This window comes from Salmo trutta, unplaced genomic scaffold (genome assembly GCF_901001165.1).
Source record: "Salmo trutta unplaced genomic scaffold, fSalTru1.1, whole genome shotgun sequence".
In the NCBI taxonomy this organism is placed as follows: domain Eukaryota; kingdom Metazoa; phylum Chordata; class Actinopteri; order Salmoniformes; family Salmonidae; genus Salmo; species Salmo trutta.
In genome coordinates this window covers 559,919-630,805 of record NW_021822576.1, presented here as the reverse complement: position 1 = coordinate 630,805, position 70,887 = coordinate 559,919, and the positions used below count along the sequence as shown (strand labels likewise).

The 70,887-nt window shown below is 47.5% G+C and overlaps 3 protein-coding genes and 3 long non-coding RNA genes across 10 annotated transcripts in view; 2 read left to right on the top strand and 4 right to left on the bottom strand.

The window, feature by feature from the left end:
- LOC115182762 (uncharacterized) overlaps positions 1-1,193 on the bottom strand; it is a 1,381-nt gene extending 188 nt beyond the window's left edge. The window contains exon 1 of the long non-coding RNA XR_003873883.1: positions 989-1,193. This is a non-coding gene — a long non-coding RNA (uncharacterized LOC115182762). The remainder of the gene's footprint in view (positions 1-988) is intronic.
- Positions 1,194-1,445: 252 nt separating this feature from the next.
- LOC115182765 (uncharacterized) lies at positions 1,446-3,140 on the top strand. Of its 3 annotated transcripts, none has more exons than XR_003873885.1 (4): positions 1,446-1,827; positions 1,989-2,027; positions 2,329-2,367; positions 2,468-3,140. It is a non-coding gene; the product is annotated as an uncharacterized LOC115182765 (long non-coding RNA). The 3 variants fall into 3 exon arrangements; XR_003873886.1 differs by having other exon boundaries at positions 1,553-1,605; positions 1,767-1,827; positions 2,329-3,140; XR_003873884.1 differs by having other exon boundaries at positions 1,448-1,827; positions 2,329-3,140.
- Positions 3,141-3,274: 134 nt separating this feature from the next.
- LOC115182772 (H/ACA ribonucleoprotein complex non-core subunit NAF1) lies at positions 3,275-15,508 on the bottom strand. The gene is made up of 8 exons (XM_029744220.1): positions 15,409-15,508; positions 13,363-14,090; positions 12,702-12,795; positions 11,718-11,800; positions 11,331-11,491; positions 10,062-10,113; positions 7,565-7,676; positions 3,275-3,576 (listed from the first exon to the last, which is right to left on the bottom strand). The coding sequence occupies exons 2-8, from the start codon at positions 14,053-14,055 to the stop codon at positions 3,275-3,277; spliced, it is 1,497 nt and encodes a 498-aa protein (XP_029600080.1). The 5' UTR covers positions 14,056-14,090; positions 15,409-15,508.
- Positions 15,509-15,551: 43 nt separating this feature from the next.
- Positions 15,552-24,310, top strand: LOC115182760 (translation machinery-associated protein 16). 2 transcript variants are annotated; one of them, XM_029744206.1, is made up of 8 exons: positions 15,552-15,668; positions 16,905-17,014; positions 17,117-17,154; positions 19,763-19,847; positions 22,622-22,770; positions 22,869-22,911; positions 23,910-23,991; positions 24,043-24,310. In XM_029744206.1, exons 1-8 carry the CDS (start codon positions 15,666-15,668, stop codon positions 24,133-24,135), a joined length of 603 nt encoding a protein of 200 aa, XP_029600066.1. In that variant the 5' UTR covers positions 15,552-15,665; the 3' UTR covers positions 24,136-24,310. The 2 variants fall into 2 exon arrangements, with proteins under 2 accessions (XP_029600066.1, XP_029600065.1); XM_029744205.1 differs by having other exon boundaries at positions 23,910-24,310.
- Positions 24,311-32,669: 8,359 nt separating this feature from the next.
- LOC115182778 (E3 ubiquitin-protein ligase MARCH7) lies at positions 32,670-52,860 on the bottom strand. Of its 2 annotated transcripts, none has more exons than XM_029744226.1 (8): positions 52,294-52,860; positions 43,311-43,361; positions 43,104-43,177; positions 38,783-39,499; positions 37,978-38,158; positions 35,987-36,134; positions 34,704-34,769; positions 32,670-32,975 (listed from the first exon to the last, which is right to left on the bottom strand). In XM_029744226.1, exons 1-8 carry the CDS (start codon positions 52,378-52,380, stop codon positions 32,692-32,694), a joined length of 1,608 nt encoding a protein of 535 aa, XP_029600086.1. In that variant the 5' UTR covers positions 52,381-52,860; the 3' UTR covers positions 32,670-32,691. The 2 variants fall into 2 exon arrangements, with proteins under 2 accessions (XP_029600086.1, XP_029600088.1); XM_029744228.1 differs by having other exon boundaries at positions 34,725-34,769.
- On the bottom strand, positions 45,828-46,143 carry LOC115182791 (uncharacterized). The gene is made up of 2 exons (XR_003873890.1): positions 46,094-46,143; positions 45,828-45,915 (listed from the first exon to the last, which is right to left on the bottom strand). It is a non-coding gene; the product is annotated as an uncharacterized LOC115182791 (long non-coding RNA).
- Positions 52,861-70,887: the final 18,027 nt, after the last annotated feature.

Below are 70,887 nucleotides of genomic sequence, written 5' to 3'. Positions count from 1 at the left end.
GCCAGCACACATTAGTACACGCCAGGACACGCCGGTACACGCCGGTACACGCTAGTACACGCCAGTCCTGCCTCTACCACGGATACAGTAGATATCATTCTATCATAGCTAAACCATAGCACTCTCTCTACTCTACTGTCTGGAGTGTGAACTAACATAGCTAAACCATAGCACTCTCTCTCTCTCTACTCTACTGTCTGGAGGGTGAACTAACATAGCTAAACCATAGCACTCTCTCTCTCTGTCTGGAGTGTGAACTAACATAGCTAAACCATAGCACTCTCTCTCTCTGTCTGGAGTGTGAACTAACATAGCTAAACCATAGCACTCTCTCTCTCTGTCTGGAGTGTGAACTAACATAGCTAAACCATAGCACTCTCTCTACTCTACTGTCTGGAGTGTGAACTAACATAGCTAAACCATAGCACTCTCTCTCTCTCTACTCTACTGTCTGGAGGGTGAACTAACATAGCTAAACCATAGCACTCTCTCTCTCTGTCTGGAGTGTGAACTAACATAGCTAAACCATAGCACTCTCTCTCTCTGTCTGGAGTGTGAACTAACATAGCTAAACCATAGCACTCTCTCTCTCTGTCTGGAGTGTGAACTAACATAGCTAAACCATAGCACTCTCTCTACTCTACTGTCTGGAGTGTGAACTAACATAGCTAAACCATAGCACTCTCTCTCTCTCTACTCTACTGTCTGGAGGGTGAACTAACATAGCTAAACCATAGCACTCTCTCTCTCTGTCTGGAGTGTGAACTAACATAGCTAAACCATAGCACTCTCTCTCTCTGTCTGGAGTGTGAACTAACATAGCTAAACCATAGCACTCTCTCTCTCTGTCTGGAGTGTGAACTAACATAGCTAAACCATAGCACTCTCTCTACTCTACTGTCTGGAGTGTGAACTAACATAGCTAAACCATAGCACTCTCTCTCTCTACTGTCTGGAGGATCTACCGTTAGCAGTACCGTCTACCGACCTGTCGAGCGGCAGTCAGCGTCCCGTCCACGTCGAAGAGACACAGCGTCGTGGTGTCGACAGCTTCACCCATCTTTTGTTCGTAGTAAATGTGTTGGTAAAGGACGCCAGACGGTGTTGGAGGTTTAGTTATTCGCCGTGACGGGACACAGAGGACGGACCCAGCCGATGTGGAAGGCGGAAGAGAATAGTGGACGGACTGCAACGTCATCTGTGCTTTGTGTATACGGAAGTAAGTGCAGTCCCTTTGTCCAATCACAGCGCACTGTGGGCGTGGCTTTGTAACGTTCGGAACGTAACATTATATTATTATATTATATAATTATATATATTAAATATTAGAACACCCAATATTTGGTGGTCAGCCAGACCATTAAATACTGAATTATTAACCAGCAGAGAATGTAATAGTTTATTTGTCACCAGAGTCCAGCTGAATTGAGCTGTGTACCAGTTTCATAGGGTTTTGCACCACTTAGTATTTTATTTAACCAGGTACTAATGGGGATCCATAATACACACAAATACAGCCCTCAGAGAGGAGGGTACATGATGAAGTTATGGACCAGAACAGGGTCATATAGCCAACAGCTCTCAGAGAGGAGGGTACATGATGAGGTTATGGACCAGAACAGGGTCATATAGCCAACAGCTCTCAGAGAGGAGGGTACATGATGAGGATATGGACCAGAACAGGGTCATATAGCCAACAGCTCTCAGAGAGGAGGGTACATGATGAGGATATGGACCAGAACAGGGTCGGGAGGGTACATGATGAGGTTATGGACCAGAACAGGGTCATATAGCCAACAGCTCTCAGAGAGGAGGGTACATGATGAGGTTATGGACCAGAACAGGGTCATATAGCCAACAGCTCTCAGAGAGGAGGGTCCATGATGAGGTTATGGACCAGAACAGGGTCAGGAGGGTACATGATGAGGTTATGGACCAGAACAGGGTCATATAGCCAACAGCTCTCAGAGAGGAGGGTACATGATGAGGATATGGACCAGAACAGGGTCAGGAGGGTACATGATGAGGTTATGGACCAGAACAGGGTCATATAGCCAACAGAACTCTCAGAGAGGAGGGTACATGATGAGGTTATGGACCAGAACAGGGTCATATAGCCAAAATCAAATCAAATCAAATCAAATTTATTTATATAGCCCTTCGTACATCAGCTGAAATCTTAAAGTGCTGTACAGAAACCCAGCCTAAAACCCCAAACAGCAAGCAATGCATGTGAAAGAAGCACGGTGGCTGGGAAAAACTCCCTAGGAAAAACTCCTGAGAAAGGCCAAAAACCAACAGCCCTCAGAGAGGAGGGTACATGATGAGGTTATGGACCAGAACAGGGTCAGGAGGGTACATGATGAGGTTATGGACCAGAACAGGGTCGGGAGGGTACATGATGAGGATATGGACCAGAACAGGGTCATATAGCCAACAGCTCTCAGAGAGGAGGGTACATGATGAGGTTATGGACCAGAACAGGGTCATATAGCCAACAGCTCTCAGAGAGGAGGGTACATGATGAGGTTATGGACCAGAACAGGGTCATATAGCCAACAGCTCTCAGAGAGGAGGGTACATGATGAGGTTATGGACCAGAACAGGGTCATATAGCCAACAGAACTCTCAGAGAGGAGGGTCCATGATGAGGTTATGGACCAGAACAGGGTCAGGAGGGTACATGATGAGGTTATGGACCAGAACAGGGTCATATAGCCAACAGCTCTCAGAGAGGAGGGTACATGATGAGGATATGGACCAGAACAGGGTCAGGAGGGTACATGATGAGGTTATGGACCAGAACAGGGTCATATAGCCAACAGCTCTCAGAGAGGAGGGTACATGATGAGGATATGGACCAGAACAGGGTCAGGAGGGTACATGATGAGGATATGGACCAGAACAGGGTCAGGAGGGTACATGATAAGGATATGGACCAGAACAGGGTCAGGAGGGTACATGATGAGGATATGGACCAGAACAGGGTCAGGAGGGTACATGATGAGGTTATGGACCAGAACAGAGTCAGGAGGGTACATGATGAGGTGACTGTAGAGCTGTTATCATCATCACTATAACAGTTTCTACTACCGTGGAATTTAAGGACAGAAACTATTAAAACAGACTTGAAACGCAGACAGTAAAAATAGACTTTTAATGTGTTGATTTTGGTCAAACAACGTTGATGAGTGTGTAGGAGGAGAGGTGTACAGTCACTAGTAGTGTGTGTGTGTGTGTGTGTGTGTGTGTGTGTGTGTGTGTGTGTGTGTCCTCACTGAGGAGGATAAGGGCCAGTGGGTGGTGGGGGAGGAGGGGGGAGGTGAGAGAAGGGGAGGTTGTGGTAGGGGTGAGAGGGGGGAGGAGACCAGGGGAAGGACATGTGGGGGGGAGGAGGGGGAGGGTAGAGGGGGAAGGACTGGGGCTGGTAGGGGGGAGGGTAGGGGTAGTGGGGCTGGTGTGTGTAGAATGGAGCCCCTTCGTATCGGGGTGGGGGACCCCAGTTGTCACGGCGGGGTGGACGACTCTGTTGCAAAGGCCTCTGGGACATCTGCGGTCTGGTGACGGAATCTCTGCCTGGAAGAGAAAGAAAATGAGGGCACACACACACACACACACACACACACACACAGAGAGAGGGGTTAAAGCTCAAATGATATACAGCCAACAACCATCACAGTATTTAAAAAATGTAATAAAATGTATTCACTCTACTGTAAGTCGCTCTGGATAAGAGCGTCTGCTAAATGACTAAAATGTCATGTAAAATGTACTGATTCTTCATCACTGTGCTCTCTCCTCCTCATCTGACATTTGTACTCTGCTCTATTTTACATTCTTCAAAGTCCATGCTTGCTTTTCTCCTCGGATATTTGTTCAGAACATTAAAAAAATAAATGTATTTATTGCACAAAATGCTCACTTTAAATCCGTCTACGATAGGGTCTAATCCATCTACGATAGGGTCTAATCCGTCTACGATAGGGTCTAATCCAGGTATGATAGGGTCTAATCCGTCTACGATAGGGTCTAATCCATCTACGATAGGGTCTAATCCGTCTACGATAGGGTCTAATCCGTCTACGATAGGGTCTAATCCGTCTACGATAGGGTCTAATCCGTCTACGATAGGGTCTAATCCGTCTACGATAGGCTCTAATCCGTCTACGATAGGGTCTAATCCGTCTACGATAGGGTCTAATCCGTCTACGATAGGGTCTAATCCGTCTACGATAGGGTCTAATCCGTCTACGATAGGGTCTAATCCGTCTACGATAGGGTCTAAATTTTTTTTTTCCCCACCTAATCCGGCTACGATAGGGTCTAATCCATCTACGATAGGGTCTAATCCATCTACGATAGGGTCTAATCCGTCTACGATAGGGTCTAATCCGTCTACGATAGGGTCTAATCCGTCTACGATAGGGTCTAATCCAGCTACGATAGGGTCTAATCCAGCTACGATAGGGTCTAATCCATCTACGATTGGGTCTAATCCAGGTATGATAGGGTCTAATCCGTCGACGATAGGGTCTAATCCGTCTACGATAGGGTCTAATCCGTCTACGATAGGGTCTAATCCGTCTACGATAGGGTCTAATCCATCTACGATAGGGTCTAATCCATCTACGATAGGGTCTAATCCATCTACGGCTACGATAGGGTCTAATCCATCTACGATAGGGTCTAATCCGTCTACGATAGGGTCTAATCCGTCTACGATAGGGTCTAATCCGTCTACGATAGGGTCTAATCCATCTACGATAGGAACTAATCCATCTACGATAGGGTCTAATCCATCTACGATAGGGTCTAATCCATCTACGATAGGGTCTAATCCATCTACGATAGGGTCTAATCCAGGTATGATAGGGTCTAATCCATCTACGATAGGGTCTAATCCATCTACGATAGGGTCTAATCCGTCTACGATAGGGTCTAATCCGTCTACGATAAGGTCTAATCCGTCTACGATAGGGTCTAATCCGTCTACGATAGGGTCTAATCCGTCTACGATAGGGTCTAATCCAGCTACGATAGGGTCTAATCCAGCTACGATAGGGTCTAATCCATCTACGATTGGGTCTAATCCAGGTAAAATAGGGTCTAATCCGTCGACGATAGGGTCTAATCCGTCTACGATAGGGTCTAATCCGTCTACGATAGGGTCTAATCCATCTACGATAGGGTCTAATCCATCTACGATAGGGTCTAATCCATCTACGGCTACGATAGGGTCTAATCCATCTACGATAGGGTCTAATCCGTGTACGATAGGGTCTAATCCGTCGACGATAGGGTCTAATCCGTCTACGATAGGGTCTAATCCATCTACGATAGGGTCTAATCCATCTACGATAGGGTCTAATCCATCTACGATAGGGTCTAATCCGTCTACGATAAGGTCTAATCCGTCTACGATAAGGTCTAATCCGTCTACGATAGGGTCTAATCCGTCTACGATAGGGTCTAATCCGTCTACGATAGGGTCTAATCCGTCTACGATAGGGTCTAATCCAGCTACGATAGGGTCTAATCCAGCTACGATAGGGTCTAATCCATCTACGATTGGGTCTAATCCAGGTAAAATAGGGTCTAATCCGTCGACGATAGGGTCTAATCCGTCTACGATAGGGTCTAATCCGTCTACGATAGGGTCTAATCCATTTACGATAGGGTCTAATCCATCTACGATAGGGTCTAATCCATCTACGGCTACGATAGGGTCTAATCCATCTACGATAGGGTCTAATCCGTGTACGATAGGGTCTAATCCGTCTACGATAGGGTCTAATCCGTCTACGATAGGGTCTAATCCATCTACGATAGGGTCTAATCCATCTACGATAGGGTCTAATCCAGGTATGATAGGGTCTAATCCGTCTACGATAGGGTCTAATCCATCTACGATAGGGTCTAATCCGTCTACGATAGGGTCTAATCCAGGTATGATAGGGTCTAATCCGTCTACGATAGGGTCTAATCCATCTACGATAGGGTCTAATCCGTCTACGATAGGGTCTAATCCGTCTACGATAGGGTCTAATCCATCTACGATAGGGTCTAATCCATCTACGATAGGGTCTAATCCGTCTACGATAGGGTCTAATCCAGCTACGATAGGGTTTAATCCATCAACGATAGGGTCTAATCCGTCTACGATAGGGTCTAATCCGTCTACGATAGGGTCTAATCCGTCTACGATAGGGTCTAATCCGTCTACGATAGGGTCTAATCCGTCTACGATAGGGTCTAATCCATCTACGATAGGGTCTAATCCGTCTACGATAGGGTCTAATCCGTCTACGATAGGGTCTAATCCGTCTACGATAGGGTCTAATCCGTCTACGATAGGGTCTAATCCGTCTACGATAGGGTCTAATCCGTCTACGATAGGGTCTAATCCGTCTACGATAGGGTCTAATCCGTCTACGATAGGGTCTAATCCAGCTACGATAGGGTCTAATCCATCTACGATTGGGTCTAATCCAGGTATGATAGGGTCTAATCCGTCGACGATAGGGTCTAATCCGTCTACGATAGGGTCTAATCCGTCTACGATAGGGTCTAATCCATCTACGATAGGGTCTAATCCATCTACGATAGGGTCTAATCCATCTACGATAGGGTCTAATCCAGGTATGATAGGGTCTAATCCGTCTACGATAGGGTCTAATCCATCTACGATAGGGTCTAATCCGTCTACGATAGGGTCTAATCCAGGTATGATAGGGTCTAATCCGTCTACGATAGGGTCTAATCCATCTACGATAGGGTCTAATCCGTCTACGATAGGGTCTAAACCGTCTACGATAGGGTCTAATCCAGCTACGATAGGGTCTAATCTGTCTACGATAGGGTCTAATCCATCTACGATAGGGTCTAATCCATCTACGATAGGGTCTAATCCATCTACGATAGGGTCTAATCCAGCTATCTGTTGAGTGGACCAGAACCAGTGTGTGTTGAGTGGACCAGAACCAGTGTTGAGTGGACCAGAACCAGTATTGTGTTGAGTGGACCAGAACCAGTGTTGTGTTGAGTGGACCAGAACCAGTGTTGTGTTGAGTGGACCAGAACCAGTGTTGTGTTGAGTGGACCAGAACCAGTGTTGTGTTGAGTGGACCAGAACCAGTGTGTGTTGAGTGGACCAGAACCAGTGTGAGTTGAGTGGATCAGAACCAGTGTTGTGTTGAGTGGACCAGAACCAGTGTTGAGTGGACCAGAGTTTGTTGAGTGGACCAGAACCAGTGTGTGTTGAGTGGACCAGAACCAGTGTGTGTTGAGTGGACCAGAACCAGTGTGTGTTGAGTGGACCAGAACCAGTGTTGTGTTGAGTGGACCAGAACCAGTGTTGAGTGGACCAGAGTTTGTTGAGTGGACCAGAACCAGTGTGTGTTGAGTGGACCAGAACCAGTGTGTGTTGAGTGGACCAGAACCAGTGTGTGTTGAGTGGACCAGAACCAGTGTTGTGTTGAGTGGACCAGAACCAGTGTTGTGTTGAGTGGACCAGAACCAGTGTTGTGTTGAGTGGACCAGAACCAGTGTGAGTTGAGTGTCTGACCTGGTTGAGGATCAGCTCTCTGTCCTCTTTCTCTCTCACTCTTCTGGACATTCCCCTTCTTCTTCTTCCTTTTCATCTTCTGTTCTGCCTCATCATCACTGAAGTCCAACGCCTGGAGACAGGAGAGACGAGAGGACAGGACAGAGGAGAGGGGACAGGACAGAGGAGAGAGGAGAGGGGACAGGACAGAGAAGAGACGAGAGGGGACAGGACAGAGGAGAGACGAGAGGGGACAGGACAGAGGAGAGACGAGAGGGGACAGGACAGAGGAGAGACGAGAGGGGACAGGACAGAGGAGAGACGAGAGGGGACAGGACAGAGGAGAGACGAGAGAGGACAGGACAGAGGAGAGACGAGAGGGGACAGGACAGAGGAGAGACGAGAGGGGACAGGACAGAGGAGAGACGAGAGGGGACAGGACAGAGGAGAGACGAGAGGGGACAGGACAGAGGAGAGACGAGAGGGGACAGGACAGAGGAGAGACGAGAGGGGACAGGACAGAGGAGAGACGAGAGAGGACAGGACAGAGGAGAGACGAGAGAGGACAGGACAGAGGAGAGACGAGAGAGGACAGGACAGGGGAGAGACGAGAGGGGACAGGACAGAGGAGAGACGAGAGGGGACAGGACAGAGGAGAGACGAGAGGGGACAGGACAGAGGAGAGACGAGAGGGGACAGGACAGAGGAGAGACGAGAGAGGACAGGACAGAGGAGAGACGAGAGAGGACAGGACAGAGGAGACAGGACAGGACAGAGGAGAGACGAGAGAGGACAGGACAGAGGAGAGACGAGAGGGGACAGGACAGAGGAGACAGGACAGGACAGAGGAGAGACGAGAGGGGACAGGACAGAGGAGAGACGAGACGAGAGAGGACAGGACAGAGGAGAGACGAGAGAGGACAGGACAGAGGAGAGACGAGAGGGGACAGGACAGAGGAGAGACGAGAGGGGACAGGACAGAGGAGAGACGAGAGAGGACAGGACAGAGGAGAGACGAGAGAGGACAGGACAGAGGAGAGACGAGAGGGGACAGGACAGAGGAGAGACGAGAGGGGACAGGACAGAGAAGAGACGAGACAGGACAGGACAGAGGAGAGACGAGAGAGGACAGGACAGAGGAGAGACGAGACAGGACAGGACAGAGGAGAGACGAGAGAGGACAGGACAGAGGAGACAGGACAGAGGAGACAGGACAGAGGAGACAGGACAGAGGAGAGACGAGACAGGACAGGACAGAGGAGAGACGAGAGAGGACAGGACAGAGAAGACAGGACAGAGGAGAGGGGACAGGACAGAGGAGAGAGGAGAGGGGACAGGACAGAGGAGAGACGAGAGGGGACAGGACAGAGGAGAGACGAGAGGGGACAGGACAGAGGAGAGACGAGAGGGGACAGGACAGAGGAGAGACGAGAGGGGACAGGACAGAGGAGAGACGAGAGGGGACAGGACAGAGGAGAGATGAGAGGGGACAGGACAGAGGAGAGACGAGAGAGGACAGGACAGAGGAGAGACGAGAGGGGACAGGACAGAGGAGAGACGAGATCAGTGAATCCTACTAGATAAAGACCAGTCTCTTCCTCAATAGAGTTCAGTGAATTCTACTAGATAAAGACCAGTCTACTAGATGAAGTCCAAATGAAATCCTGACGTATAAAATTAGAAATGTCACTAACATTAATGTTCTATTTGCACATAGTCAAAATGTCTACTATTTAGAAGGCATTATGGGTAATCAGACAGGACCTGTGATCCTCCCCTCTGTACTATTTAGAAGGCATTATGGGTAATGAGACAGGACCTGTGATCCTTTGTCTACTATTTAGAAGGCATTATGGGTAATCAGACAGGACCTGTGATCCTCCCCTCTCTACTATTTAGAAGGCATTATGGGTAATCAGACAGGACCTGTGATCCTCTGTCTACTATTTAGAAGGCATTATGGGTAATCAGACAGGACCTGTGATCCTCCCCTCTCTACTATTTAGAAGGCATTATGGGTAATCAGACAGGACCTGTGATCCTCCCCTCTCTACTATTTAGAAGGCATTATGGGTAATCAGACAGGACCCGTGATCCTCCCCTCTGTACTATTTAGAAGGCATTATGGGTAATCAGACAGGACCTGTGATCCTCTGTCTACTATTTAGAAGGCATTATGGGTAATCAGACAGGACCTGTGATCCTCCCCTCTCTACTATTTAGAAGGCATTATGGGTAATCAGACAGGACCTGTGATCCTCCCCTCTCTACTATTTAGAAGGCATTATGGGTAATCAGACAGGACCCGTGATCCTCCCCTCTGTACTATTTAGAAGGCATTATGGGTAATCAGACAGGGCCTGTGATCCTCCCCTCTCTACTATTTAGAAGGCATTATGGGTAATCAGACAGGACCCGTGATCCTCCCCTCTGTACTATTTAGAAGGCATTATGGGTAATCAGACAGGGCCTGTGATCCTCCCCTCTCTACTATTTAGAAGGCATTATGGGTAATCACCTCTGGTGGAGGCTCCTGGTCATTCTTCCAGGATGCGTCGGAGCCTTTCAACCTAAACACACACACACACACACACACACCACAACACACACACACACACACACACACACACACACACACACACACACACACACACACACACACACAGAGCTTCAATTATACATGTCGTAGCTGCTCAGTGAGGATGTACAGGGTGTAGTCGGGGTGTAGTCAGTGAGGATGTAGAGGGTGTAGTCAGGGTGTAGTCAGTGAGGATGTAGAGGGTGTAGTCAGGGTGTAGTCAGTGAGGATGTAGAGGGTGTAGTCAGGGTGTAGTCAGTGAGGATGTACAGGGTGTAGTCAGTGAGGATGTAGAGGGTGTAGTCAGGGTGTAGTCAGTGAGGATGTAGAGGGTGTAGTCAGGGTGTAGTCAGTGAGGATGTAGAGGGTGTAGTCAGGGTGTAGTCAGTGAGGATGTACAGGGTGTAGTCAGTGAGGATGTAGAGGGTGTAGTCAGGGTGTAGTCAGTGAGGATGTACAGGGTGTAGTCAGTGTGGACTGACCGTCGTAGCTGCTCAGTGAGGATGTAGAGGGTGTAGTCAGGGTGTAGTCAGTGTGTAGTCAGGGAGTACTGACCGTCGTAGCTGCTCAGTGAGGATGTACAGGGTGTAGTCAGTGTGTAGTCAGGGTGTACTGACCGTCGTAGCTGCTCAGTGAGGATGTACAGGGTGTAGTCAGGGTGTAGTCAGTGAGTACTGACCGTCGTAGCTGCTCAGTGAGGATGTACAGGGTGTAGTCAGGGTGTAGTCAGTGTAGACTGACCGTCGTAGCTGCTCAGTGAGGATGTATAGGGTGTAGTCAGGGTGTAGTCAGTGAGTACTGACCGTCGTAGCTGCTCAGTGAGGATGTACAGGGTGTAGTCAGTGAGGATGTACAGGGTGTAGTCAGTGAGGATGTACAGGGTGTAGTCAGGATGTAGTCAGTGTGTACTGACCGCCGTAGCTGCTCAGTGAGGATGTACAGGGTGTAGTCAGGATGTAGTCAGTGTGTACTGACCGCCGTAGCTGCTCAGTGAGGATGTACAGGGTGTAGTCAGGGTGTAGTCAGTGTGGACTGACCGTCGTAGCTGCTCAGTGAGGATGTACAGGGTGTAGTCAGGGTGTAGTCAGTGTGGACTGACCGTCGTAGCTGCTCAGTGAGGATGTACAGGGTGTAGTCAGTGAGGATGTACAGGGTGTAGTCAGGGTGTAGTCAGTGAGGATGTACAGGGTGTAGTCAGTGTGGACTGACCGTCGTAGCTGCTCAGTGAGGATGTACAGGGTGTAGTCGGTGAGCGACGGGGCGTAGAACATGGAGTCCTTCAGCTTCACTCCTCTCTCTGTGATGTCGCTCTCTGAGTTAAACCTCAACACATAGAAGGGACTGGAGACCGGCCCAAACACCTCAAACACCTGGAGGAGGAGAGAGTTAAACCTCAACACATAGAAGGGACTGGAGACCGGCCCAAACACCTCAAATACCCGGAGGAGGAGAGAGTTAAACCTCAACACATAGAAGGGACTGGAGACCGGCCCAAACACCTCAAATACCCGGAGGAGGAGAGAGAATGATTAAAGAACCTCCAGTAAATCTCCAGTACTCTGAGGACTCCTCCCCCAGACTCTAAGCCCCTCCTACCTTGCCCACGGCCAGCCTATCAGAGTTGAAGATGACGCTGTCGTCCTTCAGAGGGGGCGTGTCCTTAAATGACTGTATGATCACTGTTGAGGAAACACAACAGACACCAAGAGGGGTCAGAGGGGGTCAGAGGGTAATGTGAAGGGCAGTGGTCAAGGGTCAATCCAGGGTCAAGTTCTCACCACAATATCTGGGGAACCCATTCCATCCTCAAATCCAAAAACACAACCTTAAAAAAAAACGGTCAATTTATATTTTTCCTACAACTTATAACCTTAAATTAAATACATTTTCATCTCTCTTATCAAAATCAAGAAAACCAACTCTTACATTTTTTCTTAGCCCCGACTAAAGCTCGTAATCCAGACTGTCAAAACCACTGGTGTAGTGTGGAGGGATTAACCCAGCTATTGGATGGTACTGGTCCTAGGGGGAGGGACTAACCCAGCTATTGGATGGTACTGGTCCTAGGGGGAGGGACTAACCCAGCTGTTGGATGGTACTGGTGACTGGTCCTAGGGGGAGGAACTAACCCAGCTGTTGGATGGTACTGGTCCTAGGGGGAGGGACTAACCCAGCTGTTGGATGGTACTGGTCCTAGGGGGAGGGACTAACCCAGCTGTTGGGTGGTACTGGTCCTAGGGGGAGGGACTAACCCAGCTATTGGATGATACTGGTCCTAGGGGGAGGGATTAACCCAGCTATTGGATGGTACTGGTCCTAAGGGGAGGGACTAACCCAGCTATTGGATGGTACTGGTCCTAGGGGGAGGGATTAACCCAGCTATTGGATGGTACTGGTCCTAGGGGGAGAGTTTAACCCAGCTGTTGGATGGTACTGGTCCTAGGGGGAGGGACTAACCCAGCTGTTGGATGGTACTGGTCCTAGGGGGAGGGACTAACCCAGCTGTTGGGTGGTACTGGTCCTAGGGGGAGGGACTAACCCAGCTATTGGATGGTACTGGTCCTAGGGGGAGGGACTAACCCAGCTGTTGGATGATGCTGGTGACTGATCCCAGGGGCAGTATCTCCGCCTCCTCTGGTAGAACAACCGTCAACTCCTCGACAGCAGGCAACTCCTACACACACACACACACACACACACACACACACACACACACAATTTTCATGTGAATACGACGCTAACTTTATTTTTACTCACATGAAGTTCTGAATTCCCAGAGGAGAGATACAAGAGAGGTGTCGGGGGTTAGAGAGAGGTCAGGGGGGTTAGAGAGAGGTCAGGGGGGTTAGAGAGAGGTCAGGGGTTAGAGAGAGGCCAGGGGTTAGAGAGAGGCCAGGGGTTAGAGAGAGGCCAGGGGTTAGAGAGAGATCAGGGGTTAGAGAGAGGTCAGGGGTTAGAGAGAGGTCAGGGTTAGAGAGAGGCCAGGGGTTAGAGAGAGGCGCCAGGGGTTAGAGAGAGGCCAGGGGTTAGAGAGAGTTCAGGGGTTAGAGAGAGGCGCCAGGGGTTAGAGAGAGGCGCCAGGGGTTAGAGAGAGGTCAGGGGTTAGAGAGGTCAGGGGTTAGAGAGAGGTCAGGGGTTAGAGAGAGGCTCCAGGGGTTAGAGAGGTCAGGGGTTAGAGAGAGGCGCCAGGGGTTAGAGAGGCCAGGGGTTAGAGAGGTCAGGGGTTAGAGGTCAGGGGTACCTCAGGCAGGATCTCGTCCAGGGTTTTGATGGAACAGGGTTTCTTTGTCCGACTGAAGCCTTCATCATCATCATCTTCGTCATCTGCCTGACCTAACACAACAGCCAGCGTCACACCGGAGGAAGAGGAGTCTGAATCACTGTCTGAGGAGGAGCTGCTGCCGTCCCGCTGGACCCGGACACACACACCGTCCCGCTGGTCCCGGACACACACACCGTCCCGCTGGTCCCGGACACACACACCGTCCTGTAACGTCAACAGTACCTGGGGGAGGTCCTGGGGTGGGTCGTGGGGGAGGTTCTGGGGGGGGTCCTGGGGGAGGTTCTGGGGGGGGTTCTGAGAGGGGTCCTGGGGTGGGTCCAGGGGGAGGTTCTGAGAGGGGTCCAGGGAGACGTCCAGGAAGACGTCCTTGGGGAGGTGTGTGTGTGTGGTTCCGTCTCCCAGCTCGGAGCTCGAGACAGAGTTGAGATTCTCCGTAACCTCCATCTCCTCTGCTCCTCCCGTTAACTCCGCAGGTAAACGGCTGTCTGAGGTCACGGAGGTCAGTCCCTGAGGTTCTGTCTCAGCTGTGCATCCTTCCTCCCGGTGCTCGGTGCTGGTACCGTTGTTAAGTTCCAGTTCCTCTCTGTGTGTCTCTGCTGAGCTCTGAAGAACCTCTGGTACCACGGCCGTCTCCTCTGGTTGGGCCTCCATCCTGTTACTGGGTAGAGACTATCACACCTGGGGACCTGGATATCACAACTACAATCAGCTGGGTAGAGACTATCACACCTGGATACCACAACTACAATCAGCTGGGTAGAGACTATCACACCTGGATACCACAACTACAATCAGCTGGGTAGAGACTATCACACCTGGGGACCTGGATACCACAACTACAATCAGCTGGGTAGAGACTATCACACCTGGGGACCTGGATACCACAACTACAATCAGCTGGGTAGAGACTATCACACCTGGATACCACAACTACAATCAGCTGGGTAATAGTCACTAGGAACCACACAGAACGGAAGCTAACAGACGCAAACGGGACAAACCCTCCCGCAGGGCTGTATAGCCCAGGTACAGTGAGGGAAAAAAGTATTTGATCCCCTGCTGATTTTGTACGTTTTCCCACTGACAAAGAAATGATCAGTCTATCATTTTAATGGTAGGTTTATTTGAACAGTGAGAGACAGAATAACAACAACAAAAAATCCAGCAAAATGTTATAAATTGATTTGCATTTTAATGAGGGAAATAAGTATTTGACCCCCTCTGAAAAACATGACTTAGTACTTGGTGGTACACATTTTTACCTTGGTCAACTACCCTGCCCCATTGGTTACTTTCAGGTATTAGCTAACTTTAGAACTAGCTGGATAGCTAGTCTGCCAGCCACATCTATGAAAAAATACGTTTTACAATCAGAGTTCATAACACTGGAGTTAAATTCGTAGCTAGCTAACGTTAGCTAGTCCACTAGTTAATAAAACAGTTATGTAGCTTGGTTGCTAACGTTAGCTAGTCCACTAGTTAATAAAACAGTTATGTAGGTTGGTTACTAACGTTAGCTAGTCCACTAGTTAATAAAACAGTTATGTAGCTTGGTTGCTAACGTTAGCTAGTCCACTAGTTAAACAAACAGTTATGTAGCTTGGTTGCTATCGTTAGCTAGTCCACTAGTTAATAAAACAGTTATGTAGCTTGGTTGCTAACGTTAGCTAGTCCACTAGTTAATAAAACAGTTATGTAGGTTGGTTACTAATCTTAGCTTGTCCACTAGTTAATAAAACAGTTATGTAGCTTGGTTGCTAACGTTAGCTAGTCCACTAGTTAATAAAACAGTTATGTAGCTTGGTTGCTAACGTTAGCTAGTCCACTGGTTAATACAACAGTTATGTAGCTTGGTTGCTAGGCATTCTCAGAACCAGACAACGTTACTGTTAGTCGGAGTTTTAAATTATCTTTAGTATTGTATCGCCAATTCTGTATTATACCGATGACATTATTACAATGTTGTGCATCATATTACAAACGTGTAGATGAAGATGGACTTACGTTAAGAGTAGTTAAGGCTGTAAATCTGTTCTCGGTCTGCTCTCTGCTACTCTCAGTAACGTTACTCTGCTGTTCGCAACACGTTTTGATTCGGAAACAACGTGGTCTTGTTGTCTTCCGGTTTGTGGAACCTTCTTTCCGCCGCCGGATGAAATGACGGACAGTGTTGTGCGACGGACCAGCAACATCCGCCGGAGTTGTCAATACAGAACACGTGTGTTCAACCGATGATCAGACTTCGCACATACAACTAAAACATGGTAAAATTACACTTATTTAACATCGTTAACATGTATCTATATATGTATAAATATATTTAGCTAAACCTTGATTTATATAACGTTATAGCGCTCTTAGAACCTAGTGGATGTATACTGCACGAAAATATAAACGCAACCATTTCAACGATTTATGAGTTAAAGTTAATATAAGGAAATCAGTCAATTGAAATAAATAAATTAGGTCCTAATCTATGGATTTCACGTGACTTTCACAAGCACCACGTCTAGGACTTGCCTAGTTAAATAAAAAAAATAGGTCCTAAGGCTTCTTAACAGCTTCTACCCCCAAGCCATAAGACTGCTGAACAGCTAATCAAATGGATACCTAGACTATTTGCATTAAATACTCATTTATTTACGCTGCTGCTCTCCGCTGTTCATTATCTATGCATAATCACTTTACCCCTACCTACATATTACCTCGACTAGCCTGTACCCCCGCCGATAGCCTCATTATTGTTATTGTTTTTTTTTTTACTTTAGTTTATTTATTAAATATTTTCTTAACTCTTATTTTACTTAAGCTTTTAAGTAAGTATTTCACATGACTGGGCAGGGACGCAGCGATGGGTGGGCCTGGGAGGGCTCCACCCACTGGGGAGCCAGGTCCAGCCAATCAGAATGAGTTTTTCCCCACAAAGGGCTTTATTACAGACAGAAATACTCCTCAGTTTCATCAGCTGTCTGGGTGGCTGGTCTCAAACGATCCCATCGGCGAAGAAGCCGGATGTGGAGGTCCTGGGCTGGTGTGGTCTGCGGTTATGAGGCCAGTTGGACGTACTGCCAAATTCTCTAAAATGACTTTGGAGGTGGCTTATAGTAGAGAAATGAACATTAAATTCTCAGGCAACAGCCCTGGAGAAAATTTCTGCAGTCAGCATGTCAATTGCACGCTCCCTCAAAACATCAGACATCTGTGGCATTGTGTTGTGTGACAAAACTTCACATTTTAGAGTGACCTTTTAATGTCCCCCAGCACAAGGTGCACCTGTGTAATGATCATGCCGTTTAAATCAGCTTCTTGATATGCCACAGCTATCAGCTGGATGGGAAATACGCTTTCTGTGCGTATGGACATTTCTAGGATATTCTATTTCAGTTATTGAAACATGGGACCCACACTTTACATGTTGGGTTTATATTTTAGTTCGGTGTAGAATAATGCAAGGAAGTGTTCTAACAGTCGTGTGTGTGTGTGTGTGTGTGTGTGTGTAGCCGAAGGCGGGGAAAGGTAAACCAACTCAGAAGGAGAAGGTGTGTCATCCCTATAGCAGGAAAGCTGCTTACCTGGCCAGCCAGGAGATACGTCTGGGAAAGAAGGAGAGGTAAGGAGGGAGGGAGATGGTTTGCGTTTGTGTTTTGAACAGAGAGAATCCTGTATATTCTTATATATTTATAAAGTTAAGTGTGTATCTCTGCCTCCACAGACAAAAGAGTGAGAAGGCCACTCGTCTCAACAGCATTGGTGAGTCTGACAGTCTGTTACTGTACTATTATTGTTACTGTACTACTGTTACTGAACATCTGCTGTCTCAGCCACTGCCTGTCACCAAGGGAGTACCCCAAGGCTCGATCCTAGGCCCCACACTCTTCTCAATTTACATCAACAACAACAGCTCAAGCAGTAGGAAGCTCTCTCATCCATTTATATGCATATTTTTTATATTTCACCTTTATTTAACTAGGCAAGTCAGTTAAGAACAAATTCTTATTTACAATGACGGCCTACCAAACGGACTCCTGCGGGGACGGGGGCTCTCCATGATTGAGTCTGAATGAAGAGATGGAGATAAAACTGTCCAGTTTGAGTGTTTGTTGCAGCTCGTTCCAGTCGCTAGCTGCAGCGAACTGAAAAGAGGAGCGACCCAGGGATGTGTGTGCTTTGGGGACCTTTAACACAATGTGACTGGCAAACGGGTGTTGTATGTGGAGGATGAGGGCTGCAGTAGATCTCTCAGATAGGGGGGAGTGAGGCCTAAGAGGGTTTTATAAATAAGCATCAACCAGTGGGTCTTGCGATGGTTATACAGAGATGACCAGTTTACAGAGGAGTATGGAGTGCAGTGATGTGTCCTATAAGGAGCGTTGGTGGCAAATCTGATGGCCGAATGGTAAAGAACATCTAGCCGCTCGAGAGCACCCTTACCTGTCGATCTATAAATTATGTCTCCGTAATCTAGCATGGGTAGGATGGTCATCTGAATCAGGGTTAGTTTGGCAGCTGGGGTGAAAGAGGAGCGATTACGATAGAGGAAACCAAGTCTAGATTTAACTTCAGCCTGCAGCTTTGATATGTGCTGAGAGAAGGACAGTGTACCATCTAGCCATACTCCCAAGTACTTGTATGAGGTGACTACCTCCAGCTGTAAACCCCCAGAGGTAGTAATCACACCTGTAGGGAGAGGGGCGTTCTTCTACCCAAACCACATCACCTTGTTCTGAACACCTCCAAAACAAAGGTCAAGGGCAGAGAAAGCTTGTTGGACACCAATAAAGCTTTGTTGTAGAGCGTTTAACACAAAATCTCTTCATTCAAAGACTCAAACATGGACACTCTTACTGACAGTTGTGGCTGCTGTGATGTATTGTTGTCTCTACCTTCTTCCCTTTGTGCTGTTGTCTGTGCCAAATAATGTTTGTACCATGTTTTGTGCTGCTACCATGTTTTGTTACTACCATGTTGTGTTTCTGCCATGTTGTTGTCATGTTGTTTCTACCTTGTTGTTGTCATGTTGTTTCTACCTTGTTGTTGACACGTTGTATCTACCATGTTGTTTCTACCATGTTGTCATGTTGTGTTTCTACCATGTTGTCATGTTGTGTTACTACCATGTTGTGTTCCTACCATGTTGTTGTCATGTTGTTTCTACCTTGTTGTTGACACGTTGTATCTACCATGTTGTTGTCATGTTGTTCCTACCATGTTGTCATGTTGTGTTTCTACCATGTTGTCATGTTGTGTTGCTACCATGTTGTTTCTACCATGTTGTTGTCATGTTTGGTCTACCTTGTTGTTGTCATGTTGTGTTTCTACCATGTTGTTGTCATGTTGTGTTGCTACCATGTTGTTGACACGTTGTGTTGCTACCATGTTGTTGACACAACATGACAACAACAAGGTAGTTTGTTTAGTAAATGTAGTGGTAGTAAGAAAAGACAGGTAGGGTGTACCCCCTCTTACCTTGTATTGTTTGTGTGTATTGGTTAGTACAGCGGTAGGGTGTACCCCCTCTTACCTTGTATTGTGTGTGTGTGTGTGTGTGTTGGTTAGTACAGCGGTAGGGTGTACCCCCTCTTACCTTGTATTGTTTGTGTGTATTGGTTAGTACAGCGGTAGGGTGTACCCCCTCTTACCTTGTATTGTGTGTGTGTGTTGGTTAGTACAGCGGTAGGGTGTACCCCCCCTTACCTTGTATTGTGTGTGTGTGTAGGTGAGTACAGCAGTAGGGTGTACCCCCTCTTACCTTGTATTGTGTGTGTTGGTTAGTACAGCGGTAGGGTGTACCCCCTCTTACCTTGTATTGTGTGTGTGTGTTGGTTAGTACAGCAGTAGGGTGTACCCCCTCTTACCTTGTATTGTGTGTGTGTGTTGGTTAGTACAGCAGTAGGGTGTACCCCCTCTTACCTTGTATTGTGTGTGTGTGTTGGTTAGTACAGCAGTAGGGTGTACCCCCTCTTACCTTGTATTGTGTGTGTGTGTGTGTGTTGGTTAGTACAGCAGTAGGGTGTACCCCCTCTTACCTTGTATTGTGTGTGTGTGTTGGTTAGTACAGCAGTAGGGTGTACCCCCTCTTACCTTGTATTGTGTGTGTAGGAGAGTACAGCAGTAGGGTGTACCCCCTCTTACCTTGTATTGTGTGTGTTGGTGAGTACAGCGGTAGGGTGTACCCCCTCTTACCTTGTATTGTGTGTGTTGGTGAGTACAGCAGTAGAGTGTACCCCCTCTTACCTTGTATTGTGTGTGTTGGTGAGTACAGCGGTAGGGTGTACCCCCTCTTACCTTGTATTGTGTGTGTTGGTGAGTACAGCGGTAGGGTGTACCCCCTCTTACCTTGTATTGTGTGTGTGTGTAGGTGATAAGCTGCAGTGGTTTCAGAGCCAGCTGGACTCTGAGAAGACAGAGTTCACCAAACAGGACGCCTGTCACATCATAGAGAGGTCAGGACCCGTGTCGATGTTCATGTGTAGTTTGCTCTTTCTCCTCCATTTCCACAAACTGTTGCTTTCTCACTGTCTTTACCAGGTCTAAACCCAACAATGTAGTAATCAATGTCTTTACCAGGTCTAAACCCCAACAATGTATTAATCAATGTCTTTACCAGGTCTAAACCCAACAATGTATTAATCAATGTCTTTACCAGGTCTAAACCCAACAATGTAGTAATCAATGTCTTTACCAGGTCTAAACCCAACAATGTAATCAATATCAATGTCTTACTATTAGTGGATTAGCTTTTCTAAATCATTTTTGGACAGAAAAATTCAGATTTTTGCGACGTTATGAATGTTGAAATATTCGTCAAAAGATCGACCAGGGTCCAGAGTAACACCGAGGTCCTTCACAGGGTCCAGAGTAACGCCCAGGTCCTTCACAGGGTCCAGAGTAACGCCCAGGTCCTTCACAGGGTCCAGAGTAACGCCCAGGTCCTTCACAGGGTCCAGAGTAACGCCCAGGTCCATCACAGGGTCCAGAGTAACGCCCAGGTCCTTCAGTTTCATTTGAGACGACTGTACAACCATCAAGATTAATTGTCAGATCCAACAGAAGATCTCTTTGTTTCTTGGGACCTAGAACAAGCATCTCTGTTTTGTCCGAGTTTCAAAGTAAAATATTTGCAGCCATCTACTTCCTTATGTCGTGTCTTTGGCTATGCCGGATTAAGTGATATGACATGCTAACCTATAAAATTATTTCTCTGTAATTAATATTACCTGATTAAGCTAATCATGTAAATGTAATTAACTACAAAGTCGGGGCACCACGGAAGAACGTTTATAGAGCTGTTATCTTCCGAATAAACTCTTAAAATACTTAGTAATATTTTACATCGATAGCAGTCAATATTAACCCTTATCTTATTTTCAGTCTCATAATGAAAGTTGTAAATTCTTGGCTATCTTCACGAACCCTGGCTAACAAGTTGAATCAGCAATACAAAATTGGGTTTAATTATTTATTTACTAAATACCTAAACTAATCACACAGAATTACAAATACACAGAATACAATGATGTCATACAGAACACGTCCTGGTGGACGGAACCTGTGTGAAAGCTGGTTACACAAAGGAAAAGGGGGTTGGGCTTGAATGAAAGAGCAGGAAGACTGAGGAACCACCAACAGCAGCTAGGCTATCGTAAATACATTATCTTATGCATTCTAAATTACCGCCCATTTGGAAAAGGAAAATGCAATAAATATTTACTCTGAGCTGCGCTTCGGTAGATTGGTCGTAGATGCTGGCCGGGTTGGCCAACAGATCTTCCTGTCCTCGGAAGAATGTCTCTGGTGGTAAATTGGATACGTGGTGGTATCTTCGTCTGTTTGTTAGACTGGATCTGTCGTCCATCCTTTCCTAGCCCACGTCTACAGTGGCCGCTGCTAACTCAACGGCTAGGAAGTATCACTTCTGTAGTGAATAAGCTCAAAGTTCATACCATTCGCCACCATAGCTCACGCCGAGGTTGGCTTAGTTCTGTACTTGACGTGTGTCCTTCTAACGTAGAGGCTGCAGACCTCACGTACTGGAACCACCTGGTTATCTTTTCGTCAAAGGCTTATATAGTGGAGAGGGGGAAGGATGTGTTTCATCGTTTATAACCCCTCCTCTTCACAGGGGTGGGCCACTGATCAAGCAGGGCACTTTCCTTATGAAAACCCAATTCTCTCATTTGGAAGCTAAAATTACATTTAATCTCCTAACAAACAATTTCAATATCAAACATTTCAATTGCATAACAATTCCATGTGACTCTGATAACTAGAGGGTGGATACTTTCCCAGGTACAGTTTATGTCGTCCTGTCATCAGTCATAATGTCTCAGATGACAACCGAACTGACATACATACTCATTACGTTCCCAAGCATATTTCCAACTGGTTTTATTACCAAAATATGGTTCCTTTTCCCCATTTGTTTGATGTTCCCAGACTCTCTATATTTAACACAGGCTATTCAAGTCCTTCAGTAGGGTCAGAGAGGGGAAGGGAGAAAGGTATTTATGGGGGGGGGGTCATAAACCTTACCATCAGGCCAACGTCATGACACTTATGTCTGAAACACAGGCTTCCAGAGAAGGCAATTTTGGTGCTTCACCATGTTTCATCGGGGCAAATATAATCTTTCATTACTCCGATTGGCCAAGGAGCCTTGTGACATGTTGGGGCGGCGTGGCATAGGCCTATTTTAGACTTTGGAAGGGCCTAAAGCCGTCGTGGGACTAAGGCAAAGCTGTTGGCTAGGTTACTGCTCTGTTTCAGCTGTCGTGGGACTGGGGCAAAGCAGTTGGCTAGGTTACTGCTCTGTTTCAGCTGTCGTGGGACTAGAGCAAAGCAGTTGGCTGGGTACTGCTCTGTTTCAGCTGTCGTGGGACTAGAGCAAAGCAGTTGGCTAGGTACTGCTCTGTTTCAGCTGTTGTGGGACTAGAGCAAAGCAGTTGGCTAGGTACTGCTCTGTTTCAGCTGTCGTGGGACTAGAGCAAAGCAGTTGGCTAGGTACTGCTCTGTTTCAGCTGTCGTGGGCAGCCTAGCTGCTTGGAGAAGGAGGTGCTTCCTGTTTCAGCTGTTGTGGGCAGCCTAGCTGCTTGGAGAAGGAGGTGCTTCCTGTACCCTTGAGGGACATGCAGACAGGAACCTTTGAAATGTTTGGATCTTTTTTTTGGTACATGTGATTGGTGGATTCAAATAAAGTATTTAAAATGTGTGTGTGTAGGTACCTGCAGAGGTTTGACGGGGAGTTGGACCAGATAGAGCTGGTGAACGGGATCAAAGGTCGTCAGGGTCGTCTCCATGGCAGCAGGGAGACTGTCATCAAACAGACTGTAGAGAGAGAGACCGCTCTGTACCATGGCAACGGCTTCGGTCAGTCTCACACACACACGGTGATACACACACACACACACACACACACACACACACACACAGTGAACCCTGACGTTGTGTTCTTCTTCTCTCCTCAGAGATTCCAGACATCATCAACTCTAAACATCTCAAGACCTTCAGGTGAGACGACCAATGACAACCCACCTCTGGCTAGAGCAGGAATCTGATTGGTCTGTGTCAGTAGAGCTGTGATCTGATTGGTTGTTGCCAGTAGAGTTGTGATGATTCATGAAAAACAGCTCTATTTGTTACATTTCTCTCTGAAACGTTCTCTCACCTGATTGGTTAATTCTGTGTGGTTCGTTCCTTGTTCCTTGTCAATCATTGGTGAAATTAGCATTCAGACAATATCTTTAATTAAATAATTCAAAAACCTTTATTAATGCAATTGCAGATAGAAGTAACATAGCAGGCATGTTTCCAGAGTAAGTTCTGCAAAATAGAAAAGGGTCCGAGTTGTTTTATTATGCCTACATCATTACCTTCTACTCATGAGACCAAGCCCATGCCTACAGTCATATATCTTAGTGACGTCACTGCCTACATCATTACCTTCTACCCATGAGACCAAGCCCATGCAGCCACACAGCTTATACAAACAAGAGTTTCAGTGTTATCTAAAGGCTCAGCAGTAAATGTCCCCAGGCTGATTTATAGAGGAATGTCTGACTAGTCTCTTATCTCTTACACTCCCCTGCAGAGTTCTGTCACACAATTACACATTTCTCAGACCGTTTTCTTTATAAGAGGCAGAGAGACTAGAAGAAAACTGTGGAACAATATTAAACCTTTATAATGACTATATATATATATATATATATATATTAGTTAATCTGTAGTCCAGGACCCTATATATGTAAGGAGGGAGGGGTCTTATAACCCTTCTATTAATACAACATAATCAATTATTCTAATACATCAACCATTTGGTACAGCCCCTATCATGACCCCAAGGTGAACCCGGCAATTCCATGTTTCTGATCTGTGATTGGATGATTCCATTGTTCTGAGCTGTGATTGGTTGGTTCCATTGTTCTGATCTGTGATTGGATGATTCTATTGTTTTGATCTGTGATTGGATGATTCCATGGTTCTGATCTGTGATTGGTTGGTTTCAGGGAGTGGAGCGGTGATCTAAAGAAGCTTCCCAACATCAAGATGAGGAAGTTCTCTTCCCGAGGGATGGACAGAACAGGAGGAGAGGAGGAGGGGACCGCCGGAGGAAAGGAGGAGGAGATCGCCGCAGGAGAGGAGGAGGAGGAGGAGGGGACTGCCGCAGGAGAGGAGGAGGAGGAGGCCTTGATGGAGGACTCAGATTCAGACACCCAGGAAGATGCCCCATAATGCTTTGCGTGTTAAAACTCTGGGGATGTCAGCCATCTTAACTGACTGGGGTTAAGCCAACCTGTTTTTGTGTGTGTGTGTGTGTGTGTGTGTGTGTGTGTGTGTGTGTGTGTGTGTGTGTGTGTGTGTGTGTGTCCCAATACAGACATCTAATAAACCTAAAGACAGAGAGCGATACTGTTGTTCTGTTTTATTTAAGAGGCGTCTCCCTCTTTAAACATAGAATTGGAGCGTGTGTGTTGCTGTGTTCAAAACAACTTGGAAACTCTTTATAGAAAGATGCGATCAGAGCTTCCCGGCAGGTAACAGAATCAACCAATAGGAAGTATCAGAATCAACCAATAGGAGGTATCAGAATCAAGAGTGAGTGTAAAGGTCGTATCCAGTCAGTCAGAGTGAGTGTAAAGGTCGTATCCAGTCAGTCAGAGTGAGTGTAAAGGTCGTATCCAGTCAGTCAGAGCGAGTGTAAAGGTCGTATCCAGTCAGAGTGAGTGAGTGTAAAGGTCGTATCCAGTCAGAGTGAGTGTAAAGGTCGTATCCAGTCAGTCAGAGTGAGTGTAAAGGTCGTATCCAGTCAGTCAGAGTGAGTGTAAAGGTCGTATCCAGTCAGTCAGAGTGAGTGTAAAGGTCGTATCCAGTCAGTCAGAGTGAGTGTAAAGGTCGTATCCAGTCAGTCAGAGTGAGTGTAAAGGTTGTATCCAGTTAGAGTGAGTGTAAAGGTTGTATCCAGTCAGTCAGAGTGAGTGTAAAGGTTGTATCCAGTCAGTCAGGGTGAGTGTAAAGGTCGTATCCAGTCAGTCAGAGTGAGTGTAAAGGTTGTATCCAGTCAGTCAGAGTGAGTGTAAAGGTCGTATCCAGTCAGAGTGAGTGTAAAGGTCGTATCCAGTCAGTCAGGGTGAGTGTAAAGGTCGTATCCAGTCAGTCAGAGTGAGTGTAAAGGTTGTATCCAGTCAGTCAGAGTGAGTGTAAAGGTTGTATCCAGTCAGTCAGAGTGAGTGTAAAGGTCGTATCCAGTCAGTCAGAGTGAGTGTAAAGGTCGTATCCAGTCAGTCAGAGTGAGTGTAAAGGTCGTATCCAGTCAGTCAGAGTGAGTGTAAAGGTCGTATCCAGTCAGAGTGAGTGTAAAGGTTGTATCCAGTCAGTCAGAGTGAGTGTAAAGGTCGTATCCAGTCAGTCAGAGTGAGTGAGTGTAAAGGTTGTATCCAGTCAGTCAGAGTGAGTGTAACGGTCGTATCCAGTCAGTCAGAGTGAGTGTAAAGGTTGTATCCAGTCAGTCAGAGTGAGTGAGTGTAAAGGTCGTATCCAGGTTGTATCCAGTCAGAGTGAGTGTAAAGGTTGTATCCAGTCAGAGTGAGTGTAAAGGTTGTATCCAGTCAGTCAGAGTGAGTGTAAAGGTCGTATCCAGTCAGTCAGAGTGAGTGTAAAGGTTGTATCCAGTCAGAGTGAGTGAGTGTAAAGGTTGTATCCAGTCAGTCAGAGTGAGTGAGTGTAAAGGTTGTATCCAGTCAGTCAGAGTGAGTGTAAAGGTTGTATCCAGTCAGAGTGAGTGAGTGTAAAGGTCGTATCCAGTCAGTCAGAGTGAGTGTAAAGGTCGTATCCAGTCAGTCAGAGTGAGTGTAAAGGTTGTATCCAGTTAGAGTGAGTGTAAAGGTTGTATCCAGTCAGTCAGAGTGAGTGAGTGTAAAGGTCGTATCCAGTCAGTCAGAGTGAGTGAGTGTAAAGGTTGTATCCAGTCAGTCAGAGTGAGTGTAAAGGTTGTATCCAGTCAGTCAGAGTGAGTGTAAAGGTTGTATCCAGTTAGAGTGAGTGTAAAGGTTGTATCCAGTCAGTCAGAGTGAGTGTAAAGGTTGTATCCAGTCAGTCAGGGTGAGTGTAAAGGTCGTATCCAGTCAGTCAGAGTGAGTGTAAAGGTTGTATCCAGTCAGTCAGAGTGAGTGTAAAGGTCGTATCCAGTCAGAGTGAGTGTAAAGGTCGTATCCAGTCAGTCAGGGTGAGTGTAAAGGTCGTATCCAGTCAGTCAGAGTGAGTGTAAAGGTTGTATCCAGTCAGTCAGAGTGAGTGTAAAGGTTGTATCCAGTCAGTCAGAGTGAGTGTAAAGGTCGTATCCAGTCAGAGTGAGTGTAAAGGTCGTATCCAGTCAGTCAGGGTGAGTGTAAAGGTCGTATCCAGTCAGTCAGAGTGAGTGTAAAGGTTGTATCCAGTCAGTCAGAGTGAGTGTAAAGGTTGTATCCAGTCAGTCAGAGTGAGTGTAAAGGTCGTATCCAGTCAGTCAGATTGAGTGTAAAGGTCGTATCCAGTCAGTCAGAGTGAGTGTAAAGGTCGTATCCAGTCAGTCAGAGCGAGTGTAAAGCTCGTATCCAGTCAGAGTGAGTGAGTGTAAAGGTCGTATCCAGTCAGTCAGAGTGAGTGTAAAGGTCGTATCCAGTCAGTCAGAGTGAGTGTAAAGGTTGAATCCAGTCAGTCAGAGTGAGTGTAAAGGTCGTATCCAGTCAGTCAGAGTGAGTGTAAAGGTCGTATCCAGTCAGTCAGAGTGAGTGTAAAGGTCGTATCCAGTCAGTCAGAGTGAGTGTAAAGGTCTATCCAGTCAGTCAGAGTGAGTGTAAAGGTTGTATCCAGTTAGAGTGAGTGTAAAGGTTGTATCCAGTCAGTCAGAGTGAGTGTAAAGGTCGTATCCAGTCAGTCAGAGTGAGTGTAAAGGTCGTATCCAGTCAGTCAGAGTGAGTGTAAAGGTCGTATCCAGTCAGTCAGAGTGAGTGTAAAGGTCGTATCCAGTCAGAGTGAGTGTAAAGGTTGTATCCAGTCAGTCAGAGTGAGTGTAAAGGTCGTATCCAGTCAGTCAGAGTGAGTGAGTGTAAAGGTTGTATCCAGTCAGTCAGAGTGAGTGTAACGGTCGTATCCAGTCAGTCAGAGTGAGTGTAAAGGTTGTATCCAGTCAGTCAGAGTGAGTGAGTGTAAAGGCCGTATCCAGGTTGTATCCAGTCAGAGTGAGTGTAAAGGTTGTATCCAGTCAGAGTGAGTGTAAAGGTTGTATCCAGTCAGTCAGAGTGAGTGTAAAGGTCGTATCCAGTCAGTCAGAGTGAGTGTAAAGGTTGTATCCAGTCAGAGTGAGTGAGTGTAAAGGTTGTATCCAGTCAGTCAGAGTGAGTGAGTGTAAAGGTTGTATCCAGTCAGTCAGAGTGAGTGTAAAGGTTGTATCCAGTCAGAGTGAGTGAGTGTAAAGGTCGTATCCAGTCAGTCAGAGTGAGTGTAAAGGTCGTATCCAGTCAGTCAGAGTGAGTGTAAAGGTTGTATCCAGTTAGAGTGAGTGTAAAGGTTGTATCCAGTCAGTCAGAGTGAGTGAGTGTAAAGGTCGTATCCAGTCAGAGTGAGTGAGTGTAAAGGTTGTATCCAGTCAGTCAGAGTGAGTGTAAAGGTTGTATCCAGTCAGTCAGAGTGAGTGTAAAGGTTGTATCCAGTTAGAGTGAGTGTAAAGGTTGTATCCAGTCAGTCAGAGTGAGTGTAAAGGTTGTATCCAGTCAGTCAGGGTGAGTGTAAAGGTCGTATCCAGTCAGTCAGAGTGAGTGTAAAGGTTGTATCCAGTCAGTCAGAGTGAGTGTAAAGGTCGTATCCAGTCAGAGTGAGTGTAAAGGTCGTATCCAGTCAGTCAGGGTGAGTGTAAAGGTCGTATCCAGTCAGTCAGAGTGAGTGTAAAGGTTGTATCCAGTCAGTCAGAGTGAGTGTAAAGGTTGTATCCAGTCAGTCAGAGTGAGTGTAAAGGTCGTATCCAGTCAGTCAGAGTGAGTGTAAAGGTTGTATCCAGTCAGTCAGAGTGAGTGTAAAGGTTGTATCCAGTCAGTCAGAGTGAGTGTAAAGGTTGTATCCAGTCAGTCAGAGTGAGTGTAAAGGTCGTATCCAGTCAGTCAGAGTGAGTGTAAAGGTTGTATCCAGTCAGTCAGAGTGAGTGTAAAGGTCGTATCCAGTCAGTCAGAGTGAGTGAGTGTAAAGGTCGTATCCAGTCAGTCAGAGTGAGTGTAAAGGTTGTATCCAGTCAGAGTGAGTGAGTGTAAAGGTCGTATCCAGTCAGTCAGAGTGAGTGTAAAGGTTGTATCCAGTCAGTCAGAGTGAGTGTAAAGGTTGTATCCAGTTAGAGTGAGTGTAAAGGTTGTATCCAGTCAGTCAGAGTGAGTGTAAAGGTTGTATCCAGTCAGTCAGGGTGAGTGTAAAGGTCGTATCCAGTCAGTCAGAGTGAGTGTAAAGGTTGTATCCAGTCAGTCAGAGTGAGTGTAAAGGTTGTATCCAGTCAGAGTGAGTGTAAAGGTCGTATCCAGTCAGTCAGGGTGAGTGTAAAGGTCGTATCCAGTCAGTCAGAGTGAGTGTAAAGGTTGTATCCAGTCAGTCAGAGTGAGTGTAAAGGTTGTATCCAGTCAGTCAGAGTGAGTGTAAAGGTCGTATCCAGTCAGTCAGAGTGAGTGTAAAGGTTGTATCCAGTCAGTCAGAGTGAGTGTAAAGGTCATATCCAGTCAGTCAGAGTGAGTGTAAAGGTCGTATCCGGTGCCTTCTGAAAGTATTCAGACCCCTTCTCTTTTTCCACATTTTGTTACGTTACAGCCTTGTTTAAAAATGTATTAAATAATCTACACTCAAAGCTGGCTGCCTGGCCAAACTGAGCAATCGAGGGAGAAGGGCCTTGGTCAGGGAGGTGACCAAGAACCAGATGGTCACTCTGACAGAGCTCCAGAGTTCCTCTGTAGAGATGGGAGAACCTTCCAGAAGGACAACCATCTCTGCATCACTCCACCAATCAGGCCTTTATGGTAGAGTGGCCAGACGGAAGCCACTCCTCAGTAAAAAGGCACATGACGGCCCGCTTGGAGTTTGCCAAAAGACACCTAAAGACTCTCAGACCATGAGAAACAAGATTCTCTGGTCTGATGAAACCAAGATTGAACTCTTTGACCTGAATGCCAAGTGTCACATTTGGAGGAAACCTGGCACCATCCCTACGGTGAAGCATGGTGGTGGCAGAATCATGCTGTGGGGATGTTTTTCAGCGGCAGGGACTGGAGACTAGTCAGGATCGAGGGAACGATGAACGAAGACAAGTATAGAGAGATCCTTGATGAAAACCTGCTCCAGAGCGCTCAGGACCTCAGACTGGGGTGAAGGTTCACCTTCCAACAGGACAACGACCCTAAGCACACAGCCAAGACAACACAGGAGTGGTTTCTCTGAATGTCCTTGAGTGGTCCAGCCAGAGCCCGGACTTGAACCCTATTGAATATCTCTGGAGAGACCTGAAAATAGCTGTGCAGCGACGCTCCCCATCCAACCTGACAGAGCTTGAGAGGATCTGCAGAGAAGAATGGGAGAAACTCCCCAAATACAGGTGTGCCAAGCTTGTAGCGTCGTACCCAAGAAGACTCAAGGCTGTAATCGCAGCCAAAGGTGTTTCAACAAAGTACATGGTCTGAATACTTATGGAAATTAAACCTGTTTTTGCTTTGTCATTATGGGGTATTGTGTGTAGATTGAGGTAAAAAACAACACAAAGTGGAAAAAGTTAAGTGGTCTGAATACTTTCCCAAATGCACTGTATGAACGCAACATATAAGGGAATCAGTCAATTGAAATAAATAAATTAGGCCCTAATCTATGGATTTCACATGACTGGGAATACAGAAATGCATCTGTTGGTCACCGATACTGTACCTTAAATAAAGGTAGAGGTGTGGATCAGAGAACCAGTCAGTATCTGGGACCATTTGCCTCATGCAGCGCTACACATCTCCTTCGCATAGAGTTGATCCGGCTGTTGATTGTCCTGTGAATTGTTGTACGAAGTTGCTGGATATCGGCGGGAACTGGAACACGCTGTCGTACACGTCGATCCAGAGCATCCCAAACATGCTCAGTGGGTGACATGTCTGGTGTGTATGCAGGTCATGGAAGAACTGGGACATTTTCAGCTTCCAGGAATTGTGTCCAGATCCTTGCGACATGGGGCCGTGTATTATCATGCTGAAACATGAGGTGATGAATGGCACGACAACGGGCCTCAGGATCTCATCACGGTATCTCTGTGCATTCAAATTGCCATCGATAAAATGCAATTGTGTTCGTTGTCCGTAGCTTATACCTGCCCCATACCATAACCCCACCACCACCATGGGGCCCATACCATAACCCCACCTCCACCATGGGGCCCGTACCATAACCCCACCACCACCATGGGCCCCATACTATAACCACCACCTCCACCATGGGGCCCATACCATAACCCCAACTCCACCATGGGGCCCATACCATAACCCCACCTCCACCATGGGGCCCATACCATAACCCCACCTCCACCATGGGGCCCTCTGTTCACAACGTTGACATCAGCAACACGCTCGTCCACATGACGCCATACACATAGTCTGAGGTTGTGAGGCCGGTTGGAAGTACTGCCAAATTCTCTAAAACAACGTTGGAGGTGGCTTATGGTAGAGAAATGAACATGCAATTATTTGGCAACAGCTCTGGTGGACATTTGTGACATTGTGTTGTGTGACAAAACTGCACATTTTAGAGTGGCCTTTTATTGTCCCCAGCACAAGGTGCACCTGTGTAAGGATCATGCTGTTTAATCAGCTTATTGATGTGCCACACCTGTCAGGTGGATGGATTATCTTGGCAAAGGAGAAATCCTCACTAACTGTTAACGGAATTTTATATCTTAATGATAATAATTAGCAATCAATAAGCCTTGACTAATCCCCAGGGTTTGTAAGACACTGGGTTTAAGAATAATTAGGCAAGGACTCAGCTTTCTGCAAAAGGTTAATTCGGCTTTATTCAGGAGAACGTTCTGAGGTCCAAATAACAAAGACATTTATTTTATAGTTCCCTCCCTGCTAACGCACATACAAACTTCACAAACACTAGATATATGAAACACTCCTCGGATTTCTCCCCCCCCCCCCCCCCCCGAGATTAGAGAAACCTTGGAGGTACCTCCCTGTTTTCTCCAAAGTCTCTCCAAGTTTCTAGGTCGGGTGAAACAGATTTCTACTGTTGTCTTAGGCCCACTAAAACACACACACACACCTTTTGTCCCGGGCCTCTACTAGACCTTATGGGACTAACCGTTCAGTACATTAATTATTCATTATCCATGCTACATAACTACTAATTAATAATGGATTATTGATTCATTTACCTTTATTAGATAATTCTCTTATCACTAACAGGGATGTAAACAAATGAGTGCACAACATTTGAGAGAAATCAGCTTTTTGTGCCTATAGAACATTTCTGGGATCTTTTATTTCAGTTCATGAAACATGGGACCAACACTATACATGTTGCGATTTCTATTTTAGTTCAGTGTAGAATAGGATATTTTTGGTTGTAATGGTGACTTCTAGAGACAGGCAGATAAACAGGCAGACAGACAGACAGGCAGGCAGACAGACAAACAGACAGGCAGCCAGAGACCTCTTCAGATAGACATCAGTGACAGACAGACAGGGACCTCTTCAGATAGACTTCTATACATCATAGTGACAGACAGACAGACAGACAGACAGACAGACAGACAGACAGACAGACAGACAGACAGACAGACAGACAGACAGACAGACAGACAGACAGACAGACAGACAGACAGGGACCTCTTCAGATAGACTTCTAGACATCATAGTGACAGACAGACAGGCAGACAGACAGACATGCAGGCAGGCAGACAGACATGCAGGGACCTCTTCAGATAGACTTCTAGACATCATAGTGACAGACAGACAGACAGACAGACAGACAGACAGACAGACAGACAGACAGACAGACAGACAGACAGACATACCACATTTCACCAGTATTTCTATTCAGAGTTCGATCCTGTCCAGCAGAGAGAGTAAATACTAACATAAACACATCTAGGACTCTAACCCTCCTCCTGGAGAGCTGCAAGCTGTGCAGGGTTTTGTTCCAGCCACTCCTCAGGCTGTTTATATTTAATACTGAGAGAGTATAACAGGAGCTCTGATTGGCTGATCTACAGCTGCTTCTATAACAGACGCTCTGATTGGCTAATCTACAGCTGCTTCTATAACAGACGCTCTGATTGGCTGATCTACAGCTGCTTCTATAACAGACGCTCTGATTGGCTGATCTACAGCTGCTTCTATAACAGACGCTCTGATAGGCTATAGGGAGGGTGCATTACCAAGAGCTGTGTGTGTGTGTGTGTGTGTGTGTGTGTGTGTGTGTGTGTGTGTGTGTGTGTGTGTGTGTGCGCGCATGTGTGTGTCTGTGTGTGTGTGTGTGTCTGTGTCTGTGTGTGTGTGCGCATGTGTGTATATGTCTGTCTGTGTCTGTGTCTGTGTGTGTGTGTGTGTGTGTGTGTGTGTGTGTGTATATGTCTGTGTGTGTGTGTGTGTGTGTGTGTGTGTGTGTGTGTGTGTGTGTGTGTGTGTGTGTGTGTGTGTGTGTCTGTGTGTGTGCGCGCATGTGTGTAGATGTCTGTCTGTGTCTGTGTGTGTGTGTGTATATGTCTGTGTGTGTGTGTGTGTGTATGTGTGTGTGTGTGTGTGTGTGTTAGACGGGGTTTTCCTCCGTGAGGTCGGAGTCCATCTGGATGACCTCGGGGGCGGGCCCTATCGGGACCTCCACGGCCTCAGGGTGATTCCCATTGGCCAGCGCGGCGTTGGTGGGCGGCGGCTTCTCGGGGCAGTTCTGCACAGTGATGATGCGATTGAAGGCTTTGAGTCGTCTCCATAGCAACCAGTAGACTTTACACTGGATGTACATGAACACCAGTCCGCCTGACATGCCGATCGCCACGATGACCAGCTTCATCCAGAACGGCCACTCCAACACACCTAGAGAGAGAGAGGTAGAGAGAGAGAGAGACAGAGAGAGGTGTAGAGGTAGAGAGAGAGAGAGAGACAGAGAGAGAGAGAGGTGTAGAGGTAGAGAGAGAGAGAGACAGAGAGAGGTAGAGAGAGAGAGGTAGAGAGAGAGAGGTAGAGAGAGAGGTAGAGAGAGAGGTAGAGAAGGAGAGAGACACACACATATACAGGTTAGTTATGTCTACCAAGTGAAAAAGAGGGATTGTGTCTGTGTTTGATACCAGACCCTCCTTACCCCCAGAGCCCTCCTTATCCCCCCAGAGCCCTCCTCCTTACCCCCCCAGAGCCCTCCTCCTTACCCCCCCAGAGCCCTCCTCCTTACCCCCCCGGAGCCCTCCTTACCCCCAGAGCCCTCCTCCTTACCCCCCAGAGCCCTCCTCCTTACCCCCCCAGAGCCCTCCTTACCCCCAGAGCCCTCCTCCTTACCCCCCCAGAGCCCTCCTTAGCCCCCCAGAGCCCTCCTCCTTACCCCCTCAGAGCCCTCCTTACCCCCCAGAGCCCTCCTCCTTACCCCCCAGAGCCCTCCTCCTTATCCCCCCAGAGCCCTCCTCCTTATCCCCCCAGAGCCCTCCTCCTTACCCCCCCAGAGCCCTCCTTATCCCCCCAGAGCCCTCCTCCTTATCCCCCCAGAGCCCTCCTTATCCACCCAGAGCACTCCTCCTTATCCCCCCAGAGCCCTCCTCCTTACCCCCCCAGAGCCCTCCTCCTCCTCCTCCTCACCCCCCCAGAGCCCTCCTCCTCACCCCCCCAGATCCCTCCTTATCCCCCCAGATCCCTCCTTATCCCCCAGAGCCCTCCTCCTTACCCCCCCAGAGCCCTCCTTACCCCCCCAGAGCCCTCCTCCTTACCCCCAGAGCCCTCATCCTTAACCCCCCAGAGCCCTCCTTATCCCCCCAGAACCCTCCTTACCCCCCCAGATCCCTCCTTATCCCCCAGAGCCCTCCTCCTTATCCCCCCAGAGCCCTCCTCCTTACCCCCCCCAAGAGCCCTCCTCCTTACCCCCCCCAAGAGCCCTCCTCCTTACCCCCAGAGCCCTCCTTACCCCCCCAGAGCCCTCCTTACCCCCCAGAGCCCTCCTCCTTACCCCCCAGAGCCCTCCTCCTTACCCCCCCAGAGCCGCCCTCCTTACCCCCCCAGAGCCCTCCTTACCCCCAGAGCCCTCCTTACCCCCAGAGCCCTCCTCCTTACCCCCCCAGAGCCCTCCTCCTTACCCCCCCAGAGCCCTCCTTACCCCCCAGAGCCCTCCTCCTTACCCCCCAGAGCCCTCCTCCTTACCCCCCCAAGAGCCCTCCTCCTTACCCCCAGAGCCCTCCTTACCCCCCCAGAGCCCTCCTTACCCCCCCAGAGCCCTCCTTACCCCCCCAGAGCCCTCCTCCTTACCCCCCAGAGCCCTCCTCCTTACCCCCCCAGAGCCGCCCTCCTTACCCCCCCAGAGCCGCCCTCCTTACCCCCCCAGAGCCCTCCTTACCCCCAGAGCCCTCCTCCTTACCCCCCCAGAGCCCTCCTTCTTACCCCCAGAGCCCTCCTCCTTACCCCCCCAGAGCCCTCCTTACCCCCCCAGAGCCCTCCTTACCCCCCCAGAGCCCTCCTTACCCCCCCAGAACCCTCCTCCTTACCCCCCCAGAACCCTCCTCCTTACCCCCCCAGATCCCTCCTTATCCCCCCAGATCCCTCCTTTTCCCCCCAGACCCTCCTTACCCCCAGAGCCCTCCTCCTTACCCTCAGCAGTGTAGTACTTCATCACTGATATTCTCCACATGTCATCTGAAAACACAGTAAAGTTACTATATTCTCCTCATCTGAGTTGTACAGAGGTTAGGTTAGGGTTGTATAGAGGTTAGGTTAGGGTTGTATAGAGGTTAGGTTAGGGTTGTATAGAGGTTAGGTTAGGGTTGTACAGAGGTTAGGTTAGGGTTGTATAGAGGTTAGGTTAGGGTTGTACAGAGGTTAGGTTAGGGTTGTACAGAGGTTAGGGTTGTATAGAGGTTAGGTTAGGGTTGTACAGAGGTTAGGGTTGTATAGAGGTTAGGTTAGGGTTGTATAGAGGTTAGGGTTGTATAGAGGTTAGGGTTGTATAGAGGTTAGGTTAGGGTTGTATAGAGGTTAGGGTTGTATAGAGGTTAGGTTAGGGTTGTACAGAGGTTAGGGTTGTATAGAGGTTAGGGTTGTATAGAGGTTAGGTTAGGGTTGTATAGAGGTTAGGTTAGGCTTGTATAGAGGTTGGGTTGTGGTTGTATAGAGGTTAGGTTAGGGTTGTATAGAGGTTAGATTAGGGTTGTTCAGAGATTAGGGTTGTATAGAGGTTAGGTTAGGGTTGTATAGAGGTTAGGTTAGGGTTGTATAGAGGTTAGGTTAGGGTTGTATAGAGGTTAGGTTAGGGTTGTATAGAGGTTAGGGTTGTATAGAGGTTGGGTTGTGGTTGTATAGAGGTTAGGTTAGGGTTGTATAGAGGTTAGGGTTGTATAGAGGTTAGGGTTGTATAGAGGTTAGGGTTGTATAGAGGTTAGGTTAGGGTTGTATAGAGGTTAGGTTAGGGTTGTATAGAGGTTAGGTTAGGGTTGTATAGAGGTTGGGTTAGGGTTGTATAGAGGTTAGGTTAGGGTTGTATAGAGGTTAGGTTAGGGTTGTATAGAGGTTAGGTTAGGGTTGTATAGAGGTTGGGTTAGGGTTGTATAGAGGTTGGGTTAGGGTTGTATAGAGGTTAGGTTAGGGTTGTATAGAGGTTAGGTTAGGGTTGTATAGAGGTTAGGGTTGTATAGAGGTTAGGGTTGTATAGAGGTTAGGTTAGGGTTGTATAGAGGTTAGGGTTGTATAGAGGTTAGGGTTGTATAGAGGTTAGGTTAGGGTTGTACAGAGGTTAGGCTAGGGTTGTATAGAGGTTAGGGTTGTATAGAGGTTAGGTTAGGGTTGTATAGAGGTTAGGGTTGTATAGAGGTTAGGTTAGGGTTGTATAGAGGTTAGATCAGGGTGTAGTTACTGACCGGTATTGCGTCCCAGGTTGATCTCGTGGAGGGTTCTGTTGACGAGGACGAACACGGACCAGACAACACAACCAACGGCCACCAGGTGGAACATCACAGAGCACAAGATCTTCCTCCTCTCACTGGTCGACATCTGGAGCTTCTCCCACTGAGGGAGAGACGAGGGGTTAGGGTGAGTCATAGACACTGAGGGAGAGACGAGGGGTTAGGGTGAGTCACAGACACTGAGGGAGAGACGAGGGGTTAGGGTGAGTCATAGACACTGAGGGAGAGACGAGGGGTTAGGGTGAGTCACAGACACTGAGGGAGAGACGAGGGGTTAGGGTGAGTCATAGACACTGAGGGAGAGACGAGGGGTTAGGGTGAGTCACAGACACTGAGGGAGAGACGAGGGGTTAGGGTGAGTCATAGACACTGAGGGAGAGACGAGGGGTTAGGGTGAGTCACAGACACTGAGGGAGAGACGAGGGGTTAGGGTGAGTCATAGACACTGAGGGAGAGACGAGGGGTTAGGGTGAGTCATAGACACTGAGGGAGAGACGAGGGGTTAGGGTGAGTCATAGACACTTATCTATGTATCTGAACCCTCATGGTGTCTGTGACAGCATGGGCCCATTATGGTGTCTGTGACAGCATGGACAGCTCCACTGTCCCATTATGGTGTCTGTGACAGCATGGGCCCATTATGGTGTCTGTGGCAGCATGGACAGCTCCACTGTCCCGTTATGGTGTCTGTGACAGCATGGACAGCTCCACTGTCCCATTATGGTGTCTGTGACAGCATGGACAGCTCCACTGTCCCATTATGGTGTCTGTGACAGCATGGAAAGCTCCACTGTCCCATTATGGTGTCTGTGACAGCATGGACAGCTCCACTGTCCCATTATGGTGTCTGTGACAGCATGGACAGCTCCACTGTCCCATTATGGTGTCTGTGACAGCATGGGCCCATTATGGTGTCTGTGACAGCATGGACAGCTCCACTGTCCCATTATGGTGTCTGTGACAGCATGGACAGCTCCACTGTCCCATTATGGTGTCTGTGACAGCATGGACAGCACCACTGTCCCATTATGGTGTCTGTGACAGTATGGACAGCTCCACTGTCCCATTATGGTGTCTGTGACAGCATGGGCCTATTATGGTGTCTGTGACAGCATGGACAGCTCCACTGTCCCATTATGGTGTCTGTGACAGCATGGACAGCTCCACTGTCCCATTATGGTGTCTGTGACAGCATGGACAGCACCACTGGCCCATTATGGTGTCTTTGACAGCATGGACAGCACCACTGTCCCATTATGGTGTCTGTGACAGCATGGACAGCACCACTGTCCCATTATGGTGTCTGTGACAGTATGGACAGCCCCACTGTCCCATTATGGTGTCTGTGACAGCATGGACAGCATCACTGTCCCATTATGGTGTCTGTGACAGCATGGACAGCACCACTGTCCCATTATGGTGTCTGTGACAGCATGGACAGCTCCACTGTCCCATTATGGTGTCTGTGACAGCATGGACAGCACCACTGTCCCATTATGGTGTCTGTGACAGCATGGACAGCACCACTGTCCCATTATGGTGTCTGTGACAGCATGGACAGCACCACTGTCCCATTATGGTGTCTGTGACAGCATGGACAGCACCACTGTCCCATTATGGTGTCTGTGACAGCATGGACAGCACCACTGAGTCCCATTATGGTGTCTGTGACAGCATGGGCAGCACCACTGAGTCCCATTATGGTGTCTGTGACAGCATGGGCAGCACCACTGTCCCATTATGGTGTCTGTGTAGAGGTGTGTGTAGTTGAGGTTCGATGTGTTGAGGTCAGATGTGTTGAGGTGTGTTGAGGTGTGTGTTGAGGTGTGTGTTGAGGTGTGTGTTGAGGTATGTGTTGAGGTTAGATGTGTTGAGGTGTGTTGAGGTGTGTGTTGAGGTGTGTGTTGAGGTTAGATGTGTTGAGGTGTGTGTTGAGGTGTGTGTACCTTACGTAGAGGTTTCAGGTGAGCCTCCATAATGAAGTGGTATTGGCAGAGCTCACAGCAGTGTGTGTCTGATGATTTGATCCACTGGTTCAGACAGTCCTGGTGAACAGACCTCATGCTGCCTGTACAGCGGCATGGGGTGATCAGAGCACAGTCCTCATCTCCTTCACAGTGGCAGATCCTACACACACACACAGAGAGAGAGAGATGAACACACACACACACATACACACACGCACATATACACACACACACAGAGAGATGAACACACACACACGCACGCACGCACGTGCACACACACGCACACACACACACACACACACACACACACACACACACACACACACACACACACACACACACACACACACACACACACACACACAGAGAGAGAGAGATGAACACACACACACACGTGCACACACACACGCACACACACACACGCACACACGCGCACACGCACACACGCACACACACACACACACACACACAGAGAGATGAACACACACACACACATATACACACACACACGCATGCACGCGCACACACACACACACACACACACACGCACGCACGCACGCACGCACACGCACACACACACACAGAGAAACACAGAGATGAACACACACACACACACAGAGATGAACACACACACACACACACAGAGATGAACACACACACACACACAGAGATGAACACACACACACACACAGATGAACACACACACACACACACACACACACACACACAGAAACACACACAGAGATGAACACACACACACACAGAGATGAACAAAACTACCTACCTGCAGACTTCTGGCTCGTCATCGGAGCAGTCTTCGGGGGCGTTGCAGCCCCCATGTCTCCGTGGCGACAGAGCGGACATGTCTCCACCCACTGACCCGGTCTCCTGGTAATTCTTAGTGATCTGTCCCTCCCCCTCTCCATCCTCAGCCAATGATGGGCTACGGAACGTAGACCCCGCCCCCTCCCTGCGCTGGGAGCTCCGCCTCCTCTCCTCCCCTCCTCCTCCTCCGGAACCGTTCTCCAGAGGAACCTCTTTCTCTCGGTTCTCCTTCCCCTCGTCGGACCCTACAGACTGCAGCCCCATCCCCTCTCCCCTCTCCCTGCTACTCCCACTGCGGCGTCGCCCCCTCTTGGCTTTCTCCCTGCTCCAGCTTCTGGCCTCCCGCCCCGCCTCCCCGTCCGACGACGAATCAGATTCAGGAGGGGCGGCGCTACGGTGGCGGGGGTGTTCCCCTCTCCTCTCCCTCCTCCTCTCCCCTCTCCTCTCCCCTCTCCTCTCGCCGCGGTCGTCACTGTGTTGGACCGGGTCATCTTGTGCGGGCGCTGGGGCGTCGGGGGCGGAGCAAGAGTCTCTCTTCCTGTTTGGTTTCTTCTTCTTCCTGGTTTGGCCCTGCTGGGAGGAGCCTAACGCGGTCTGGGAGGAGCCTAATGCCGCACTGCTCAGCTTCATCACTGCTGTGTAACAACCTTCCTCTACACGACCCAGCGGCACCGGCCTACACACACACACACACACACACACACACACACGGAGGGGGAGGGATGGAGAGATGGAGAGATGAAAAGACAGTATGAGGGAAATTGTATCCCTGGGTAACAGTATCCCTGGGTAACAGAATCCCTGGGTAATACTATCCCTGGGTAACAGAATCCCTGGGTAACTGAATCCCTGGGTAACAGTATCCCTGGGTAACAGTATCCCTGGGTAACAGTATCCCTGGGTAACAGTATCCCTGGGTAACAGTATCCCTGGGTAACAGTATCCCTGGGTAACAGAATCCCTGGGTAACAGAATCCCTGGGTAACGGTACCCCTGGGTAACAGTATCCCTGGGTAACAGAATCCCTGGGTAACAGAATCCCTGGGTAACAGTATCCCTGGGTAACAGTATCCCTGGGTAACAGTATCCCTGGGTAACAGTAGGAATGGACATCAAAATTGTTACAAGGTTTTAGCATTCTAATAAATGGATCATTTTTAGAATCCATCAGATACTGACTGAATTATAGCACATAAAAACATTTTACTGGCACAGAGTTCAGGGACGAGTTCAGGGACGTGTTCAGGGACTGGTTCAGGGACTGGTTCAGGGACGTGTTCAGGGACTGGTTCAGGGACGAGTTCAGGGACGTGTTCAGGGACTGGTTCAGGGACTGGTTCAGGGACGAGTTCAGGGACGTGTTCAGGGACGTGTTCAGGGACTGGTTCAGGGACGAGTTCAGGGACGAGTTCAGGGACGAGTTCAGGGACGGGTTCAGGGACGAGTTCAGGGACGGGTTCAGGGACGGGTTCAGGGACGGGTTCAGGGACGGGTTCAGGGACGGGTTCAGGGACGGGTTCAGGGACTGGTTCAGGGACTGGTTCAGGGACGTGTTCAGGGACGTGTTCAGGGACGTGTTCAGGGACTGGTTCAGGGACTGGTTCAGGGAAGGGTTCAGGGACTGGTTCAGGGAAGGGTTCAGGGACGAGTTCAGGGACGTGTTCAGGGACTGGTTCAGGGACTGGTTCAGGGACGAGTTCAGGGACGTGTTCAGGGACTGGTTCAGGGACTGGTTCAGGGAAGGGTTCAGGGACTGGTTCAGGGAAGGGTTCAGGGACGTGTTCAGGGACTGGTTCAGGGACTGGTTCAGGGACTGGTTCAGGGACTGGTTCAGGGACGGGTTCAGGGACGAGTTCAGGGACGAGTTCAGGGACGGGTTCAGGGACGGGTTCAGGGACGGGTTCAGGGACGGGTTCAGGGACGAGTTCAGGGACTGGTTCAGGGATGAGTTCAGGGACTGGTTCAGGGACGAGTTCAGGGACTGGTTCAGGGACGAGTTCAGGGATGAGTTCAGGGACTGGTTCAGGGATGAGTTCAGGGACTGGTTCAGGGACTGGTTCAGGGACTGGTTCAGGGACGAGGTCAGGGACGAGGTCAGGGACTGGTTCAGGGACTGGTTCAGGGATGGGCCAGCTAGAGCAATCAACCAGACCAGGCTGTTAGCTACCTGATGGGCCAGCTAGAGGAATCAACCAGACCAGGCTGTTAGCTCCCTGAAGGGCCAGCTAGAGGAATCAACCAGACCAGGCTGTTAGCTACCTGAAGGGCCAGCTGGAGGAATTGCAAAAGAAGGGAGACTTGTTGTAAAACTTTTCGCATCATAATAATAATTGAATTTTGGGGGTCGTAATAAATTTAGAAAGGGGGCAAGATGCTGAGGGAGATCTTGGAACTCGATACTGCTACACCTTTGGTCGTAGAGTGGGCCCACAGAACCGCACCTGCAGCCCAGAGAAGGCCCAGAGCGAAGGACACACAGAGGCCCACAGAACCGCACCTGCAGCCCAGAGAAGGCCCGGGGCGAAGGACACACAGATGCCCACAGAACCGCACCTGCAGACCGGAGCGAAGGACACACAGAGACCCAGCGCTATCATCGCGCGCCTTCTCAACTTCTCAACGAAACAGGATATAATGCAGCTGTCGAGAACCAAGGGAGAACTATTCTACAAAAGACAAAACGCGTATCTATCTTCAATGACTATTCTGCAGAGCTATTAGCGGAAGAGGAAAGATTACAACGGGATCGAGAGAGAACTGGCAGCCCAAAACATGACATACTCTCTGATGTTCCCTGCTAAGCTGAGCGTCACCCATGAGAGTAAGACCCACATCTTGGATTCTGTACCTGATGCCGAGTCCTTCCTGCTCTCCATTGGGGTTACACCACCTTCCAAAACCGAGGACAAGGGTCCGTAAAAATATGCAGACTATGTGGCAAAATGTTGAGCCCAGAAGGAGTGAGAGACAGGACCCAAGGCCTGAGAAGTAGTTTAAATCTACCAGTCCACATTGACTACTGAAGCGACCCCTTCTTCTTAAGGACTGGAAACTGCCTGGATTTATACTCATAATTGGGATCTTATTGCTGGACTAATTCATCAAATCTTTGACCTACAGTTTTGTTGGGATGATAAAGGTGTAGATATCAGAGGAGAGCTGGGGAAACATATGGAAAACACTATATAAAGCCACTACATGGAAACCAAACAAGGGAGTTTCAATCCAAAGTACTACATCCTTTTTTTAATGAGCCCTGATAAACTGAAATGTTTAACAAAATGCTGGAAAAATGAACATGCACCTTCAAAAAGACATGTGGTCAGGTCTATGTGGGGGACTGACTTGGAGAGAATTACATCAATCTTGCAACATAGATATGAAGGTGTCTGATCAGAGTTCCTGGTATATCGTCCTATACTATAATTTATGGGCTTTTTGTTTGTTTCTGTTGTTTTTTTGTGTGGCTTTATAATTTAAAATGTATACTTATTCAGACTCTTGAAATACACTGCTCAAAAAAAATAAAGGGAACACTTAAACAACACAATGTAACTCCAAGTCAATCACACTTCTGTGAAATCAAACTGTCCACTTAGGAAGCAACACTGATTGACAATACATTTCACATGCTGTTGCACCACAGACTGTCCAGGAGTTGGCGGATGCTTTAGTCCAGGTCTGGGAGGAGATCCCTCAGGAGACCATCCGCCACCTCATCAGGAGCATGCCCAGACGTTGTAGGGAGGTCATACAGGCACGTGGAGGCCACACACACTACTGAGCCTCATTTTGACTTGTTTTAAGGACATTACATCAAAGTTGGATCAGCCTGTAGTGTGGTTTTCCACTTTCATTTTGAGTGTGACTCCAAATCCAGACCTCCATGGGTTGATAAATTGGATTTCCATTGATTATTTTTGTGATTTTGTTGTCAGCACATTCAACTATGTAAAGATAAAAGTATTTAATGAGATTATTTCATTCATTCAGATCTAGGATGTGTTATTTTAGTGTTCCCTTTATTTTTTTGAGCAGTATATTTGCTCCATACAGCCAAAAATGTACCCTTAACATGTGAATGTAGCTACGCTCCTTAGTAAAGACAGAGAAGATAAGTTGGGTATGTATGGTACATGTTCTTTATGTGCTCTTTAATAAAAAATGTATGTTTAAAAAATAAATAAACGTTTTGGGGAAACGTGTCGTTCAGTACAAACCGTTCCGCAACTTAGTAAACGTTCAAGCCAACTGAAGGCACCGCTGGGTAACAGTCTCACCTGCAGATGTCCTGAGAGGAGGGAGTTGTCCTGGAAACACTGCCAGGAGCCAATCCCGTCGTAGAACTGCTGGCCTGTAACAACCAATCACAGGACACTCCTTCACTTCAACAACCAATCACAGCACACGTCTTTCACCTCTAACCAATCAGCAGTGACTGCTGTCGACCAATCAAACAATCAACCAAACAATCAACCAATCAATACCTTCAAGATGTTGCTGGATCGACTACCTGACCGACCTGGACCTTTAGTACTCTGGAGGGAGAGAGAGGAGAGAGAGAAGAGAGAGCGAGAGAAGAGGTACAGAGGGAAGAGAGAGAGAGATAGAGAGAAGAGGTAGAGAGGGAAGAGAGAGAGGGAAGAGAGAGAGAGGGAGAGAGGGAAGAGAGAGAGAGAGAGAAGAGAGAGAGAGAGAGAGGGAGAGAGAGAGAGAGAGAGAGAGGGAGAGAGAGAGAGAGAGAGAGAGAGGGAGAGGGAGAGGGAGAGAGAGAGAGAGAGAGAGGGAGAGAGAGAGAGAAGAGGTAGAGAGGGAAGAGAGAGAGAGAAGAGAGAGAGAGGGAAGAGAGAGGGAGAGAGAGAGAGAAGAGGTAGAGAGGGAAGAGAGAGAGAGGAGAGAAGAGAGAGAGAGAAGAGAGAGAAGAGAGAGAGAGAGAGGAGAGAGAGAAGAGAGAGAAGAGAGAGAGAGAGAGAGAGAGAGAGAGAGAGAGAGAGAGAGAGAGAGAGAGAGAGAGAGGAGAGAGAGACAGGAGAGAGGAGAGAGGAGAGAGAAGAGAGAGAAGAGAGAAGAGAGAAGAGAGAGAGAGAGAGAGAGAGAGAGAGAGAGAGAGAGAGAGAGAGAGGAGAGGTAGAGAGAGAAGAGAGAGAAGAGAGAGGAGAGAAGAGAGAGAAGAGAGAGGAGAGAAGAGAGAGAAGAGAGAGAAGAGAGAGAAGAGAGAGAAGAGAGAGAAGAGAGAGAGAGAGATGTGGAATTTAGAAACAGTTCAGTGTTAGTTTAAAGGTTTTACATAAACTACTAAATCACCACCCGATGTCACAGGACAACAACCACCCGAGCCACTTCCTGTTCACCCCGCTACCACATAGAAGGAGAGGTCACTACAGGTGCATCATCACTACCCGAGCCACTTCCTGTTCACCTGCTACCATCCAGAAGGAGAGGTCACTACAGGTGCATCATCACTACCCGAGCCACTTCCTGTTCACCTGCTACCATCCAGAAGGAGAGGTCAGTACAGGTGCATCAAAGCTGGGACCGAGAGACTGAAAAACAGCTTCTATCTCCAGACCATCAGACTGATAAACAGCTTCTATCTCCAGGCCATCAGACTGATAAACAGCTTCTATCTCCAGACCATCAGACTGGTAAACAGCTTCTATCTCCAGACCATCAGACTGATAAACAGCTTCTATCTCCAGACCATCAGACTGATAAACAGCTTCTATCTCCAGACCATCAGACTGATAAACAGCTTCTATCTCCAGACCATCAGACTGATAAACAGCTTCTATCTCCAGACCATCAGACTGATAAACAGCCGTCACTAACATAGAGAGGCTGCTGCCAAACATACAGACTCAAATCTCTGGCCACTTTAATAAATTTAATAAATGGATTTAATAAATGCATCACTAGTCACTTTAAATAACACCACTTTAATAATGTCTACATATCCTACATTACTCATCTCATATGTACAGTATATACTGTATTTTATACCATCTACTGCATCTTGCCTCTGCCGCTCGGCCATCACTCATCCATGTACAGTATATACTGTATTTTATACCATCTACTGCGTCTTGCCTCTGCCCGCTCGGCCATCACTCATCCATGTACATCCAAGATGGCGGTAGCAGTCAGTCGTCTTTGTCCTTCGTCTTGTCGTGTCCCGTGTATATATATTTTTATTCATATATTTTTTATATATTTATTTTTCTAAACCTCAACTTCTAAATCCTCTCCTGCAACCCGCCTCATCTGGAGCTGTTTTTATCATAAAGTACTTTTATTTACCTCGGAACCAGAATCCCCCAACAGAAGCTAGCCAGCTCACTAGCTAGTAGTCAGCTAGCCACCGCTAGCGGTCATCAGCTAACCTTTACCTCGGAACCAGAATCCCCCAACAGAAGTTAGCCAGCTCACTAGCTAGTAGTCAGCTAGCCACCGCTAGCGGTCATCAGCTAACCTTTACCTCGGAACCGGAATCCCCCAACAGAAGCTAGCCAGCTCACTAGCTAGTAGTCAGCTAGCCACCGCTAGCGGTCATCAGCTAACCTTTACCTCGGAACCGGAATCCCCCAACAGAAGTTAGCCAGCTCACTAGCTAGTAGTCAGCTAGCCACCGCTAGCGGTCATCAGCTAACCTTTACCTCGGAACCAGAATCCCCCAACAGAAGCTAGCCAGCTCACTAGCTAGTAGTCAGCTAGCCACCGCTAGCGGTCATCAGCTAACCTTTAGCTCGGAACCAGAATCCCCCAACAGAAGCTAGCCAGCTCACTAGCTAGTAGTCAGCTAGCCACCGCTAGCGGTCATCAGCTAACCTTTACCTCGGAACCGGAATCCCCCAACAGAAGCTAGCCAGCTCACTAGCTAGTAGTCAGCTAGCCACCGCTAGCGGTCATCAGCTAACCTTTACCTCGGAACCGGAATCCCCCAACAGAAGCTAGCCAGCTCACTAGCTAGTAGTCAGCTAGCCACCGCTAGCGGTCATCAGCTAACCTTTACCTCGGAACCAGAATCCCCCAACAGAAGTTAGCCAGCTCACTAGCTAGTAGTCAGCTAGCCACCGCTAGCGGTCATCAGCTAACCTTTAGCTCGGAACCAGAATCCCCCAACAGAAGTTAGCCAGCTCACTAGCTAGTAGTCAGCTAGCCACCGCTAGCGGTCATCAGCTAACCTTTACCTCGGAACCAGAATCCCCCAACAGAAGTTAGCCAGCTCACTAGCTAGTAGTCAGCTAGCCACCGCTAGCGGTCATCAGCTAACCTTTAGCTCGGAAAGCTCTTGCCAGTTTGTACAACGCGACTCAAACCAGACCTATTTTCCTTCCATATCCCTGGATTCCTACCGCCAGCTCTGGACCTTTTCACCTGGATCATCGCAGCTAGCTAGCTGCTATCCGAGTGACTACTCCTGGCTAACGTCGGTCCCGAAGCAAGCACCAATTAGCATGGAGCTAGCCCATGCTAGGCCCATTCTCCCGGCTAGCTGAAGAGGCCCATCAGCCAGTCCTGGGTTACAATACCCAGACCCCTTCTACTGCTGGTACGGGGCTCGGAACCCCGCCGATCCTTCACGACTGGGCTACGACGTAATCTACTCGAGGGGGTACTAAACTGGCCCCTACATCGCAACGTCCGCAGAATGCCCTTCTGCTAGCCGCGGCCCGCTAGCTGCAAGCCATGGCTCGCTAGCTGTCTAGAGCATATTGGACTGTTAGCTGTATAGATCCATCGGCCAATTTCTTGGGCCACTATATTGGACCCCTCTGCTACTCGGAACCCTACTAATCCATCACGACTGGTCTATCGACGTCACCGCACGCGGAGGCCAAAACAGACTTTCCTCCGTCGAGACGTCCCTCTAAGGCCCTTCTGCTAGCTTGCTAGCCCCGGCCTGCTAGCTGTCTGAATCAGCCAGCCCAACCACTCACTGGACCCATATGATCACTTGGCTACGCATGCCTCTCTCTAATATCAATATGCCTTGTCCATTACTGTCCTGGTTAGTGATTACTGTCTTATTTCACTGTAGAGCCTCTAGCCCTGCTCAATATGCCTTAACCAACCATGTTGTTCCACCTCCTAGATATGCGATGACATCACCTGGTTTAAATGTCTCTAGAGACTATATCTCTCTCATCATTGCTCAATGCCTAGGTTTACCTCCAATGTACTCACATCCTACCTTACCTTTGTCTGTACATTATGCCTTGAATCTATGCTATCGCGCCCAGAAACCTGCTCCTTTTACTCTCTGTTCCAAACGTACTAGACGACCAGTTCTTATAGCCTTCAGCCGTACCCTTATCCTACTCCTCCTCTGGTGATGTAGAGGTTAACCCAGGCCCTGCAGCCCCCAGCACCACTCCCATTCCCCAGGTTCTTATAGCCTTTAACCGTACCCTTATCCTACTCCTCCTCTGGTCCTCTGGTGATGTAGAGGTTAATCCAGGCCCTGTAGCCCCCAGCTCCACTCCCACTCCCCAGGCGCTCTCATTTGTTGACTTCTGTAACCGTAAAAGCCTTGGTTTCATGCATATTAACATTAGAAGCCTGCTCCCTAAGTTTGTTTTATTCACTGCTTTAGGACACTCTGCCAACCCGGATGTCCTAGCCGTGTCTGAATCCTGGCTTAGGAAGGCCACCAAAAACCCTGAAATTTCCATCCCTAACTATAACATTTTCCGACAAGATAGAACTGCCAAAGGGGGCGGTGTTGCAATCTACTGCAGAGATAGCCTGCAGAGTTCTATCTTACTATCCAGGTCTGTACCCAAACAATTCGAGCTTCTACTATTAAAAATCCACCTTTCCAGAAGTCTCTCACTGTTGCCGCCTGCTATAGACCTCCCTCAGCCCCCAGCTGTGCCCTGGACACCATATGTGAATTTATTGCCCCCATCTATCTTCAGAGCTTGTGATGCTAGGTGACCTAAACTGGGACATGCTTAACACCTTGGCCATCCTACAATCTAAGCTTGATGCCCTCAATCTCACACAAATTATCAATGAACCCACCATGTACAACCCCAAATCCGTAAACAAGGGCACCCTCATAGATATCATCCTAACCAACGTGCCCTCTAAATACACCTCTGCTGTTTTCAACCAAGATCTCAGCGATCACTGCCTCATTGCCTGCAACCGTAATGGTTCAGAGGTCAAACGACCTCCACTCATCACTGTCAAACGCTCCCTAAAACACTTCAGCGAGCAGGCCTTTCTAATCGACCTGGCCCGGGTAACCTGGAATGATATTGACCTCATCCTGTCAGTAGAGGATGCCTGGTTATTCTTTAAAAGTGCCTTCCTCACCATCTTAAATAAGCATGCCCCATTCAAAAAATGTTGAACCAGGAACAGATACAGCCCTTGGTTCACTCCAGACCTGACTGCCCTTGACCAGCACAAAAACATCCTGTGGCGTTCTGCATTAGCATCGAACAGCCCCCGCGATATGCAACTTTTCAGGGAAGTTAGGAACCAATATACAGGCAATTAGGAAAGCCAAGGCTAGCTTTTTCAAGCAGAAATTTACATCCTGTAGCACAAACTCTAAAACGTTCTGGGACACTGTAAAGTCCATGGAGAATAATAGCACCTCCTCCCAGCTGCCCACTGCACTGAGGCTAGGAAACATTGTCACCACCGATAAATCCACTATAATTGAGATTTTCAACAAGCATTTTTCTACGGCTGGCCATGCTTCCCACCTGGCTACCCCTACCCCGATCAACAGCCCTCCACCCCCCACAGAAACTCACCCAAGCCTCCCCCATTTCTCCTTCACCCAAATCCAAATAGCTGATGTTCTGAAAGAGCTGCAAAATCTGGACCCCTACAAATCAGCTGGGCTAGACAATCTGGACCCTTACTTTCTAAAATTATCTGCCGAAATTGTTGCATCCCCTATTACTAGCCTGTTCAACCTCTCTTTCGTATAGTCTGAGATTCCCAAAGATTGGAAAGCTGCCACGGTCATCCCCCTCTTCAAAGGGGGAGACACTCTAGACCCAAACTGTTATACCTATATCCATCCTACAACGCCTTTCTAAGGTCTTCGAAAGCCAAGTCAACAAACAGATTACCGACCATTTCGAATCCCACCGCACCTTCTCCGCTATGCAATCTGGTTTCAGAGCTGGTCATGGGTGCACCTCAGCCACGTTCAAGGTCCTAAACGATATCATAACCGTCATTGATAAAAGACAGTACTGTGCAGCCATCTTCATCGACCTGGCCAAGGCTTTCGACTCTGTCAATCACCACATTCTTATCGGCAGACCCAACAGCCTTGGTTTCTCAAATGACTGCCTCGCCTGGTTCACCAACTACTTCTCGGATAGAGTTCAGTGTGTCAAATCGGAGGGCCTGTTGTCCGGATCAGCTGTCAGATCATTGCACCTGTACATAGCCCATCTGTAAATAGCCCATCCAACTACCTCATCCCCATATTTTTGTATTTTTTTCTCCTTTGCACCCCAGTATTTCTACTTGCACATTCATCTTCTGCACATCTATCATTCCAGTGTTAATTTGCTAAATTGTAATTGCTTCGCCACTAAGGCCTATTTATTGCCTTACCTCCCTAATCTTACCTCATTTACACACACTGTATATAGATTTTTTTCTATTGTGCTATTGACTGTATGTTTGTTTATTCCATGTGTAACTCTGTGTTGTTGTTTGTGTCCCACTGCTTTGCTTTATCTTGGCCAGGTCGCAGTTGTAAATGAGAACTTGTTCTCAACTGGCCTACCTGGTTAAATAAAGGTGAAATAACAAATAAACAAGTGTTCTCTGTCTGGATCACAGTATGTGATGTCATAAACATGTGTTCTCTGTCAGGATCACAGTATGTGATGTCATAAACACGTGTTCTCTGTCAGGATCACAGTATGTGATGTCATAAACACGTGTTCTCTGTCAGGATCACAGTATGTGATGTCATAAACACGTGTTCTCTGTCAGGATCAAAAACAAAGTTCTGCTGGACATGAAGAAGATAGAGACAAGGGTTAATGGGTTAATATCATACTGTATGTCCAGTATGTTCTGTACAGTAGTATGTATAGATTGGAGATAGACACCACAGGGTTAATGGGTTAATATCATACTGTATGTCCAGTATGTTCTGTACAGTAGTATGTATAGATTGGAGATAGACACCACAGGGTTAATATCATACTGTATATCCAGTATGTTCTGTACAGCAGTATGTATAGATTGGAGATAGACACCACAGGTTAATGGGTTAATATCATACTGTATGTCCAGTATGTTCTGTACAGCAGTATGTATAGATTGGAGATAGACACCACAGGGTTAATATCATACTGTATGTCCAGTATGTTCTGTACAGCAGTATGTATAGATTGGAGATAGACACCACAGGTTAATGGGTTAATATCATACTGTATGTCCAGTATGTTCTGTACAGCAGTATGTATAGATTGGAGATAGACACCACAGGGTTAATATCATACTGTATGTCCAGTATGTTCTCTACAGTAGTATGTATAGATTGGAGATAGACACCACAGGTTAATGGGTTAATATCATACTGTATGTACAGCAGTATGTATAGATTGGAGATAGACACCACAGGTTAATGGGTTAATATCATACTGTATATCCAGTATGTTCTGTACAGCAGTATGTATAGATTGGAGATAGACACCACAGGGTTAATATCATACTGTATATCCAGTATGTTATGTACAGCAGTATGTATAGATTGGAGATAGACACCACAGGTTAATGGGTTAATATCATACTGTATATCCAGTATGTTCTCTACAGTAGTATGTATAGATTGGAGATATCTGTTCATCTCTCTACAACTCCTAAATACATGCATAAAGGTTCCACTTTCAGAGGTACATCTTTTACAGTCAGGAGAAATGTCTGTATTCATTCTCACTGGGGTGTAATAACGTGTGTACAAACATGTGTGATTTAGATTCTTTCATTTTTACATTAGTATACTGTCACGACTCCCACGGAAGGTGGCGCCCCCTCCTGCTCGGAGGTCGTCGTCACCGGCCTACTAGCTGCCACTGATTCCTTATTGTTTTCCCCCTTTCTGTTATTGTTTGCACCTGTCCTTAGTTGGGTTGATTAGCGGGGCTATATGAGCTAGCTGGCCCGCCTGCTCTTTGTGCGGGATTGTTTCTCTGTTGGTTGCTTTGTTACGCGCTGTGTTGTATTTAGCGCTAGTGCGTGGGTTGTCGCTCACTGTGTTTTGTCCCCTGTGTTTGGGGCACTTTGATTTTTGTGTGCGCTGAGATCGCTATTTGGGATGGCAGGTGTTTTTGCTCTGTCGCTCATTAAAAGCCATCACCCGCATCGCTGCTTCCTGTGTCTGATTCCTCCTCCACTACGCCTAAGCATTAGTATACCCTGTCGCAAACAGTTTCACCTTTTTCAAAAGAAACTATGAAATAGTTTGACAACCCTGTTTGTAAGCTTTTAAGTTATTTAAAAATAGTAAAGCATTGATTTTTGGACGTGTCATGATATGGTGGGGTTTGCAAAACGGTTCAACTTTCAGCACCTCTATGTCCGAAATGTATGGAAGGTTTTGTTGAAAATCGAAAGGAATGCTGTCAAAAAGGGATTGAATTAAAATGGATTAACCCTCGGGACAGAGAGCTAGCTCACACTACTGGGTACAGATAGGAAGTTATGGATTAACCCTCAGGACAGAGACACACTACTGGGTACAGATAGGAAGTTATGGATTAACCCTCAGGACAGAGACACACTACTGGGTACAGATAGGAAGTTATGGATTAACCCTCAGGACAGAGACACACTACTGGGTACAGACAGGAAGTTATGGATTAACCCTGCCCTTCTCCTTCCCTTCCCTCTCCTTACCTCCCTCCCACCTCTTCTCCTCACCTCCCTCCATCTCCTCACCTCCCTTACCTCCCTCCCTCCTCCTCCTCCTCCTCCTCCTCTCCTTCCCTCTTCTCACCTCCCTCCCTCTTCTCCTTCCCTCTCCTCACCTCCCTTACCTCCCTCTCTCCTCTTCTCCTCTCCTCACCTCCCTCCATCTCCTCACCTCCCTCTCTCCTCTTCTCTCTCCTCTTCTCCTCCATCTCACCTCCCTCTCTCCTCTTCTCCTTCCCTCTCCTCTCCTCACCTCCTTCCCTTCCCTTCCTCCACCTCTTCTCCTTCCCTCTCCTCACCTCCCTCTCTCCTCTCCTCCCCCTCCGCCTCTCCTCCACCAAATGCTCCTCCTCCCCCTCCCCTCCCTCCTCCTCCTCTCTTTATCTTTCCCTCTCTCCTCTCCTCCCCCTCTCCTCACCCAGATCAACCTGCTGTTTAACCCCCCTCCCCACTCACATCAGAAAGGACCCCCAGTTCATTCAGAGAGCTCCACAGGGTCTGTGTTCAGGTTAAGGTCAGGGCTAGGGGTCAGAGGTTAAGGTCAGGGCTAGGGGGTCAGGGGCTTACCTCGGTCTTGTCTTTGGAGCGAGGGGCGCTCCGGCCGTTATTGGCCATCTCCCGAGCGGGGACCACGGAGATCTGCTGCACCGGCATCCTCACTGCTTTCCCAGAACTCCCCTCTCTCTGAACACACTCCGTCTGCGGTACAACGGTAATCCAGTCGGTGTTCCAGTCGGTGTTCCACCGGTCCGGAACTTGGAGAACAGAATAGCAGGAATGGGGATCAGGTCACCGTGGAAACGGACAGAAGGCTCTGGACGGCAGGGAGTCGGATCGTCATGCCAACTCAGAACTCAACAACACCCCTCCCCACTCAGAGAGCGAGAGAGGGAGGGAGAGAGAGATAATAGATTAATCTGAAACAGATCAGCTGTGATGGTAACTGGGGAGGAACAGGTGAGTGTCTGGCTGAGGGGGAGGAGACTCAGGGTTCTGGGTCAATCAGCATATGGCCCATCAGGCTTAACGCTCAAATTAGCCTGGCTACTGATAATCAGCTTGCACAAACTGGTTACCTAGCCCTTAAAACAACCCCAGTCCTTCCAGTTTGATGCTCAGTCTAGTCCAAAACCATCTCACCCAAACCAGCAGCGTAGCCAGACATTTGTTGGCGGGTGGGCCCTAACCCTAACCCCCAAAAAATTACTTCCTGCAATTCTACACATTCTAGAATCTAGAATGACAATCAGATGATCTAGAATGACATTCCGATGATCTAGAACAAATCTAGAATGACATTCCGATGATCTAGAACGAATCTAGAATGACAATCCGATGATCTAGAATGACAATCCGATGATTCAAGCGTGTTTCTTTATTTTTACTATTTTCTACATTGTAGAATAATAGTGAAGACTTCAAAACGTAAAAAAAAACACATATGGAAACATGCAGTAACCAAAAAAAGTGTAAAACAAATTAAAATATTTTATATGTGAGATTCTTCAAAGTAGCCACCCTTTGCCTTGATGACTTATGAAGCTGGTTGAGAGAATGCCAAGAGTGTGCAGAGCTGTCATCAAGGCAAAGGCTGGCTACTTTTAAGATGATTTGTTTAACACTTTTTTTGGTTGCTACATGATTCCATATGTGTTATTTAATAGTGTTGATGTCTTCACTATTATAATACAATGTAGAAAATAAAGAATAAAAGTAAAACCCTGGAATGAGTTTTTTCGCTACACCTGCAATAACATCTGCTAACCACGAGACCAATAACATCTGCTAACCACGAGACCAATAACATCTGCTAACCACGGACCAATAACATCTGCTAACCACGGACCAATAACATCTGCTAACCACGGACCAATAACATCTGCTAACCACGAGACCAATAACATCTGCTAACCACGAGACCAATAACATCTGCTAACCACGAGACCAATAACATCTGCTAACCACGAGACCAATAACATCTGCTAACCACGAGACCAATAACATCTGCTAACCACGAGACCAATAACATCTGCTAACCACGAGACCAATAACATCTGCTAACCACGAGACCAATAACATCTGCTAACCACGAGACCAATAACATCTGCTAACCACGAGACCAATAACATCTGCTAACCACAAGACCAATAACATCTGCTAACCATGGACCAATAACATCTGCTAACCATGACCAAGTAACCACGAGACCAATAACATCTGCTAACCACGAGACCAATAACATCTGCTAACCACGAGACCAATAACATCTGCTAACCACGGACCAATAACATCTGCTAACCACGAGACCAATAACATCTGCTAACCACGAGACCAATAACATCTGCTAACCACGAGACCAATAACATCTGCTAACCACGAGACCAATAACATCTGCTAACCACGAGACCAATAACATCTGCTAACCACGAGACCAATAACATCTGCTAACCACGAGACCAATAACATCTGCTAACCATGGACCAATAACATCTGCTAACCCTGTGACCAATAACATCTGCTAACCACGAGACCAATAACATCTGCTAACCACGGACCAATAACATCTGCTAACCACGAGACCAATAACATCTGCTAACCATGAGACCAATAACATCTGCTAACCACGAGACCAATAACATCTGCTAACCATGGACCAATAACATCTGCTAACCACGAGACCAATAACATCTGCTAACCACGAGACCAATAACATCTGCTAACCACGAGACCAATAACATCTGCTAACCACGAGACCAATAACATCTGCTAACCATGGACCAATAACATCTGCTAACCCTGTGACCAATAACATCTGCTAACCACGAGACCAATAACATCTGCTAACCACGGACCAATAACATCTGCTAACCACGAGACCAATAACATCTGCTAACCATGAGACCAATAACATCTGCTAACCACGAGACCAATAACATCTGCTAACCATGGACCAATAACATCTGCTAACCACGAGACCAATAACATCTGCTAACCATGGACCAATAACATCTGCTAACCACGAGACCAATAACATCTGCTAACCATGGACCAATAACATCTGCAAACCCTGTGACCAATAACATCTGCTAACCACGAGACCAATAACATCTGCTAACCATGGACCAATAACATCTGCTAACCATGGACCAATAACATCTGCTAACCACGAGACCAATAACATCTGCTAACCACGAGACCAATAACATCTGCTAACCATGGACCAATAACATCTGCTAACCACGAGACCAATAACATCTGCTAACCATGGACCAATAACATCTGCTAACCATGGACCAATAACATCTGCTAACCACGAGACCAATAACATCTGCTAACCACGAGACCAATAACATCTGCTAACCATGGACCAATAACATCTGCAAACCCTGTGACCAATAACATCTGCTAACCACGAGACCAATAACATCTGCTAACCACGAGACCAATAACATCTGCTAACCACGAGACCAATAACATCTGCAAACCCTGTGACCAATAACATCTGCTAACCACGAGACCAATAACATCTGCTAAACATGGACCAATAACATCTGCTAACCATGAGACCAATAACATCTGCTAACCATGGACCAATAACATCTGCTAACCATGGACCAATAACATCTGCTAACCATGGACCAATAACATCTGCTAACCACGAGACCAATAACATCTGCTAACCATGGACCAATAAAATCTGCTAACCATGGACCAATAACATCTGCAAACCCTGTGACCAATAACATCTGCTAACCATGGACCAATAACATCTGCTAACCACGTGACCAATAACATCTGTTAACCATGTGACCAATAACATCTGCTAACCACGTGACCAATAACATCTGCTAACCACGTGACCAATAACATCTGCTAACCACGTGTACAGACCAATAACATCTGCTAAACACGTGACCAATAACATCTGCTAACCACGTGTACAGACCAATAACATCTGCTAACCACGTGACCAATAACATCTGCTAACCATGTGACCAATAACACCTGCTAAACACGTGACCAATAACATCTGCTAACCATGTGACCAATAACACCTGCTAACCATGTGACCAATAACATCTGCTAACCACGTGACCAATAACATCTGCTAACCACGTGACCAATAACATCTGCTAACCACGTGTACAGACCATTAACATCTGCTAACCACGTGACCAATAACATCTGCTAACCACGTGACCAATAACATCTGTTAACCACGTGACCAATAACATCTGTTAACCATGTGACCAATAACATCTGCTAACCACGTGACCAATAACATCTGCTAACCATGTGACCAATAACATCTGCTAACCACGTGACCAATAACATCTGCTAAACACATGTACAGACCAATAACATCTGCTAAACACGTGTACAGACCAATAACATCTGCTAACCATGTGACCAATAACATCTGCTAACCACGTGACCAATAACATCTGCTAACCACGTGACCAATAACATCTGCTAAACACGTGTACAGACCAATAACATCTGCTAAACACGTGTACAGACCAATAACATCTGCTAACCATGTGACCAATAACATCTGCTAACCACGTGACCAATAACATCTGCTAAACACGTGTACAGACTAATAACATCTGCTAACCATGTGACCAATAACATCTGCTAAACACGTGTATGGACCAATAACATCTGCTAACCATGTGACCAATAACATCTGCTAACCATGTGACCAATAACATCTGCTAACCATGTGTATGGACCAATAACATCTGCTAACCACGTGTACGGACCAATAACATCTGCTAACCACGTGTACGGACCAATAACATCTGCTAACCACGTGTACGGACCAATAACATCTGCTAACCACGTGTACGGACCAATAACATCTGCTAACCACGTGTACGGACCAATAACATCTGCTAACCACGTGTACAGACCAATAACATCTGCTAACCACGTGTATGGACCAATAACATCTGCTAACCATGTGTATGGACCAATAACATCTGCTAACCATGTGACCAATAACATCTGCTAACCATGTGTATGGACCAATAACATCTGCTAACCACGTGACCAATAACATCTGCTAACCATGTGACCAATAACATCTGCTAACCACGTGTACAGACCAATAACATCTGCTAACCACGTGTACAGACCAATAACATCTGCTAAACACGTGTACAGACCAATAACATCTGCTAAACACGTGTACAGACCAATAACATCTGCTAACCATGTGACCAATAACATCTGCTAACCACGTGACCAATAACATCTGCTAAACACGTGTACAGACCAATAACATCTGCTAAACACGTGTACAGACCAATAACATCTGCTAACCATGTGACCAATAACATCTGCTAATCACGTGACCAATAACATCTGCTAAACACGTGTACAGTCTAATAACATCTGCTAACCATGTGACCAATAACATCTGCTAAACACGTGTATGGACCAATAACATCTGCTAACCATGTGACCAATAACATCTGCTAACCATGTGTATGGACCAATAACATCTGCTAAACACGTGTACGGACCAATAACATCTGCTAACCACGTGTACGGACCAATAACATCTGCTAACCACGTGTACAGACCAATAACATCTGCTAACCACGTGTACAGACCAATAACATCTGCTAACCACGTGTACAGACCAATAACATCTGCTAACCACGTGTATGGACCAATAACATCTGCTAACCATGTGTATGGACCAATAACATCTGCTAACCACGTGACCAATAACATCTGCTAACCACGTGACCAATAACATCTGCTAACCATGTGTATGGACCAATAACATCTGCTAACCACGTGACCAATAACATCTGCTAACCATGTGACCAATAACATCTGCTAACCATGTGACCAATAACATCTGCTAACCACGTGTACAGACCAATAACATCTGCTAAACACGTGTACAGACCAATAACATCTGCTAAACACGTGTACAGACCAATAACATCTGCTAAACACGTGTATGTGACCTATAACATCTGCTAACCACGTGTATGGACCAATAACATTGCTAACCACGTTTATGTGACCTATAACATCTGAAAATTAAAACCCCCGAACTACTTCCTGGGGCTATGAGACGACGGGGAAATTACAACCCCAGAACTACTTCCTGGGGCTATGAGATGATGGGTAAATTACAACCCCCGAACTACTTCCTGAGGATATGAGACGACGGGGAAATTACAACCCCCGAACTACTTCCTGAGGATATGAGACGACGGGGAAATTACAACCCCCGAACTACTTCCTGGGGCTATGAGATGATGGGAAAATTACAACCCCGAACTACTTCCTGGGGCTCTGAGATGATGGGAAAATTACAACCCCGAACTACTTCCTGGGGCTCTGAGATGATGGGAAAATTACAACCCCCGAACTACTTCCTGGGGCTATGAGATGATGGGAAAATTACAACCCCGAACTACTTCCTGGGGCTATGAGATGATGGGAAAATTACAACCCCGAACTACTTCCTGGGACTATGAGATGGGGAAATTACAACCCCAGAACTACTTCCTGGGGCTCTGAGATGATGGGAAAATTACAACCCCGAACTACTTCCTGGGGCTATGAGATGATGGGAAAATTACAACCCCGAACTACTTCCTGGGGCTCTGAGATGATGGGAAAATTACAACCCCGAACTACTTCCTGGGGCTATGAGATGATGGGAAAATTACAACCCCGAACTACTTCCTGGGGCTCTGAGATGATGGGAAAATTACAACCCCCGAACTACTTCCTGGGGCTATGAGATGGGGAAATTACAACCCCCGAACTACTTCCTGGGGCTATGAGATGATGGGGAAATTACAACCCCCGAACTACTTCCTGGGGCTATGAGATGATGGGGAAATTACAACCCCCGAACTACTTCCTGGGGCTATGAGATGATGGGGAAATTACAACCCCGAATTACTTCCTGGGGCTATGAGATGAGAACTTATGCTCTTGCACCTCCACTTTTCTCCCAGAAAACATACATAATCCATTGGATAATATGTCCGTTTTCATTTATTTTAAGTTTGTCTGTATTAAAAGATATGACATTTTACACATGGTATAATGGAACGATGTGATTGCATTTTTTCAATCCTGCTCCCCTCGTCGCCTCAAGACGATTGGTTAGACCAATAAAGTCTTGCTTTACGACATGCTTCACTGCTTTGATTGGTGCAGCTAGAAACCACAAGCACTATTTTGATTGGTGCAGCTAGAAACCACGAGCACTGCTTTGATTGGTGCAGCTAGAAACCACGAGCACTGGTTTGATTGGTGCAGCTAGAAACCACGAGCTCTGCTTTGATTGGTGCAGCTAGAAACCACGAGCACTGCTTTGATTGGTGCAGCTAGAAACCACAAGCACTGCTTTGATTGGTGCAGCTAGAAACCAAAAGCACTGCTTTGGTTGGTGCAGCTAGAAACCACAAGCACTGCTTTGATTGGTGCAGCTAGAAACCACAAGCACTGCTTTGATTGGAGCAGCTAGAAACCAAAAGCACTGCTTTGATTGGTGCAGCTTGAAACCAAAAGCACTGCTTTGATTGGTGCAGCTAGAAACCAAAAGCACTGCTTTGATTGGTGCAGCTAGAAACCACAAGCACTGCTTTGATTGGTGCAGCTAGAAACCACAAGCACTGCTTTGATTGGTGCGTCTATCCCATAATGAACAATTCAACTTGTTAGCCTGTTTAAAACAAGCCGTTTCCTGTGTTTAGGCCTCGTCATTAGTCTCGTGAATTTAATATTGCTTAGTGACGACGTTTGTCATGTCCATGTCCAGACTGATATATACAGTAGGATAGACCGCATATCAGTGTGAATACCGTAGCCCCCAAATCAGTGTGAATGCCGTAGCCCCCAAATCAGTGTGAATACCGTAGCCCCCAAATCAGTGTGAATACCGTAGCCCCCAAATCAGTGTGAATACCGTAGCCCCCAAATCAGTGTGAATACCGTAGCCCCCAAATCAGTGTGAATACCGTAGCCCCCAAATCAGTGTGATAACCGTAGCCCCCAAATCAGTGTGAATACCGTAGCCCCCAAATCAGTGTGAATACCGTAGCCCCCAAATCAGTGTGAATACCGTAGCCCCCAAATCAGTGTGAATACCGTAGCCCCCATATCAGTGTGAATACCGTAGCCCCCAAATCAGTGTGAATACCGTAGCCCCCAAATCAGTGTGAATACCGTAGCCCCCATATCAGTGTGAATAATATAGCCTGTTTAATACAGTAGACTAGCAGCCATATCAGTGTGAATACTATAGCCCCCATATCAGTGTGAATACTATAGCCCCCATATCAGTGTGAATACTATAGCCTCCATATCAGTGTGAATACTATAGACCCCATATCAGTGTGGATACTATAGCCCCCATATCAGTGTGAATACTGTAGCCTCCACATCAGTGTGAATACTATAAACCCCATTTCAGTGTGAATACTGTAGCCTATGTTTCTGATATATGACCTTACTGAACTTTGATCTTGACACTGGAACTTAGGGAGTCTATATAAGTGGAGGAGGGGTGTGGTCAGTCTATATTAGTGGAGGTGTGTACTTTGCTTCAGGATCCAGGATCAAGCATAGAGGAGTGTCTGTTCTCTCCCTCTCACAGCGGTAACACATTAACACAGACTACTCTTCTAACTACTGGATCAGACTACTCTACTAACTACTGGTCTAAAACACACCTGGATCAGACTACTCAACTAACTACTGGATCAGACTACTCTACTAACTACTGGTCTAAAACACACCTGGATCAGACTACTCTACTAACTACTGGATCAGACTACTCTACTAACTACTGGATCAGAATACTCTACTAACTACTGGTCTAAAACACACCTGGATCAGACTACTCTACTAACTACTGGATCAGACTACTCCACTAACTACTGGTCTAAAACACACCTGGATCAGACTACTCTACTAACTACTGGTCTAAAAACACAGCTGGATCAGACTACTCTACTAACTACTGGATCAGACTACTCTACTAACTATTGGATCAGAATACTCTACTAACTACTGGTCTAAAACACACCTGGATCAGACTACTCTACTAACTACTGGTCTAAAACACACCTGGATCAGACTACTCTACTAACTACTGGATCAGACTACTCTACTAACTACTGGATCAGACTACTCTACTAACTACTGGATCAGACTACTCCACTAACTACTGGTCTAAAACACACCTGGATCAGACTACTCTGCTAACTACTGGATCAGACTACTCCACTAACTACTGGATCAGAATACTCTACTAACTACTGGTCTAAAACACACCTGGATCAGACTACTCTACTAACTACTGGATCAGACTACTCTACTAACTACTGGTCTAAAAACACACCTGGATCAGACTACTCTACTAACTACTGGATCAGACTACTCTACCAACTACTGGTCTAAAAACACACCTGGATCAGACTACTTTACTAACTACTGGTCTAAAAACACACCTGGATCAGACTACTCTACTAACTACTGGTCTAAAAACACACCTGGATCAGCCTACTCTACTAACTACTGGATCAGACTACTCTACTAACTACTGGTCTAAAAACACACCTGGATCAGACTACTCTACCAACTACTGGATCAGACTACTCTACTAACTACTGATCTAAAACACACCTGGATCAGACTACTCCACTAACTACTGGTCTAAAACACACCTGGATCAGACTCATTTTCACAACAAGTAAGATTATAATTAACTGTCTCTGTCCCTCCACCTCTGTCCCTCCACCTCCGTCCCTCCACCTCCCTCCGTCCCTCCACCTCCGTCCCTCCACCTCTCTCTCTACCTCTCTCTCTACCTCTACTCAGTTTAAGGGCTTTATTAGCATGGGAAACATATGTTAAAATTGCCAAAGCAAGGGAAGTAACCTCTATCTCTCTGTCTCACACACACTGGAATAGGAATACCCAGGTGAACTAAAGATAAGAGCAGTCTTAGATAAAGTCAATCATAAACCAACCTGGTTTACGAGACGCAGGGCCGTTCCTAGGAATGGGGGGGGCCAAGGGGGGACCAAGAACCATTCACGGGAAATCAGCAAATTGGATCACGAATAGCGTTCGAAAACTGGTTTAAACTCCGAAGCGTTGTATTGAATAACAGCTACAACTGTTCATTTGTATCTGCCCTAATCTGTTCAGATAAATCCATATGAAGATATGGAAAATATTGAAGTTAGATACCAGTTCAGCGGTTAGATACCAGCTCAGCGGTTAGATACCAGCTCAGCGGTTAGATACCAGTTCAGCGGTTAGATACCAGTTCATCGGTTAGATACCAGTTCAGCGGTTAGATACCAGCTCAGCGGTTAGATACCAGCTCAGCGGTTAGATACCAGCTCAGCGGTTAGATACCAGCTCAGCGGTTAGATACCAGCTCAGCGGTTAGATACCAGCTCAGCGGTTAGATTAGATACCAGTTCAGCGGTTAGATTAGATACCAGCTCAGCGGTTAGATACCAGCTCAGCGGTTAGATACCAGCTCAGCGGTTAGATTAGATACCAGCTCAGCGGTTAGATACCAGCTCAGCAGTTAGATACCAGTTCAGCGGTTAGATTAGATACCAGCTCAGGGGTTAGATACCAGGTCAGCGGTTAGATACCAGTTCAGCGGTTAGATTAGATACCAGCTCAGCGGTTAGATTAGATACCAGCTCAGCGGTTAGATACCAGCTCAGCGGTTAGATTAGATACCAGCTCAGCGGTTAGATACCAGCTCAGCAGTTAGATACCAGTTCAGCGGTTAGATTAGATACCAGCTCAGGGGTTAGATACCAGGTCAGCGGTTAGATACCAGTTCAGCGGTTAGATACCAGTTCAGCGGTTAGATTAGATACCAGCTCAGCGGTTAGATTAGATACCAGCTCAGCGGTTAGATACCAGTTCAGCGGTTAGATTAGATACCAGCTCAGCGGTTAGATACCAGCTCGGCGGTTAGATACCAGCTCGGCGGTTAGATACCAGCTCGGCGGTTAGATACCAGCTCGGCGGTTAGATACCAGCTCGGCGGTTAGATACCAGCTCGGCGGTTAGATACCAGCTCGGCGGTTAGATACCAGCTCGGCGGTTAGATACCAGCTCGGCGATTAGATACCAGCTCAGCGGTTAGATACCAGCTCAGCGGTTAGATACCAGCTCAGCGGTTAGATACCAGCTCAGCGGTTAGATACCAGCTCAGCGGTTAGATACCAGCTCAGCGGTTAGATACCAGCTCAGCGGTTAGATACCAGTTCAGCGGTTAGATACCAGCTCAGCGGTTAGATGCCAGTTCAGCGGTCAGATACCAGTTCAGCGGTCAGATACCAGTTCAGCGGTCAGATACCAGTTCAGCGGTCAGATACCAGTTCAGCGGTCAGATACCAGTTCAGCGGTCAGATACCAGTTCAGCGGTCAGATACCAGTTCAGCGGTCAGATACCAGTTCAGCGGTCAGATACCAGTTCAGCGGTCAGATACCAGCTCAGCGGTCAGATACCAGCTCAGCGGTCAGATACCAGCTCAGCGGTTAGATACCAGCTCAGCGGTTAGATACCAGTTCAGCGGTTAGATACCAGTTCAGCGGTTAGATACCAGCTCAGCGATTAGATACCAGTTCAGCGATTAGATACCAGTTCAGCGGTTAGATAGCAGTTCAGCGGTTAGATAGCAGTTCAGCGGTTAGATACCAGCTCAGCGGCTAGATACCAGTTCAGCGGTTAGATAGCAGTTCAGCGGTTAGATAGCAGTTCAGCGGTTAGATAGCAGTTCAGCGGCTTAGATACCAGTTCAGCGGTTAGATACCAGTTCAGCGGTTGGATACCAGCTCAGCGGTTAGATTAGATACCAGCTCAGCGGTTAGATTAGATACCAGTTCAGCAGTTAGATACCAGTTCAGCGGTTAGATACCAGCTCAGCGGTTAGATACCAGTTCAGCGGTTAGATACCAGTTCAGCGGTTAGATACCAGCTCAGCGGTTAGATACCAGCTCAGCGGTTAGATACCAGCTCAGCGGTTAGATACCAGTTCAGCGGTTAGATAGCAGTTCAGCGGTTAGATAGCAGTTCAGCGGTTAGATACCAGCTCAGCGGCTAGATACCAGTTCAGCGGTTAGATAGCAGTTCAGCGGTTAGATAGCAGTTCAGCGGTTAGTTACCAGTTCAGCGGTTAGATACCAGTTCAGCGGTTGGATACCAGCTCAGCGGTTAGATTAGATACCAGCTCAGCGGTTAGATTAGATACCAGTTCAGCAGTTAGATACCAGTTCAGCGGTTAGATACCAGTTCAGCGGTTAGATACCAGCTCAGCGGTTAGATACCAGTTCAGCGGTTAGATACCAGTTCAGCGGTTAGATACCAGCTCAGCGGTTAGATACCAGTTCAGCGGTTAGATACCAGTTCAGCGGTTAGATACCAGCTCAGCGGCTAGATACCAGTTCAGCGGTTAGACCACCTTGCTCTGATCAAGACATGAACTGTCCCACTGCTGGGTTTTTTACGCTCAACAGTTTCCCGTGTGTATCAAGGACCCACGTACAGGTATTCGGACACGGCCAATGTCTCCATGATGGGATAAAATATGTTTGATATGTATTGGCACCACCTAGTGGTCATCAACAGTATTTACAGCCACCCTCAGAGAGATACAGAGTATTGGTACCACCTAGTGGTCATCAACAGTATTACAGCCTCAGAGAGATACAGGGTATTGGCACCACCTAGTGGTCATCAACAGTATTACAGCCTCAGAGAGATACAGGGTATTGCTACCACCTAGTGGTCATCAACAGTATTACAGCCACCCTCAGAGAGATACAGGTTATTGGCACCACCTAGTGGTCATCAACAGTATTACACCCTCAGAGAGATACAGAGTATTGGTACCACCTAGTGGTCATCAACAATATTACAGCCTCAGAGAGATACAGGGTATTGGCACCACCTAGTGGTCATCAACAGTATTACAGCCATTCTCAGAGAGATACAGGGTATTGGCACCACCTAGTGGTCATCAACAGTATTACAGCCTCCTCAGAGAGATACAGGTTATTGGCACCACCTAGTGGTCATCAACAGTATTACAGCCACTCTCAGAGAGATACAGGGTATTGGCACCACCTAGTGGTCATCAACAGTATTACAGCCTCAGAGAGATACAGGGTATTGGCACCACCTATTGGTCATCAACAGTATTACAGCCACCCTGGGGGATGCCTAGCTAGTTGTACAACTGAATGCATTTGACTGAAATGTGTCTTCCTCTGAATCAGAGAGGTGTGGGGCCTTAATTGACGTCCACGTCACGCGAGAGCAGTTGTTGTTGTTGTTGGTTAACTGCCTTGCTGATGGGCAGAATGACAGATTTTTACCTTGTCGGCTCTGGGATTCAATCCAGCAACCTTTCGGTTACTGTCCCAACGCTCCTACCCAGCAGGCTACCTGCCACCCCTCCACTCTAACCACTAGGCTACCTGCAGCCCCTCCACTCTAACCACTAGGCTACCTGCCGTCCCTCCACTCTAACCACTAGGCTACCTGCCGCCCCTCCACTCTAACCACTAGGCTACCTGCCGTCCCTCCACTCTAACCACTAGGCTACCTGCCGCCCCTCCACTCTAACCACTAGGCTACCTGCCGCCCCCTCCACTCTAACCACTAGGCTACCTGCCGTCCCTCCACTCTAACCACTAGGCTACCTGCCGTCCCTCCACTCTAACCACTAGGCTACCTGCCGCCCCTCCACTCTAACCACTAGGCTACCTGCCGTCCCTCCACTCTAACCACTAGGCTACCTGCCGCCCCTCCACTCTAACCACTAGGCTACCTGCTGCCCCTCCACTCTAACCACTAGGCTACCTGCTGCCCCTCCACTCTAACCACTAGGCTACCTGCTGCCCCTCCACTCTAACCACTAGGCTACCTGCCGCCCCTCCACTCTAACCACTAGGCTACCTGCCGTCCCTCCACTCTAACCACTAGACTACCCGCTGCCCCTCCACTCTAACCACTAGACTACCCGCTGCCCCTCCACTCTAACCACTAGGCTACCTGCTGCCCCACCACTCTAACCACTAGGCTACCTGCTGCCCAGCAAAAACTGGTGGTATTGTAACATCGAGTAGTTAGTAAAGGTATTACAAAATCAAATCATCAAATCAAATCGGTCACTTACACATATTTATCAGATGTTATTGCAGGAGTAGTGAAATGCTTGGGCTCCTAGCTCCAACTCTATCTACCATTATAGTTCATGTCAAATCAATGTGTGTATTTGTTTAGATGGAGCTGCCGTTCTCTGGTCTGGAGTTGACCTTCATCATCATCGCCTTCATCATCTTCTCTCTCTTCAGCCTGGCCTCAGTCTGTACTCAGCCGGACACAGGTACACACACCTGGTTAAACAATGATTCAATAAAATAATAAAGATTTATGTTAACGTGTGTGTGTGTGTGTGTGTGTGTGTGTGTGTGTGTGTGTGTGGCAGAGGAAGCTGTGTGTGAAGAGAAGAGGTTCAACAGGAGACCAGAGAGGAAGCAACGTGTCATCGTCAAACTGGCCTCTCAGAAAGAACCCTGAACACTGTCCCAATCTGGCCTCTCAGAAAGAACCCTGAACACTGTCCCAAACTGCCCTCTCAGAGAGAACCCTGAACACTGTCCCAATCTGGCCTCTCAGAAAGAACCCTGAACACTGTCCCAAACTGGCCTCTCAGAAAGAACCATGAACACTGTCCCAAACTGGCCTCTCAGAGAGAACCCTAAACACTGTCCCAAACTGGCCTCTCAGAAAGAACCCTGAACACTGTCCCAAACTGCCCTCTCAGAGAGAACCCTGAACACTGTCCCAAACTGGCCTCTCAGAAAGAACCCTGAACACTGTCCCAATCTGGTCTCTCAGAAAGAACCCTGAACACTGTCCCAAACTGGCCTCTCAGAAAGAACCCTGTACACTGTCCCAAACTGGCCTCTCAGAGAGAACCCTGAACACTGTCCCAAACTGGCCTCTCAGAAAGAACCCTGAACACTGTCCCAAACTGGCCTCTCAGAAAGAACCCTAAACACTGTCCCAAACTGGCCTCTCAGAAAGAACCCTAAACACTGTCCTCTCAGAAAGAACCCTGAAACACTGTCCCATCTGGCCTCTCAGAAAGAACCCTGAACACTGTCCCATCTGGCCTCTCAGAAAGAACCCTGAACACTGTCCCAATCTGGCCTCTCAGAAAGAACCCTGAACACTGTCCCAAACTGGCCTCTCAGAAAGAACCCTGAACACTGTCCCAAACTGGCCTCTCAGAGAGAACCCTGGACACTGTCCCAAACTGGCCTCTCAGAAAGAACCCTGAACACTGTCCCAAACTGGCCTCTCAGAAAGAACCCTGAACACTGTCCCAAACTGGCCTCTCAGAGAGAACCCTAAACACTGTCCCAAACTGGCCTCTCAGAAAGAACCCTGAACACTGTCCCAAACTGCCCTCTCAGAGAGAACCCTGAACACTGTCCCAAACTGCCTCTCAGAAAGAACCCTGAACACTGTCCCCAATCTGGTCTCTCAGAAAGAACCCTGAACACTGTCCAAACTGGCCTCTCAGAAAGAACCCTGTACACTGTCCCAAACTGGCCTCTCAGAGAGAACCCTGAACACTGTCCCAACCTGGCCTCCTCAGAAAGAACCCTGAACACTGTCCCAAACTGGCCTCTCAGAAAGAACCCTAAACACTGTCCCAAACTGGCCTCTCAGAAAGAACCCTAAACACTGTCCTCTCAGAAAGAACCCTGAACACTGTCCCAATCTGGCCTCTCAGAAAGAACCCTGAACACTGTCCCAATCTGGCCTCTCAGAAAGAACCCTGAACACTGTCCCAATCTGGCCTCTCAGAAAGAACCCTGAACACTGTCCCAAACTGGCCTCTCAGAAAGAACCCTGAACACTGTCCCAAACTGGCCTCTCAGAGAGAACCCTGGACACTGTCCCAAACTGGCCTCTCAGAAAGAACCCTGAACACTGTCCCAATCTGGCCTCTCAGAAAGAACCCTGAACACTGTCCCAAACTGGCCTCTCAGAAAGAACCCTGAACACTGTCCCAAACTGGCCTCTCAGAGAGAACCCTGGACACTGTCCCAAACTGGCCTCTCAGAAAGAACCCTGAACACTGTCCCAAACTGGCCTCTCAGAAAGAAACCTGAACACTGTCCCAAACTGGCCTCTCAGAGAGAACCCTGAACACTGTCCCAAACTGGCCTCTCAGAAAGAACCCTGTACACTGTCCCAAACTGGCCTCTCAGAAAGAACCCTGAACACTGTCCCAAACTGGCCTCTCAGAGAGAACCCTGAACACTGTCCCAATCTGGCCTCTCAGAGAGAACCCTGAACACTGTCCCAAACTGGCCTCTCAGAAAGAACCCTGAACACTGTCCCAAACTGGCCTCTTAGAAAGAACCCTAAACAAAAAAGAAAATACTGCATGGTTTCCTAAGAACACGAAGCGAGGCGGCCATCTCTGTTGGCGCCAGATGTTGCCGTACATTTGTTAACAACAGCTGGTGCATGAAATCTAAAGAAGTCTTAAGGTTTTGCTGGCCTGAGGTAGAGTATCTCATGATAAGCTGTAGACCACACTATTTACCAAGAGAGTTTTCATCTATATTCTTCGTAGCTGTCTATTTACTGACACAAACCGATGCTGGTATTAAGACCACACTCAATGAGCTGTATACGGCCATAAGCAAACAGGAAGACGCTCATCCAGAGGCGGCGCTCCTAGTGGCCGGGGACTTTAATGCAGGGAAACTGAAATCCGTTTTACCTCATTTCTACCAGCATGTTAAATGTGCAACCAGATGGAAAAAAACTCTAGACCACCTTTACTCCACATACAAAGCTCTCTCTCGACCTCCATTTGGCAAATCTGACCATAATTCTCTCCTCCTGATTCCTGCCTTCAAGCACAAACTAAAGCAGGAAGCACCTGTGACTCGCTCAATACAGAAGTGGTCAGATGAAGCAGATGCTAAGCTACAGGACTGTTTTGTTATCACAGACTGGAACATGTTCCGGGATTCTTCCGATGGCATTGAGGAGTACACCACATCAGTCACTGGCTTTATCAATAAGTGCATCGATGATGTCGTCCCCACAGTGACTGTACGTACATACCCCAACCAGAAGCCATGGATTACAGGCAACATTCGCACTGAGCTAAAGGCTAGAACTGCCACTTTCAAGGAGCGGGACTCTAACCAGGAAGCTTACAAGAAATCCCACTATGCCCTGCGACGAACCATCAAACAGGCAAAGCGTCAATACAGGGCTAAGATTGAATCATACTACACCGGCTCCGACGCGCGTCTGATGTGGCAGGGCTGGCAAACTATTACAGACTACAAAGGGAAGCACAGCCGCGAGTTGCCCAGTGACACGAGCCTACCAGACGAGCTAAATCACTTCTATTCTCGCTTCGGGGCAAGCAACACTGAGGCCTGCATGAGAGCACCAGCTGTTCCGGATGACTGTGTGATCACGCTCTCCGTAGCCGACGTGATGAGCTAAATTAAGCCTATAGAGAGGGGGGCAGAGACCTGGCCGTGTGGTGCCAGGACAACAACACCTCCCTCAACGTGATCAAGACAAAGGAGATGATTGTGGACTACAGGGAAAGGAGGACCGAGCATGCCCTCATTCTCGTCGACGGGGCTGTAGTGGAGCAGGTTGAGAGCTTCAAGTTCCTTGGTGTCCAAAACACCAGCAAACTATCATGGTCCAAACACACCAAGACAGTCGTGAAGATGGCACGACAAAACCTTTTCCCCCTCAGGAGACTGAAAAGATTTGGCATAGGTCCTCAGAAGGTTCTACAGCTGCACCATCGAGAGCATCCTGACTGGTTGCATCACTGCCTGGTATGGCAACTGCTCAGCCTCCGACCGCAATGTGCTACAGAGGGTAGTGCGTATGGCCCAGTACATCACTGGGGCTAAGCTTCCTGCCATCCAGGACCACAATACCAGGCAGTGTCAGAGGAAGGACCTGAAAATTGTCAAAAACTCCAGCCACCCCAGTCATATAGATTGTTCTCTCTGCTACCACACGGCAAGCGGTACCGGAGTGCCAAGTCTAGGTCCAAAAGACTTCTTAACAGCTTCTACCCCCAAGCCATAAGACTTCTGAACAGCTAATCAATTGGCTACCGACACTATTTGCAATGCCCCCCCCTCCACACTGCTGCTACTCTCTGTTTATTATCTGTGCATAGTCACTTCAACTCTACCTACATGTACATATTACCTCAATTAACCGTAACCCCACACATTGACTCTGTACCGGTACCCCCCTGTATATAGTCTCCACATTGACTCTGTACCGGTACCCCATGTATATAGTCTCCACATTGACTCTGTACCGGTACCCCCTGCATATAGCCTCCACATTGACTCTGAACCGGTACCCCCTGTATATAGCCTCCACATTGACTCTGTACTGGTACCCCCTGTATATAGCCTCCACATTGTTATTTTACTGCTGCTCTTTAATTATTTGTTACTGTTATTTTTTATTTTTTTATTAAAACAGCATTGTTGGTTAAGGGCTTGTAAATAAGCATTTCACTGTAAGATCTACACCTGTTGTATGCGGCGCATGTGACAAATAAAATTTTATTTGATTTGAGGTGGTGCCAATACCCTTTATTTCTCTGAGGAGGCTGTAATACTGTTGATGACCACTAGGTGGTGCCAATACCCTGTATATCTCTGAGGAGGCTGTAATACTGTTGATGACCACTAGGTGGTGCCAATACCCTGTATATCTCTGAGGAGGCTGTAATACTGTTGATGACCACTAGGTGGTGCCAATACCCTGTATATCTCTGAGGTTGTAATACTGTTGATGACCACTAGGTGGTACCAATACTCTGTATCTCTCTGAGGTTGTAATACTGTTGATGACCACTAGGTGGTACCAATACTCTGTATCTCTCTGAGGTTGTAATACTGTTGATGACCACTAGGTGGTACCAATACCCTGTATGTCTCAGGGTGGCTGTAATACTGTTGATGACCACTAGGTGGTGCCAATACCCTGCATCTCTCGGGGTGGCTGTAATACTGTTGATGACCACTAGGTGGTGCCAATAC

What these genes read in the sequence shown, in the direction of transcription:
- LOC115182772 (XM_029744220.1), bottom strand. Translation starts at nt 14,055, where the DNA reads ATGGAGGCCCAACCAGAGGAGACGGCCGTGGTACCAGAGGTTCTTCAG. An exon ending in CAGCATCATCCAACAGCTGG is followed by an intron (nt 11,801 to 12,701) that starts GTTAGTCCCTCC and finishes TTTCCTCAACAG; the next exon opens with TGATCATACAGTCATTTAAG. An exon ending in CTCACTGAGCAGCTACGACG is followed by an intron (nt 10,114 to 11,330) that starts GTCAGTCCACAC and finishes GTGTGTGTTTAG; the next exon opens with GTTGAAAGGCTCCGACGCAT.
- LOC115182760 (XM_029744205.1), top strand. An exon ending in GTACCATGGCAACGGCTTCG is followed by an intron (nt 22,771 to 22,868) that starts GTCAGTCTCACA and finishes TTCTCTCCTCAG; the next exon opens with AGATTCCAGACATCATCAAC. An exon ending in AAACATCTCAAGACCTTCAG is followed by an intron (nt 22,912 to 23,909) that starts GTGAGACGACCA and finishes GGTTGGTTTCAG; the next exon opens with GGAGTGGAGCGGTGATCTAA.
- LOC115182778 (XM_029744226.1), bottom strand. Translation starts at nt 52,380, where the DNA reads ATGCCGGTGCAGCAGATCTCCGTGGTCCCCGCTCGGGAGATGGCCAAT. An exon ending in ACCTGAAACCTCTACGTAAG is followed by an intron (nt 36,135 to 37,977) that starts GTACACACACCT and finishes TCTCTCCCTCAG; the next exon opens with TGGGAGAAGCTCCAGATGTC. An exon ending in TAAGGAGGAGGGCTCTGGGG is followed by an intron (nt 32,976 to 34,703) that starts GTAAGGAGGGTC and finishes CTCTCTCTCTAG; the next exon opens with GTGTGTTGGAGTGGCCGTTC.